Source organism: Mustelus asterias, chromosome 4 (genome assembly GCF_964213995.1).
Source record: "Mustelus asterias chromosome 4, sMusAst1.hap1.1, whole genome shotgun sequence".
Classification (NCBI taxonomy): domain Eukaryota; kingdom Metazoa; phylum Chordata; class Chondrichthyes; order Carcharhiniformes; family Triakidae; genus Mustelus; species Mustelus asterias.
In genome coordinates this window covers 17,253,384-17,314,331 of record NC_135804.1, presented here as the reverse complement: position 1 = coordinate 17,314,331, position 60,948 = coordinate 17,253,384, and the positions used below count along the sequence as shown (strand labels likewise).

The following is a 60,948-nucleotide window of genomic DNA, read 5'->3' as shown; positions in this document are numbered from 1 at the left end:
TACTCCAGGACCCAGCAGATCTATCAGAACCATCATTCAACAGCCGTATCAGAAGCAGATCCTGTAAGCCATCAAGCAGCCAAAATCCTTAACTGGATTTTGAAATGGAAACAGAATGAAAGCCAATGGAGGTTGGTGGGTGCAAGGTGGGTACAAGGTAAGATACATGAACCAATCTAATGCAATCGATAATAGCCACGGTGCTTGATGAGGTACAATTTGATGAGCTTACCCCACTAATCCTCCTAACCTACACATCTTGGCACACTAAGGGGCAATTTACCATGGCCAATCCACCTAAACTGCATTGCAACATCTTTTGCAACTGACCACATCCAAGATACTAGCTAATCTAAATTGGCCTCAACATTTAAGATCTATGCCTCAGAGGAAATCAAAGGAGGCCATTGTATGTGTGTGTGTGTGTGTGTGTGTGTGTGCGCCTGTGCATGTGTGGGTGCGAGCATGTGTGCGTATGTGTGTGCATGTGTGCGTTTGTACGTGTGTGTGCATGTGTGCACATGTATGTGTGTGTGTGTGTGTGTATGTGCATGTGTGTGTGTGCCCGTGTGTGTGCGTGTGTGCATGTGTGTGTGCGTGCATGTGTGCGTGTGCGTGTGTGTATGTGTGTATGCGTGTGTGTATGCATGTGTGCGCGTGTGTGTGTGTGCGTGTGTGCATTTGTGCACATGTGTGTGTGCATGTGTGTGTGTGCATGTGTGCGTTTGTGTGTGTGTGTGCATGTGTGCACATGTATGTGTGTGTGTGTGTGCATGTGCATGTGTGTGTGTGCCCGTGTGTGTGCATGTGTGCATGTGTGTGTGCGTGCATGTGTGTGCGTGTGCGTGTGTGTATGTGTGTGTGTGTGTGTGCGTGTGTGTATGCATGTGTGCGTGTGTGTGTGTGTGCATGTGTGCATTTGTGCACATGTGTGTGTGTGTGCATGTGTGTGCATGTGTGTGTGTGCATGTGTGTGCACATGTGAGTGCATTTATGCTATTTCTTGAGCTAAAGAAAACCATGTTTGACTAACTGCTTATTGCTGCTCACTGTACTGCTGGCTAAATGCATTTTGATTTGGAGAGGGCATATCTTCGTGGAAAAGAAACGTGCGGTGGGATTTTTCTGGCCCTTTCTGTTGGTAGGATGACCCCTGTCACCGGTTTCTCAGTGGTGTGATGGGCAAGCCCTGCTATTTGCCATTGAATTTGATGGGACTGGAAGAGCCTAGCAGTGGCCAAAGGTGCACCACCTCTGCTGGGGAAAACCCACCACGGGTGTAGGGGGGTGCAGTGGAGGTTTGGGGGTGGGGTACAAATTTCTGGTTTAAACCTTTATTGTGACTGACCAAGGAGGTTGAATGCAGGAGAGCCAGTCCACTCCTTCTTCCCAGGTTGTAACACTTGACTTGGTAGGCCATTTCTGGGAGCGATTACGAGCTAACCACATTGCCGTGGGTCTAGAGTCATATGTAGGTTATACAGGTAAGGACAGCTGATTTCCTTCCCTAAAGGACATTAGTGAACCATTGCTTCTTGGTCAGCATTACTGAGACTAGCTTTCAATTACAGATTTTTGTTTAATTGAATTTAAGTTCCGCCAGCTGCCAAGGTGGTAATTGTACCTATGTCCCCAGACCATTCGCTGGGCCATTATACCACCATCTGCCCTTATGTATACATACATGTATCTTTGTGATGTCAATTTTGGGTAAATGTGTGAGAATAAATAACCTTTATTTTTAAACTCACAAATGCTTGCTGCTGCATTACTTAACTACAGTACACACTCCAAGGGTAAGAAAAGATCCACTTCTTTCCATACAAAAGGGAGTGATAATGGGCAGCAGGTGATCAAATCCATTTTGTCCATTATGCATGGCACCTGATAATTGAGTCGGTTGAATTGAAATCCCCTTTGTACACTGATAATGCCAATTATAACAGCATACATTCAAAGTGGTCCACGTGAGTGCAATCAGGCAAACAATTCACACCATAGCCAAGAAAGAGACAGTGCAACAGGTGACCACATGTTTGGTAAAAAGGAAGGTTTTAAACATTATCTTAAAGCAGGAAGAAATGGAGAAATACATTTAGAAACATAGAAGATAGGAGCAAGAGGAGGCCATTTGCCTCTTTGAGCCTGCTCCGATATTCATCATGATCATGGCTGATTGTCTAACTCAATAGTCTAATCCTGCTTTCTCCCCATAACCTTTAATCCCATTCTCCCCAAGTGCTACATCCAGCCGCCTCTTGAATACATTCAATGTTTTGACATCAACTACTTCCTGTGGTAACGAATTCCACAGGCTCACCACTCTTTGGGTGAAGAAATGTCTCCTCACCTCTATCCTAAATGGTCTACCCCAAACCTTCAGACTGTGACCCCTAGTTCTGGACTCTCCCACCATCGGGAACATCCTCCCCGCATCTATCCTGTCTAGTCCTGTTAGAATTTTATAAGTGTCTATCGGATCCCCCCTCATTAGTCTGAACTCCAGTGAAAACAATCCTAACCTAGTCAATCTCTCCTCATACAGCAATCCCGCCATCCCCGGAATCAGCCTGGTAAATCTTCGCTGCACTCCCTCGAGAGCAAGAACATCCTTCCTCAGAAAAAGAGGTCAAAACTGCACACAATACTCTAGGTGTTGCTTCACCAAGGCCCTGTATAATTGCAAGGAAAGGATGGAAAGGATTTTCAGAGCTTAGAATCCATTGATGCAGATGCAAGAAATTTGCAAGATGCACAATAGGCCTCCGATGGAGGTGTGCAGAGTTCTCAGAGAGCTGAAGGGCTGGAGGTGGCGCAGAGAGCTGGAGGGGCGAGGCCTGAGCATATTTGAACGTAAAGTAATAACAATTGAGGAAAAATTAATTTGGCAGCAATATTTAGAGCATTGCATTACTTCAGGAATTGGGAAGGGCAGATGTATTTGTGAGAGCGTGTTTCTCAGTTACATCAATTATATATCAAGGCTTTATCTGTGTGAGTTTTGAATTCTGCAGCTGTGGAATTTAATGCTGGTCTCCTTTGCACCCCAGCAGGAGGAAAGGAAGAAAACAATGGAAAATTTATTCCCCGCCTTTATGGCAGTGCTGGTGTTTTTCGCTGCTGCCTGAGGTGATTTCCAATGGAATTTGTGTGTGATTAAAAGTGAGGCGTGGATTCAGTGTGTGTGTGTGTGTGTGTGTGTGTGTTTGGGGGGGTGGGGGCGGGGGGAGTGCGCAGTAGTTCAAAGCTAGCTCAATACTGCTGAAGTTTTGTAATTTTCACAAACTTAAGTATTTTTCTTTCTCGGCTGGATAACATAATGTGGTCTTTTTACTAACAGTAGTTTAAAAAATTTTTTAATACAATAAATGTTGATATATAACTATGTCTGCATATCTATCTATCTATCTATCTATCTATCTATCTATCTATCTATCTATCTATCTATCTATCTATCTATCTATCTATCTATCTATCTATCTATCTATCTATCTATCCATCTATCTGTCTATCTATCTATCCATCTGTCTATCTATCGATCTATCTATCTATCTATCTATCTATCTATCTATCTATCTATCTATCTATCTATCTATCTATCTATCTATCTATCTATCATCTTTCTGTCTCTCTTTTTTCTTTCCATCTTTTTTTTATATAAACCTATGTGCGTATATATCTGTATCTAAATGATTAATGTATTTTAACAGAGCAAAGTATTATCAAGAATATGCATTAATTTGACAATATGCCCATAAAAATAAGGTGTAACTGCTGAGATTTGTCGTACTAGTTGCTGGTAGGTTTCTCAGAAATAATGTGAAATAAAACTTAAGATATACAATGCAAATACAAAACAAGGTCCTGGAAAAACAGGCATTCTGAAACAAAAACATTTGGGAAACACAGATGGTCTGTCAACATCTGCAGAGGAAACGGGACACGTTTAATGCTCCAACTCCTCATCAGAATTGAAAAATAAACAACTGAGCAAGCGTATTATGAAATCATACTGAATCATAAAATGCTACATTTGTGTCAATAAAATGAGAAACAGCAAGGGAGAAAAAAAATGCAAAGAAAATGTTCTTCCGATTCCTTGCCTTTTTCCATTGATTTATCACGCCTAGCCACATCTAGTTCACATTTTGTTCTTTGAAACCTTTTTCCTTTGAAATGGCCCGTTACATTATCCAGTAATAGTTCCACTCTGACATTTCCTTTCTTGTCTTTCTTTGCCTCTTTTACCCTACTCTCATCCTGCTTTCGATTGTGTTAGCGTGTTTGCCTGTCATCTCATTATCCGGTCTTGAAAGAAGGATATGTGGCTGTAGCGTTGGCCGCCTGACCATCTCCAGACACTGACTCATTTGGTGTGCCTTTCCAGCTTCAAGATGTCCAACACTTTGTTCATTGTATATTTAGTTTAGCTTGTAGTTGGTAACTGTGACCCCACAGGCTGACTGAATCACAGTCCTTAAGTTCGCTGGCTTTTTAAAATAGTTTTTTCTCATGCCCACCTCTGAATGTTCCCACTTAGCTGGGTACAGATCCATGGATATTGGCTAACCTCATCTCATGCTTCTTCCTGATGTCATTTTTTTGAGTGAGTTTAAATAGTTATGTTGGCAAAATCCTGGAACTCCCTCCCAAAAGCCCTGTGGGTATGCCTATACCATGTAGACTGCAGCGGTTCAAGAAGGCAGCTCACCATTACCTCCCAAAGGGCAACCAGGGATGGGCAACAAAAATGCAGGCCGAGCCAGTGATACCCCCATCCAATAAAAGAATAAGAAACATACATCCTCCACCCTCGTGTATTCTATTCCTGTTGATGTAAAGGCCAATGTTCCTTCAGCCTTTTTGGTTATTGATTCAGAAAGCCACAGTGCTGGCTCTTTATATAGTTGTGGAGGTACTCCCACCATAACTTTGGTGGGGGGAGTGAGAGACACCCCCTGGATTTTGCAGGCCAAACATTTTAAGACTATTGCTTAAGGTTACATATTTACCTGATAGTCACATGAGGACTGTTGCTATCATTAATTTGGTAAACTCTTGGTTGGAGGATAGACAGGAATTAAGGTAAAGCATGGTGAGTAAAGAATTACACTTTTGGGTGGAATTTTACTGGCATGTCCACCCAAGGTTCATAAGATCCCATCCAAGGCCAATAGAAAATGCCGTTCTCCGAGCCTCACCCGCCCCAAGAATTGGGGCGAGCATGTGGGTGAAATTCTGGCCTTTGGGGGGAATTTTCCCACCTATTTTCCGTTCCTGTGGTGGGTGACGGGACACACAAAGGTCTGTTGACCTGGGGCGGGATTTTCCAGTTTTGAGACGAGCGTGGCTGGAAAATCCCGTCCTTTGACTTTGTAAATTAGCTGTCTTTTAGTCGGTCTCCAAATTTTCCTGTCCCGCCCATGACGATGCCCACTGCTGGTGGGATGGGAAAATCCCGTCCATGTTATCCAGTCATTTTCCCATTGCCGTTTGTGAAATCTTACTGTGTGAAAATTGGCTCTTGCTGTTTCTACATCACAAAGGTGCTTCAAAATGTCATTGGCTTGAAAACATGTCCTCAGGAAGTGAAAGATGATATGCAAATGCAATCTTTCTTTCGTATTGCATTGCCAATTTTGGGAGACTGTCCTGTAAATGTTTTCCATCTGGCACTGTTCGCCGCAGGCCACTAGACAGATGTGGAATCGCAAATCGGGCCACAGCTTCCAGAAAGACATTAATCTCCACTGCTGCTAGAACAATGTAAATCAGACCATTTATATTTCCATTTTCAGCCGGCGGTGAGAGGGCTGCATGCTTCCTGTTGGCTGCCGTTGCGCGTGTAAAAAAATTGTCAAAAGATTTGTTGTTGCAGACTTGGAACAAGTCCATTTCCAAGAACAGCTGGAAACAGCCTGCACATTGTTCATAACAATGTGTCTACACGACAATTAACATGTGGGCTGGGGTTAACCTCTCTGAGCACAATTCTGCTGGGGATTGGCCGTCACCAACCCCTATGAATCTGCCATGCTTTCTGCATCAGGATGAATTGAGATGCTTGCTTTGCCACCTAGAGGAAATATCAATGGCGCTGCAACAGTTAAAGCCTTGTAACTAACCAAGGACATTAAAGGGGCCAAAGCACCCTGAAAATTATAGAAATCATGCAAACATAGAGCATGTGGGTGGCATTGGAAAGGCCACTTTCGTGATCTAGAGTTAAAATGTATGCAAGACTATGAGGGGCATGGACAGAGTGGATAGGGAGCAACTATTCCCCTCAGTTGAAGGGTCAATCACGAGGGGACATAGGTTCAAGGTGAGGGGCAGGAGGTTTGGGGGGATGTGAGAAAAAGCTTTTTTACCCAGAGGGTGGTGACGGTCTGGAATGCGCTGCCTGGAAGGGTGGTGGAGGCGGGTTGCCTCACATCCTTTAAAAAGTATCTGGATGAGCACTTGGCACATCATAACATTCAGGGCTTTGGGCCAAGTGCTGGCAGATGGGATTAGGTAGGAGTTCAGGTGTTTCTAATGTGACAGTGCGGACTCAATGGGCCAAAGGGCCTCTTCTGTGCTGTACAATTCTATGGTTCTATGATAAAAGTCTAATGATGACCACACATTGTCCATTCAACAATAGAACCTGAAGCAAAAACAGAGCTCTTAGCTGTGACAAACTCGAAACGTTGGCTCTATTCTCTCTCCATAGATGCTGTCAGACCTGCTGACTCACTCTTTCTCAAAGCTGTCCTGGTCCCCACTTTCACTTCATTCTTCATCTCATCCGATGCATTAACAAGAAACCTTTTTCTTCCTTCTTAAGGGATGCAAGCTCCAACAACTCATCGATACTGACACCCATCCAGGACCCTCCACCTCCTCCTGTCCCTCTGATCCGATCCCTCCTAACCCCAGCGTTTGCCGCTTATTCACCATAACCTCTGACCTTCCTCTCTCTGAGGCTGACCATGTTGTACTCAGCAAAGGACTCGACTTCATCCCCTTACGTTCTCACCTCAATTAATTTTGGGCTCGATGTGGAACTCTTTCTCCGCTGCCTTCGTCTCTGTGCTCACATCCTTATCCCCCTGCCATTCAGCAGATCCTTTCACTCACCTCCAGCATTCCTCCTCCATGTGGACCCCACCCTCCATCCTCTTACCTGCTCTTGATCTTTTCATCGAGAAGAAATCGGCGTGAAGTTGGTCGTCTCAATTTCTCTGCTCTTGTCAACCATTCTAACTTGTCTCCTTCGGAACTTGCTGCATTTCGCTCTTTCAGGTCATCAAACCCACTGACAAGGGCGGTGCTGTTGTTGTCTGGCGTACAGACCTCTACCTCACAGAGGCTGAGCGTCAATTCTTGGACGCTTCCTCCTACCCTGGACCACAACCCAACCACCAAACATCAAGCTACTGTTTTCAGGACTGCCAATGACCTCATCTCCTCCAGAGATCTTCCCTCCACAGCCTCCAACCTCAGTCTCCCAACCCCGGACAGCCTGCTTCAACCTCCTTCCCAAAATCCGCAAACAGGGCTGCCCCGGTAAGTCCATCATGTCAACCGGTCCCTGCCCCACTGAACTCCTATCTTGACTCCATTCTCTTTTCTCTTGTCCAATGCCTTCCCACCTACATCCATGATTCCTCTGGTGCCCTACGCCACATCAACAACTTCGAGTTCCCTGGCCCAAACCGCCTCCTCTCCACCATGAATGTCCAATCCCTCTACACCTCCATTCCCCACCAGGATGGCCTCAAAGCATCTCGCTTCTTCCTCGAACAGAGGTCTGAACAATCCCCATCCACCGCCACTCTCCTCCAAATAAAAGGTGGGTCCCAGTTATGCCTGGCTCTTTATGGGTTATGTGGAGCATTCCCTGTTCCAGCCCTACTTCAGCCCCCTCCCACAACTCCTTTATCATCTATTGATGGCTATTTCGATGCCATTTCATGCTCTCGTCTGGACCTGGAAACATTTATCAATTTTGCTTCCAATTTCCAGCCCTCTATCACCTTCGCATGGTCCATCTCCCACACTTCCCTTCTGTGACCTCTCTGTCTCCATTTCTGGTGATGAACTGTCAACGAGCATCCATTACAAGCCCACCGACTCCCACAACTACCTTTACTCCAGCTTTTCACACCCCACATCCTGTAAGGAATCCATTCCATTCTCTCAGTTCCTTCGCCTCTCCTTCATCGTTCTGATGATGTCACTTTCCAAAATAGTGCTGCCGATATGTCTTCCTTCTTCCTCACTCATGGTTTTCCACCCATTATGGTTGAGAAGGTTCTCAACCGCATCCAACCCATCCCCCGGGCCACTGCTCTCACTCACTCCCCTCCCTCCCAGATCCAGGATGGGATCCCCCATGTCTTCACTTTTCACCCCATCAGTCTCCAGATTCAAAGTATCATCCTCTATCATTTCCACCAACTCCAGCATGATAGCACCACTCTACACATCTTCCCCTCACTCCCCTTGTCAGCATTCTGTGGGGACTGTTCTCTCTGGGACACTATGGTCCACTCCACCATTTCACCCAACACCTCCCCCCGCCCCCTGCCCATGGCACCTTCCCATGCAATCGTAGGAGGTGCAACACCTGCCCCTTTACCTCCTCCCTGCTCACCCTCCCAGGTCCTAAAACACCCCTTTCAGGTGAAGCAGCGACTTTCCTGTTGCTTGCCACTTCAAACACCACCCTGCTCTCCTGTCCACATGTCCGTCCTTGGCTTTTTGCAAAGTTCAAGTGAACCCCAACACAAACTGAAGGAACAGCACCTCATCTTCCGATTGGGCACTTTCCAGCCTTCCGGACTGAACATTGAGTTCAACAACTTCAGAGCATGAACTCTCCCCTCCACCTTCACTCCATTTCCATTTACTTTCTTTCATTTTGTTTCATCTCATTCATCCATTTTATCACTTCATTTTCACTTTCATTTTTCCACTTTCCATTCCAGCTCTCCTTCTTGCCCCCTCCCTGCCACCGCCCCCCCCCTCCCCCCCAGCCGCCCCTACCCCTTCAGGGCTACTGCCACATTTCTCAGGCAGTCCTTTAACAATCTGTACCTCTGTTCTGCCATTCACACATTTGGATCACTTAATGGACACCTTTAGCACCTTATCAGCCTTCTGTATCCTTATTTACATTCCCTTTGTCCCATTCCACCGCCCCCGCTCCCCCCCCGCTCCCCCCCCGCCCCCCACCCCCCCTGGGGTGGGGGTCTAGTAGAAACTTATAAAATTCTAACAGGGTTAGGCAGGGTAGATTCACAAAGAATGTTCCCAATGGTGGGGGAGTCCAGAACCAGGGGGTCATAGTTTGAGGATAAGAGATAGACCTTTTAGAACTGAGGTGAGGAGAAATTTCTTCACCGTGCGAGTGGTGAATCTGTGGAATTCACTACCATAGCATGTAGTTGAGGCCAAAATGCTGTCTGATTTCAAGAAGAAATTAGTTATAGCTTTGGGGCTAAAGGGATCAAGGGATATAGAGGGAAGGGGGGATCAGGATATTGAATTCGATGATCAGCCATGATCATAATGAATGGCGGAGCAGGCTCGAAGGGCTGAATGGCCTCCTCCTGCTTCTAGTTTCTATGTTTCTATGTATTTGTTTCAGATTCCAGCATCCACAGTATTTTGCTTTTATCAACATTGACTAATATTGGATACCATAGCAATGGGGAGTGATGTCGGGGGAAAGAACAATTCTGGTTAAGATGATGAGGTAGCACTATCTATCATCATCTGACTTTTCCCTCATTCTCTGCCATGATTATAAACACCCCCTCCCTCCCACCAAGACATTCCCTTCCTCTCACCAAGACACCCCCTCCCTCTCACCAAGACACACCCTCCCTCTCACCAAGACACCCCCTCTCTCCCGCCAAGACACCCCCTCCCTCCCACCAAGACACCCCCTCCCTCCCACCAAGACATCCCCTCCCTCTCACCAAGACACCCCTTCCCTCCCACCAAGACACCTCCTCCCTCTCACCAAGACACCTCCTCCCTCTCACCAAGACACCCCCTCCCTCCCACCAAGACATCCCCTCCCTCTCACCAAGACACCCCCTCCCTCCCACCAAGACACCTCCTCCCTCTCACCAAGACACCTCCTCCCTCTCACCAAGACACCCCCTCCCTCTCACCAAGACACCCCCTCCCTCCCACCAAGACACCTCCTCCCTCTCACCAAGACACCCCCTCCCTCTCACCAAGACACCCCCTCCCTCCTACTAAGCCACCCTCTCCCCTTCCCCACCCACCCCCGGTAAGTTAGGGCTGGCAGAGGAAAAATCCAGTATGTTCTGCACTGTGAATCGTTCCAAAGCAGTTTCCTTCTTGGGTCAACTGTTAAACTTAAGGAGTTGTAGTCACGGATGTGAATAATTTGCTCTCTCTGCTTACAAACACATTCAAATACTTTACAAGACACTTTGACAAATGGCCAAAGCCTTTTTTGCTTTCAAAATGTAGAAATGTATTTAATGCAATTTTTAATTTTACAATTTTTAATCTCTGCCAAGATGTAACAATGCCATTATTTAAATAAACATCACCAGCAACAGTAAGATATAAACAGAGCTATATTTTAAAATATTGAGGGTTTTGGTCATTTATTTTATCTAAAGTGGAATGTTTGACGTGCATATTTTTAATTGAATCAAATTTACAATAGCCTTTTACCTTGTGTCTGTTTCTCTGTCAGGCTAAATGTTGGGAATTGTCCCATCATAAAAAGGAACCTGATATCCACTTGCCCCAAGGGAAAGGTGAATGATTGAAGTGCAGACTGTGAACATGAGCGTTCCTGTGATAATGGATTATACTGTCCGGTTGTGAGAAAACCACAAATACACACTGCAACACAAAAACATGCATTGTAATCCAATGTAGCAATTCTGGAAGATGTTGTAAAAGATAATCTTTGCTTTGTAATTCCTCAGTCTTTTTCTGACAATATGATACAGCGGGTAATCTTTAATAGTGGAAAAAAAGAAAAAAATGACCAGTCCCGGTGATTCATTGCAATACTTCATTTACCGCTCAAGGGGTTTTGAGTTGTCTGATGTTCATTGCTGTGTCGCTTTCCTTATTAACACCATAACATTGCAACCAATATAGTTAATCAAGTATAAAGATCATTCAGCAGCTTAGTAAAAAGCTCAATTCACAGGCCAGAGTCAGGGAATTCTGTGGGGAGTAATTTACCTGCTGATTCCCCAAAGTCTGTCCGCTATCGAGAAGGCACAAGTCAGGAGTGTGATGGAATACTCTCCACTTTTTTGGATGAGTGCGGCTTCAACAACACTCAAAAAGCTTGACATCATCTGGGAAAATGTAACCTATCTGATTGACACCCAATCCACCACCTTCAACATTCACTCTCTCCATCACCAACGTGCAGTGGCAACATTGTGAACAATCTACAAGATGAACTGCAGCAACCCATCAAGCCGGCACCTTCTGAACCTGTAACCTCCATCACCATGAAGGACAGGGCCAGTAGATACATAGGAACACTACTACCTGCAAGTTCCAGTCCAAGTCACGCACCATCATGACCTGGAACTATATAGTCATTCCTTCACTGTCATTGGGTCAAAATCCAGGTATTCCCTTCCTACTGTGGATGTACCTACACCACAAAGACTGCAGTGGTTCAATAAGGCAATCACCTTTTCAAGGTCAATTAGGGATGGGCAATAAAAGTTGGCCTAACCAGCGATGCCCATACCCCATGAAAGAATAAATGATGAAAAAATTGAGCCCAAAAAGCAGAAATTGTTTCTCATCGATTTTGAATTCACAGTGTCTTCGATTTGAAATAAAAACAGAAAATGCTGGAAAAACTCAGCAGGTCTGGCAGCATCTGTGGAGAGAGAAACAGAGCTTACCTTTTGAGCCCTTATGACTCTTTATCAGTGCAAAAACAAACTAACACAGAAGTGAATATAGTGAGGGTTGCCAGACTAATAGGATTATAGGGAGCTGCATGTGATTGAATTTAGCTGGTGCAACATGTTAAAGCACGACCTGAATTTTATTGAATTTTAGTCTATAATGGCACGGTAGCATAGTGGTTAGCACTGCTGCTGCCTCACAGCGCCAGGGACCCAGGTTCGATTCCCGGCTTGAGTCACGGTCTGTGTGGAGTCTGCACGTCCTCCCCGTGTCTGTATGGGTTTCCTCCGGGCACTCCAGTTTCCTCCCACAGTCCAAAGATGTGTGGGTTAGGTGCATTGGCCATGCTAAATTGCCCCTTAATGTTATGAGGACTAGTTAGGGTAAATGTATGGGGTTATGAGGATAGGGTCTGGGTGGGATTGTGATTGGTGCATACTCGATGGGCCGAATGGCCTCCTTCTGCATTGTAGGATTCTATGATTCTATGAACTGTTGCCTAATTGCAACATAACACAAATCGGAGTGTAAATGTTACCTTTCATGACCGTCTCAATTGGTGTTTGTAGGATGTGAGGAAGGAATCACCCACTAGAACTTTCAGCTTCTCTTGGGTGAAGGTGACTGGCATGAGATTGACTGTCATTATATAGAAACTTTGAAACAGTGAAAATAGAAGCAGGAGTAGGCCATTCGGTCCTTCTCTGCCATTCATTATGATCATGGCAGACCATCAAATTCAATATCCTGATCCCGCCTTCGCCCACATCCTTTCAGCCCCAAGACCTATATCTAATTTATTCTTGAAATCACACAATGTTTTGCCCTCAACTACTTTCTGTGGTAGTGAATTCCACTGATTCACCACTCTCTGGGTGAAGAAATTTCTCCTCGCCTCAGTCCTAAAAGGTTTACTTATCCTCCAACTATGATCCCTAGTGTTTTTTTATATTCATTCGTGTGACTTGGGCATCGCTGGTTGGCCACCATTTATTGCCCTTCCCTAGTTGTCTAAGGGCAGCTGAGAGTCAACAACTGCCGTGGCTCTGGAGTCACATATAGGCCAGACCAAGTAAGGATGGCAGATTTCCTTCCCTAAAGGGCATTAATGAACCAGATGGGGTTTTCCAACAATCGACAATGGTTTCATGGTCATCAGTAGACTCTTAACTTTTTTATTGAATTCAAATTCCACCATGTGCCGTGGCAAGATTAGAACCCAGGCTCCCAGAGCATTATCTGAGTTTCCAGATTAATAGTCTAGCGATAATACCACTAGGCCATCGCCTCCCCTCAGTTCTAGAGGCCTGTCTAATCTTACATTTGATTGAAGTCAACAGAATGGAAAATTACCCTGATCCCTAACAGCTTCAATATCATTTAATTTTATCTCACGACACAAATTCCACCCAACAGGTTAAGCTGAAATCAGAAGGTGTGGGCTATGTTCATTCTGTTCCCTTGATGGCTCGGTAAGTTTAGCCAGCGAGCAGCTGAGCTATATGGACAGATGCTGTGTTGAGTTTAGCTGAGTGTATTTCTTTCAGACAGTGAAGGGTGGGGGGTGCAACAATTGACCTCAGCATTGCTGAAATAGGAAAAGAAAATCAGCCAGACCTCCTGAGCCCACTAGCGATGTTGCGACTGGGTGTGAATAGATAGTTCGTGAGGATTGGAATTGACCTTGTCTATGATATCCCAACAATTAAAAGACCCACTGACCTTCACTGCCAAGCCTTGGGTGAGGTACCAGAAGATGTTCTTTAATCAGATCTCAACAACCTTGAGAGAAGGTGGCGATGGAGAAATGTTTTTCAAGCAAAGAACGCTGCTGAAAGTAGTTTTATTGCTTGACCTTGAATTTCCTTCAGGGCTGTTAGCCAGTAAGCCAGTGACACACTAAACGTGTGGAACATGTGAACAATGATGACCAGAGTCTGGGAAGTTCCTATGTATCTACTGGCCCTTTCATTCAAAGTGATAGAGGTCAGAGGTTCAGAAGGCGCCGACTTGAAGGGTTGCTGCAGTTCATCTTGTAGATTGTTCACAATGTTGCCATTGCACGTTGGTGGTGGAGGGGGTGAATGTTGAAGGTGATGGTTTGGATGCCAATCAGATAGGCTGCATTTTCCTAGATGGCCCCACATAAAAATTCATCACAATATTAGATCTTACCGGCTGATTTAAAAAAAAACAGCAGTCAAGCTCCCAACAATGAACCAAGCAGCCACACTTTTACAATTAGAGCTTTTCCTAACTCCATCACTTGGATTCAATTATCCCGATGCAATTACATTTGCCAGGAATGCTTCGTGGGCAGACCAGTTTTAGGATTGTGTTTTGTGTAAAAAAAAGAAGATAAAAGGCTGATATTATCGGGAATCTGAAAGAAAAACAGGAAGTGTTGGAGATCCAAGACTAATGGTAGAAATTTCACTCAAGGAACTTCAAGCAGGAGTGTTAGTGGATTTGTACCCCATTACTGTCGTGTCAGTTTTACACAAGTGTTAACTCATTTACAATCAGTTACTATCATCTCCTTGGTCTGCTTGATTTGAAAATGGTCTTTCAAGTGTGCGCACAGGCGGTATGGTGGTACAGTGGTTAGCACGGCTGCCTCAAAGCGCCAGGGACCCGGGTTCGATTCCTGCCTCTGCAGTGTCTGCATGTTCTTCCCATGTCAGCATGCGTTTCCTCAGGGTGCTCTGGTTTCCACCCACAGTCGAAAGATGTGCAGGTTAGGCGGATTGGCCGTGCTAAATTGCCCCTTCGTGTCAGGGGACTAGCTAGGGTAAATGCATGGGGTTATGGGGGTAGGGCCTGGGTGGGATTGTGGCCAGTGCAGACTCGATGGGCCAAATGGCTTCCTTCTGTACTGTGGGGATTCTATGAACAGAGTTGAGAATGATTCAGAATCATAAAGTCAGGGTCTTTTGGAAGAATATGGCAGAATCAGTAATTTTAAACATTTAAATGACCGGGAAGCTCATGTTTCCTCTATGGTTATTCAAAATTATGGGGTAATGGGGTAGAAAAAACTACATGATTGAGTTTAAAATTTTAAAAAAAGTATTCTTCCGTGTCACAAGTAGGCTTCCATTAATACTGCAATGAAGCTACTCTGAAAATCCCCTAGGGGCCACACTTCGGCGCCTGTTTGGGTTCACTGAGGGGGAATTTAGCATGGCCAATGCACCTAACCAGCACGTCTTTCAGACTGTGGGAGGAAACCGGAGCACCCGGAGGAAACCTACGTAGACATGGGGAGAACGTGCAGACTCCGCAAAGACAGTGACCCAAGTCGGGAATCGAACCCTGGTTCACACTGGTGGATGAATAAGTGTAGATGTAGGTTGTTTGTATGCACAGGTGAAAGGAACGAAAGCTAAACACCAAACTTGGACAATGGGTTGCAAATATCTTAGAATATTTGCTCCTAAAGCTTGGCAATTATTTCATGCTATATGTATCCTAGCAACCATTTCCCCCAGATGGGAAAACTGTCAACTGGAAATGAGAAATGTTGCATAAGCAATGGAGGCCAGGGTTATTCCATCAATGGTCAGCACTGAGGGCCCTGATGTTAACATTGGGTCAGCTTTCAGGGTTAAAATTGCAGGCAGTTCCCAATGGCATCCTGGGGACATTGCACAAGTGAAAATCGACTCCACCAGTTGTGAGCTATTAGCATTCCCAGGGGTGGGGCAGTTAGCAATTTTAACTGCTCACCTGCTTGGCTTCCACTGGGTGGGAAGGGTTATAATTACTCCCAAATGATTTTGGTTGATTTGGCCCATCCCTGAATACAGCGCAGAAATAATGAGAATGTTTTAATCCTTACCATCGGGAGTGTACACATCATTCAGCTGGGAATTATTTAGATCATAATTAAACATTTCGGACAAGGCAATTACCATGTTCAAATATGAAATGAAGTGAACAATCTACATGGCATTGAAAAGAACATTTCTTGGATGTTAATCTGTTGTCAGCAATTTATGGATGCAAATATTTATAAAGAGAGAATTTCAAAATGCTGGCTTGTGGACCAAGATTTTAACAATGCGACACTCAGTTTTAAAGTGGAAATTCATTTTAATATCTTCAAGCGATCTTACTGAGCTGGAATGGTAAAGTAAGGACTGTGGGAGATATACATCGAAAAATGCTACCAAGGAAAGTACAAGTGAACTAAAAAAAAAGTTTATTTATTAGTCACAAGTAAGGCTTGCATTAACACTGCAATGAAGTTACTGTGAAATTCCCCTAGTCACCACACTCCAGTGTCTGTTCAGGTCAATGCACCTAACCAGCATGTCTTTCAGACTGTGGGGGGAAACTGGAGCACCTGGAAGGAACCCACACAGACACAGTGGGAACATGCAAACTCTACACAGACAGTGACCCAAGCCAGGAATTGAATCCAGGTCCCTGGCACTGTGAGGCAATAGTGTTAACCATTGTGCCACCGTGCCATCACTGTGTAGGCAGGCCGCAGACAGAGTAACTATAGATATTATTCCTTCTCAGACAATCATATCTCTGTGGCTGTGATTTGTTCAATGGAGGAACGCTGCACCTTATTATCACAAAAAAGAGTGAATTTTTTTAGTATAGGTAAAGCAAGGAATAATAGAAAGTGAAAAAAGGGATTGAAATTATTTCACGTTGAGCTGTGTGGTACCAAAAATTGAAGACCAGAAGAAGTGAAAAGGAAAACAGATATGCTGCCTTGTAAATATATTGTGGAGATGCCAGTGTTGGAGTGGGGTGGACAAGATGAGAGATCACATGACACCAGGTTATAGTCCAACAGGTTTATTTGACATCACAAGCTTTCGGAGTGCTGCTCCTTAATCAGGTGACTTCACCCGATGGATGAAATGTATTTTGTATTTGTTCATGGTATGTGTGCATTGGAATCATAGAACAGAATCATAGAATCCTTACAGTGCAGAAGGGGTTCATTTAACCCATCAAATCTGCATCAACTCTCTGACAGAGTATCTTACTCAGACCCTCTCCCCCACCCTATCCCCATAACCCCACACATTTACCGTAGCTAATCCCCCTTAACTACATGTCTTGGGACACTAAGGGGCAATTTAGCATGGTCAATCCATCTAACCTGCACATCTTTGGATTGTGGGAGGAAACCGGAGCACCCGGAGGAAACCCACGCAGACAGGGGGAGAACATGCAGAATTGAACCCGGGTCCCTGGCACTGTGAGGCAGCAATGCTAACCATTGTGCCACCATGCCGCCGTGACGGTGTAATCTTCCCAGAGGTGACCTCCTAATTGGTCACCCCACACCCTCGATGTCCTATTAAGGACAGCAGATGGGCTCTTGATCAGAGGGCCAGCAGTGCTGGAGCCTTGGCAGTGTAACAGGTAGAGGTGCGAGCTGCTGAGGCAGGATGCAGGGTGCGAGGTTGCTGCAACATCCATGTGTCCTTGGAGATGTGTAATTCAAGGCAAACTCTGCAGGGCTGATGACATGAGGCACATTGAGGCAGGCGGGGCAGGTTGGTTGCTCTTCCAGGCAGTCTTTTCCAGCTGTGGCCTCCTCTCTCTGGGGCATCTGATTGCCCCATGACCCACTGCATGCAATGGGGCCCATGAAATGCCAGGGCAGCTGCAGAATCAGATGTAATCTGGTCCATAATTACCTTAGTTGGCTTTCCATGGTACTGTAAAAGAAAAAAAAGGAGAATCAACAGTCTGTGTGGGATGAGCAAGCTCCTCCGTAGAACAGTATACAGCTGCAGCTGAAGCCACGTGGACTGGGAAGGCCTCTAAGCCTGTCTACTTGGCTTAAAGGCCCCCCAGACCCTTGTCTACTGTGTTGTCTTGTCTACTGCCTCCAGGCACCTGGAGGTCACTTGGAAAATTCCACATGGCCTCCATTAATTAGTTGAATTAGCTACTCCTCTGTTTGAGGTAATCTGTGCATGCCCAGCTCCGTGCCAACCATCTTGAGACCTCAATTATCAACACCTGCTCTCTGACGGTTCATTGAGCTGATAGTTGACAATGTTGCTGAAAAGCCTCAATTGTGTCAGCAGTGGAAAATTAGCCAGAACATTTCTGACCTTGTAAAGCCTCTTCGCTATCGTGGACAATGGTGTAGGAGATTTGCAAGTGTTAATAAAAACATATTTATTTTAAGAGATGAAGGAAATTAGTACCAAATGGTTTTCTGCATTCAATTCTACTAGAATCACTAATATTGTGAACAGGCTATTATAAAATATAATTAAAAAACCGACATCAAACAACATGTGGGCATAAAGTATTTCCTGTTTTTGACAACTTCCCAAATACTATTCACGGACATAAGAAGTGCATTTAGTTACCAATTTGTATTGGCTGAAATCTGAAATATTTCTGCAGACGCAAAAGTTACCTGACAAAGAAGCTAAAAGGATAGTATGAAATGCTGCATTGTGGGCCTAATTCCATTTGATTTGATTTGATTTGATTTGCTATTGTCACATGTATTGGCATACAGTGAAAAATACTGCTTCTTGCCTGCTACACAGACAAAGCATACCGTTCATAGAGTACATAGGGGAGAAGGAAAGGAGAAGGTGCAGAATGTAGTGTTACAGTCATAGCTAGGGTGCAGAGAAAGATTAACTTACTGAAATAGAACCTTGTCAGGGAGTTTAAAAGAGCTGCAACAGTAAGAAAGGTTACAGAGGTTTGAAAAAGTAATGTAAATAATTTTCAGAAATAGTTAACATTGTTATGAGAATAGTTGACATTATATTTGGGGGAGATGTGGCATAATATGCTAATTGTTGTGGTAATGACATAGTGATGCGTATCATAATCATAGAATCATAGATTCCCTACAACGCAAAAGGAGACCATTCAACCCATCCATTTGCACTGACTCTTCGAGAGAGCATCTTACCCAGGCCCTATCCATGTAACCCCACGTATCTACCTCAATAATCCCCCCAATCTACGCATTTTGGGACACTAAAGGGACAACTTAGCATGGTCAATCCACCTAACCTGCACGTCTTTGGACTGTGGAAGGAAACTGGAGTATACTGAGGAAACCTACGCAAACATGGGGAGAACTTGCAAACTCCACACAAACAGTGACCCAAGGCCGGAATTGAACCCGGATCCTCGGAGATCCTTAATGTAACAGTGACATCAGCAGTCATGTGGTAGAGACATTGTGGAAAAGATGGACTAGTCTGTATACAGGAAAGATGTACTTTCCTCGTAGCTAACCGTGTATATAGTTTGAATGAGGTAGTTTTAAAGAAACCTATCTGACTCACTCCTGAGGAAACATTCCCAGTATAAAGGAGGAGCTGTCCCTGTCCCTGACTTAGAGGAGGGGGCTGAAGGGTGGATCAGTAAATTTGCTGATGACACCAAGATTGGTGGAGTAGTGGATGAGGTGGAGGGCTGTTGTAGGCTGCAAAGAGACATAGGATGCAAAGCTGGGCTGAAAAATGGCAAATGGAGTTTAACCCTGATAAATGTGAGGTGATTCATTTTGGTAGGACTAATTTAAATGTGGATTACAGGGTCAAAGATAGGGTTCTGAAGACTGTGGAGGAACAGAGAGATCTTGGGGTTCATATCCACAGATCTCTAAAGGTTGCCACTCAAGTGGATAGAGCTGTGAAGAAGGCCTATAGTGTGTTAGCTTTTATTAACAGGGGGTTGGAGTTTAAGAGCTGTGGGGTTATGCTGCAACTGTACAGGACCTTGGTGAGACCACATTTGGAATATTGTGTGCAGTTCTGGTCACCTCACTATAAGAAGGATGTGGAAGCGCTGGAAAGAGTGCAGAGGAGATTTACCAGGATGCTGCCTGGTTTGGAGGGGAGGTCTTATGAGGAAAGGTTGAGGGAGCTAGGGCTGTTCTCTCTGGAGCGGAGGAGGCTGAGGGGAGACTTAATAGAGGTTTATAAAATGATGAAGGGGATAGATAGAGTGAACGTTCAAAGACTATTTCCTCGGGTGGATGGAGCTATTACAAGGGGGCATAACTATAGGGTTCGTGGTGGGAGATACAGGAAGGATACCAGAGGTAGGTTCTTTATGCAGAGAATGGTTGGGGTGTGGAATGGACTGCCTGCAGTGATAGTGGAGTCAGACACTTTAGGAACATTTAAGCGGCTATTGGATGGAGCACACCAGGATGATAGGGAGTGGGATAGCTTGATCTTGGTTTCAGATAAAGCTCGGCACAACATCGTGGGCCGAAGGGCCTGTTCTGTGCTGTACTGTTCTATGTTCTATGTTAAAGCACCTCTCCCAAAAGGGCCCTGGGACCATATTCAAAAGGGAGCACTGCCCCTCTATATGGATACCTTAATTCACCAAATAATCCCACGAGAGTTTCTTTAGAGTTTCTTCCTTCAAGTTTAAGGTGTACAAGTCGTGTTTTCGACACACCACCATCCAAAACCAGATCAGCCAGAAAGTGACTGCGTTTTCAGTTGCCTCAGTGAACTGCCGGTGTGTATTTTGGGAGCTGTCCCTGTTTCCCCAGCACCAATCACCACCTGCCCTCACCCCTACACCCCTCACAAATCCCAACCCACAACAAAAATGGTGGGAATGGGTTCATGGTCAGGACGTGGAGAGGGTGTTTCCACTAATTGGGAAAACTAGAACCAGAGGACACAATCTCAGGCTAAAGGGACGATCCTTTAAAACAGAGGTGAGGAGGGATTTCTTCAGCCAGAGAGTGGTGAATCTGTGGAACTCTTTGCCGCAGAAGGCTGTGGAGGCCGGGTCATTGAGTGTCTTTAAGACAGAGATAGATAGATTCTTGATTAATAAGGGGGCCAGGGGTTATGGGGAAAAGGCAGGAGAATGGGGATGAGAAAAATATTAACCATGATTGAATGGCTGAGTGGACTCGATGGGCCGAGTGGCCTAATTCTGCTCCTATGTCTTATGGTCTTATGGGAAATTCAGGCCAAAATTATCTAGTTGCAGCTATATGCATCTTAACTAAGATTTTGAAATATACTTGTAGATCAGCAATCCAGCAGTTAAAGAAGTACAGCTAAATTGTGGTATATATCTAACATTCTGACCTTGGTCCTCATTGAGATATTCTTGGCTCGGAGTTCAAACGTTCTGGGGTTGGTTTTCCGCAGCTGTGTTGTGTTTTGGGATTTTTCCCTAATGTTGACTGCAGGGTACATGAACACTGTGCACATTCTTCTTACCATGCTCATTATTATATTGCAGGTGTAGTAACTGGAATAGACCAATGTGGAATGTGCTGTTTTAGAGAGCTTATGGGCACCAGTGTAAATACAGTACTGAAGCACCAGCCCAAAGCTAATAATACAACAACAGCCCCATGCATGGTTAGCCACATTGAAATGCACAGGAATCTTGTTCAACTCTTTTTTTTGCCAGATCCGATCAACTTTTGTCACTTGTTTACTGCAGGTCACGGCTTGATTTTGGCTCCAACCTTACACTGTATGGAACTCAGCCCTTACAAAGAATAAAGAAAATTACAGCACAGGAACAGGCCCTTCGGCCCCCCAAGTCTGCATCGACCATGCTGCCCGACTGAACTAAAACCCCCTACCCTTCCGGGGACCATATCCCTCTATTCCCATCCTATCCATGTATTTGTCCAGACGCCCCTTAAAGCTCAATTTTGTATCTGCTTCCACCACCTCCCCCGGCAGTGAGTTCCAGGCACCTACCATCCTCTGTGTACAAAACTTGCCTCGTAGATCTTCTTTAAACCTTGCCTCTCGCACCTTAAACCTATGCCCCCTAGCAATTGACTCTCCCACCCTGGGAAAAAGCTTCTGACTATCCACTCTGTCCATGCCCCTCATAATCATTCCAGTGAGAACAAATCAAGTTTCTCCAACCTCTCCTCATAGCTAATGCCCTCCATACCAGGAAACATCCTAGTAAATCTTTTCTGTACTCTCTCCAGAGCCTTCTGGTAGTGTGGCGACCAGAATTGAACACTATATTCCAAGTGCGGCCTAACTAGGGTTCGAAAAAGCTGCAACATGACTTGCCAATTTTTAAACTCAATGCCCTGGCCGATGAAGGCAAGCATGCCATATGCCTTCTTGACTACCTTCTCCACCTGCGCTGCCACTTTCAGTGACCTGCATACCCAGATCCCTCTGCCTATCAATACTCTTCAGGGTTCTGCAATTTACTGTATATTTCCTATCTTTATTAGACCTTCCAAAATGCATTACCTCACACTTGCTCAGATTAAACTCCATCTGCCATCTCTCCTCCCAAGTCTCCAACCGATCTATATCCTGCTGTATCCTCTGATGGTCCTCATCGCTATCCGCAGATCCACCGACCTTTATGTCATCCGCAAACTTACCGATCAAACCAGTTACATTTTCCTCCAAATCATTTATATATATTGCAAAGGTCCCAGCACTGATCCCTGAGGAACACCATCTCCACATCATGAACACCACTTGTCACAGCCCTCCATTCAGAAATGCACCCTTCCACTGCTACCCTCTGTCTTCTATGACCGAGCCAATTCTCTATCCACCTTGCCAGCTCACCTCTGGTCCCATGCGTCGTCACCTTCTGCACCAGTCTGCCATGAGGGACCTTGTCAAAGGCCTTACTGAAGTCCATGTAGACAACATCCACTGCCCTACCCTCATCAATCATCTTCGTCACTTCCTCGAAAAACTCAATCAAGTTCGTGAGACACGACCTCCCCTTCACAAAACCATGTTGCCTCTCGCTAATACATCCACTTATTTCCAAGTGGGAGTAAATCCTGTCTCGAAGAATCCTCTCCAATAATTTCCCTACCACTGACGTAAGGCTCACCAGCCTGTAATTACCTGGATTATTCTTGCTACCCTTTTTAAACAAAGGAACAACATTGGCTATTCTCCAATCCACTGGAACCTCCCGTGTAGCCAGTGACGATACAAAGATTTCTCTCAAGGCCTCAGCAATTTCCTCCCTCACTATTTTGGGTATATCCCATCAGGCCCTGGGGACTTGTCTACCTTAATGTTTCTCAAGAACTCCAATACGTTCTCCTTTTGGATCTCAACATGACTCAAACTATCCACACCCTTTCCTTCTCTTTGGTGAATTTTTTTTTATTCTTTTCCAATTCAATCAAATCAAATCCAATTCAGAGTCTCAACAAGTTGAGACATTTCAGATCCAGGCTGACAAGACAGGACGAGAGACCAAAACCACTCTGTCCTGGGCCTGGTCTACATGAGTCAAGCTGATTGGAGAAGGGGGAGGATCCTCCTCCAAGACTTGAGCTCATTTGCATCTTAGCCAAAAGGCCGAGATGCCGCTTTTAAAAATTGCTTCATATGAAACATATGAAGCCTCAGCGTAACCCAATGACCCCAACCAAGTGCAGGTGATCCATACTACACTTGATCTTAGCCAAAAGGCCGAGAAGCGATACTGACGCAAAGTACTCATTTAACACCTCGCCCATTTTCTCTGGCTCCATGCATAGATTCCCTCCCTTGTCCTTGAGTGGGCCAACCCTCTCCCTGGTTACCCTCTTGTTCTTTATATATGTATAAAAAGCCTTGGGATTTTCCTTAATCCTGCTGGCCAATGATTTTTTGTGACCCCTTTTAGCCCGCCTTACTCCTTACTTAAGTTTCTTTCTACTTTCCTTGTATTCCACACTTGCTTCGTGTGTTCCCAGCCTCCTAGATTTGCCAAATGCTTCCTGTTTCTCTTATCCATTAAAAATCATTCCGGTTCGTTCTGTGAATCGGTCTCTAATTTCACTCTTTTCATTCAGCTGAACACATGGCGAATTAGTTGTCATTTGTCGCAGGGCAAACCCAGGGGCTACAGTAGGAAAGGAATGAATGGAAAGGGTTAAACAGACAGCCTGACTGTAGTATTCACACTCGCTGTGCGCAGACACGACAAATTACCATATCCCAGTCAGCACTAACTCAGTCACATCCTCGGTGAGATCTTTCCGAGGTTACAGCAACAATAAGAGAATCAATATCTAATCAAGGCTCCACAATGTCTAGAAGAGCCATTGTGCCTCTGGAAAACTAATCAAGCATCAGGGAGATGGGTATAATTAACGCACCATCGAAGTCGGTTTGACAAACACAACGCTTTGATATTGTAAACAGGTAGACAGGATATGTCCAGAAAATGATTAACAGGACAATTGATCGGCATAATGTGATCGAAACAGAACTTTAACAAATTTAAAGTAACAATCTGATGATCTAATCGAAATGTAGCACTTTGTAGCACAAAGAAGTATAAGAATATGTAAGAGCATATGATTAGCAGAGTAGCTCGGAAGCAAGCTGGAATTACAGACATGAGTTCTGCTCTCCCTCATCCATGTTGAATAAAGCCATTTTTTAAAAGTTCTACACAGCCTCTGAAACTCAGTTTGTTCATTCCCTCCAAAATCGTTGCTTATTTTAAAACAAGGAAAATCAACTTGAACATTTGCATTTCCAATGAAACTCACTGGATGGTCACACTCCAACCTCCAACCCTCTTCCCATGTTTTGGAGAGGGAGCCACTTGTCAAAGGCATTGCTGCCTATTCAAATTCATACTCTTTCACAGGCACCATGGTCAACATTAAATTTTGCCCCCCTTGAGTCAACATGAACAGGTCACTCTTGTAAATAATATACAGACTGGCAGGGGAATGTGGCAAAGCTGGCAGCATAAGATTGGTAAAGGCAGGGTCCTATAAGTATAATCAACTTCCTAAGCTCTGTGAAATATTGCGCTACTCTTTATACTCACTTGCTATTTCTTCAAGGGCAAATGCCACTGTGGGCATAGTTAAATGAATTTTCTGTTTCACAATATTGGAACTGTCTTTGAAGGAAATGTTTGGCTATTCCGATGACCAGTGAGACATTGGTTCCCATTTCCAGATCTGAAACACCTGACGCATCTGTCACCATTATTGTCTTGAATTTTATTTGTACAAGTACCCAGTCATGGGTACCCATTCTTGGGACAGAAGGCTTTGACTGATGTAATGGCCATGAGAGAGATTGATGACTTGTAAATGCAAGAGAGGGAGAGCGCTGTTCTTCCACTGAGTATGGAGAAATGATCACCCATACCTGAGGACCAAAGGGCTTCAAATCTCAGAGTCTAGTCTTCAAAAGACCTATAGTATGGGGTGCATTGCTCTCTGTGGAGACAGTTTCTGTGTATATGATGACAACGATAAAGCAGTGGAATGAACCCTTCACATCCACTGCACTTTGCTGGAACTTTCCTGAGACATGTAGAATACTCTGGAGAAAATGAGAGCCTAGGATACTCCTGCAGCAACAAAGCACAAAGAGGAAGCACGCATGGACACTGATGGTTTCTAGTACTGGAAACTACCATTGTATTAATGAATTATTTGAACAGGACACTTTCATAGTGTTTCCACTGATGATAAAGGCCAGCAGCATTTCGACGTCCATTAGCAGCCTTCGATGAAATATGTGGCATCACAAAAAACTACTCAGAAGTGCTGGTGCAGATACCATAAAACCCATAAGATATAGGAGCAGAATTTAGCCATTCGGCCCATCGAGTCTACCCCATTATTCAATCACGGCTGATAAGTTTTTCAACTCCATTCTCCCGCCTTTTCTATGTAGCCTTCGATCCCCTTACCAATCAAGGACCTACCTATCTCTGCCTTAAATCACTCAATGACCTGGCCTTCACAGCCTTCTGTGGCAATGAATTTCATAGATTCAGCATCCGCCAGCTGAAGAAATTCCTCCTAACCTCAGTTCTAAAGGGACGCCTTTTTACTCGGATCCTAGTTTCTCCTATTAATGGATAGAAATCCACTCTATCCAGGTCTTTCAATATTCAGTATGTTGAAGATTTGGTTCTGGTGCATGAAACGGTTGTGGGGTGCCCTACAATACAAGCCCAGAAGACCTCCTGCCAAGGCTGACTGTGCAACTTACTTACACTACTGTTGAGAACAATATAAGTTTGCATGGCCTGGTATGACCCACGTTGTCACTAGCTCAAAGCAGCATTGGAGAAGACCAGGTTTGAGTTCCTCTCCAGTGCTGTTCAGTAAAAGTCCTCTGTCTTTTGCTTTCCTCTGCAGCTGAGTTTTGGAGCTTACTGGAATAAGATAGATCTCATCATTCTATGCCGCCTTGTGTTGATGTTCCCATACTTTGTCACTTCTGTGCTTACTTTGATATCTCAATACAATGAGCATGTTGTGAGCACCAGTGGAGTGCCCCAGGGATCTGTTCTGGGACCCTTGCTGTTTGTCATTTTCACAAATGACCTGGATGAGGAAGTGGAGGGATGGGGTTGGCAAGTTTGCCGACGACGCGAAGGTTGGTGGGGTTGTGGATAGTCTGGAGGGATGTCAGAAGTTATAGAGGGACATAGATAGGATGCAAGACTGGGCGGAGAAGTGGCAGATGGACTTCAACCCAGTTAAATGCGTAGTGGTCCATTTTGGCAGATCAAATGTGATGATGGAGTACAATATTAAGGGAAAGACTCTTAGTACTGTCGAGGATCAGAAGGACCTTGGGGTCCGGGTCCATAGGACTCTAAAATCAGCCCCGCAGGTGGAGGAGGTGGTTAAGAAGGCGTATGGTGTGCTGGCCTTTATCAATCGAGGGATTGAGTTTAGGAGTCCGGGGATAATGATGCAGCTATATAAGACCCTCGTCAGACCCCGCTTGGAGTACTGTGCTCAGTTCTGGTCGCCTCATTACAGGAAGGATGTGGAAAAGATTGAAAGGGTGCAGAGGAGATTTACAAGGATGTTGCCTGGATTGAGCGGCATGCCTTATGAGGATAGGCTGAGGGAGCTCGGTCTTTTCTCCTTGGAGAGACGTAGGATGAGAGGAGACCTAAAAGAGGTATATAAGATGTTGAGAGGCATAGATCAGGTGGACTCTCAGAGGCTTTTTCCCAGGGTGGAAATGGCTGCTACAAGAGGACACAGGTTTAAGGTGCTGGGGGGTAGGTACAGGGGAAATGTTCGGGGGAAGCTTTTCACACAGAGGGTGGTGGGCGAGTGGAATTGGCTGCCATCAGTGGTGGTGGAGGCAAACTCAATAGGGTCTTTTAAGAGACTCCTGGATGAGTACATGGGACTTAATAGGATGGAGGGTTATAGGTAGGCCTCGAAGGTAGGGATATGTTCGACACAACTTGTGGGGCTGAAGGGCCTGTTTGTGCTGTAGTTTTTCTATGTTTCTATGTTGGTGCCAAATTATTGTTGAAAAAAAACAGATTAAAAGCAACCAGCTGTGGTTTGGAAGGGAAGTTCTGTGGCTCCTTAGAGGAAAGGATTATCCCATTTCTACTGATATCTTCCCAAAAATTGATGAGACAATGAATTGATTTATAGTTGGCTGGAATTTTACTGCCTTGTCCACCCCGGAATCAGTGCGGGCAAGGCTCGCGGAACGGAATTCCCTTTCATCGGGCAGGATTTTACGAGCCTCACCCGAGCGAGGTGGTAAATCCCTCCTGCCTAGTTTGTCAGTTTTTGAGGTTAGTGACATTTACCCATGGTTTGATAACTGTGGAGTTAAAAAGATTAGACTGACCACCCTCATTCTAATTAAAGGATAAATGTTAAGTGCCTTTACAGCAACACAGGCACAGTAGACAGGAACTCAGAGAAGGGTTGATTCATCAGATTATAATTAAGAACAGTCATGGGAAACTCTACAAAGGTCATTTTGTCTCTGCTCGCACTGAGAATGCTAGCCATCGGAAATTTGACTACCTTGTGGTGATTAACTTTCTGATCATTTATTTAAATGATCCAAAAAATTTAGGTATCTAAGGCCGGAATTCTCTGACCTCACCCGTGACTGGGATTCTCCAGTCCCGCTGCAGTGAAACGGCGTTTTGGCTGAATGCCAAATTTTCCGTTCTCGCTGGCAGTGGTGTCGGGAGTTGGCGGGGGGGAGGAGGGTGGGGGTGGCGGTGGTGCGGCGAACGTGATCAGAGACTCCCAGCTTAACTGTTTGTTATGGGTGAAGTTCCTCACCAGGTGCATAAAGCTGGTCAATTGTAGCTTTCATGGAAGCTGGTGTTAGTATTTGGTTTTTGATTTGATTTGATTTATTATTGTCATATGTATTAACATACAGTGAAAAGTATTGTTTCCTGCATGCTATGCAGACAAAGCATACCGTTCATAGAGAGGGAAAAGAGAGAGTGCAGAATGTAGTGTTACAGTCATAGTTAGGGTGCAGAGAAAGATCAACTTAGTGCGACATAAGTCGGCACGGTAGCATAGTGGTTAGCACTGCTGCTTCACAGCTCCAGGAACCTGGGTTCGATTCCCGGCTTGGGTCACTGTCTGTGTGGAGTTTGCACATTCTCCTCATGTCTGCGTGGTTTCCTCCAGGTGCTCCGGTTTCCTCCCACAGTCCAAAGATGTGCGGGTTAGGTTGATTGGCCATGCTAAAAATTGCCCTTAGTGTCCTGAAATGCGTAGGTTAGAGGGATTAGTGGGTAAAATATGTCGGGATATGGGGGTAGGGCCTGGGTGGGATTGTGGTCGGTGCAGACTCGATGGGCCGAATGGCCTCTTTCTGTACTATAGAGTTTCTATGATTTCTATGATAAGTCCATTCAAAAGTCTGATGGTAGCAGGGAAGAAGCTGTTCTTGAGTTAGTTGGTACATGACCTCAGACTGCTGTATCTTTTTCCCGGCGGAAGAAGGTGGAAGAGAGAATGTCCAGGGTGCCTGCTGTCCTTGATTATGCTGGCTGCTTTTCCAAGGCAGCGGGAAGTGTGGACAGTCAATGGATGGGAGGCTGGTTTGCGTGATGGACTGGGCTTCATTCACGACCCTTTATAGTTTCTTGTGGTCTTGGGCAGAGCAGGAGCCATACCAAGCTGTGATTCAACCAAAAAAGATGCTTTCTATGGTACATATTGTAAAATTGGACTTGACTTAATCTACTTTTCGGCCACTTTTCTATTAGTAACGCACATTGCAGCAAGGAAAAGTGCAGCAAGGAAATGTAAGCAGCAAGGAAAACTTCAGTTTTCAGCGGTGATAACATGGGACATCAAACTGAATGTTTCATCTCTGAAAAGTGAATCGTGTGGAGGACGGAGAAGATCTGCAGAGAGATTTGGACAGGCTGGGTGAGTGGGCGAGGATATGGCAAATGGAGTATAACGTTGATAAATGCGAGGTTATACACTTTGGAGGAAATAATAACAAATGGGATTACTATCTCAATGGAAACAAATTAAAACATGCTACCGTGCAAAGGGACCTGGGGGTCCTTGTGCATGAGACGCAAAAGCCCAGTCTGCAGGTACAACAGGTGATCAAGAAGGCAAATGGGATGTTGGCCTATATCGCGAGGGGGATAGAATATAAAAGCAGGGATGTCTTAATGCACCTGTACAGGGCATTGGTGAGGCCGCAGCTGGAATACTGTGTGCAGTATTGGTCCCCTTATATGAGGAAGGATATATTGGCATTGGAGGGAGTGCAGAGAAGGTTCACCAGGTTGATACCGGAGATGAGGGGTTTGGATTATGAGGAGAGGCTGAGGAGATTGGGTTTGTACTCGTTGGAGTTTAGAAGGATTAGGGGGGAACTTATGGAGACTTATAAGATAATACGGGGGCTGGATAGGGTGGAGGCGGAGAGATTCTTTCCACTTAGTAAGGAAGTTAAAACTAGAGGACACAGCCTCAAAATAAAGGGGGGTCGGTTTAAGACAGAGTTGAGGAGGAACTTCTTCTCTCAGAGGGTGGTGAATCTCTGGAATTCTCTGCCCACTGAGGTGGTGGAGGCTACCTCGCTGAATATGTTTAAAGCGCGGATGGATGGATTCCTGATCGGTAAGGGAATTAAGGGTTATGGGGATCAGGCGGGTAAGTGGTACTGATCCACGTCAGATCAGCCATGATCTTATTGAATGGCGGGGCAGGCTCGAGGGGCTAGATGGCCTACTCCTGCTCCTATTTCTTATGTTCTTATGAATTCCTGAAGAAAATTGCTGGTTGGTCAACAATTCACAGTAAATTACCAGAGCTCCATGGATACTACATTCTACTAGGTTCTGGACATCCAGGTTACACCAATTTATCTTGCTAAATAAAGAATGCAGAGTTAGTGACAAATCAATTTTAAACTTTCATAGAATCCCACAGCGCAGAAAGAGGCCATTCGGCCCATCGAGTCCGCACCAACCACAATCCCACCCAGGCCCTATCCCCATATATTTACCCACTAATCCCTCTAATCTATGCATCCCGGGACACTAAGGGGCAATTTAGAATAGCCAATCAACCCAGCCCGCACATCTTTGGATTGTGGGAGGAAACCGGAGCACCCGGAGGAAACCCAGGCAGACACAGGGAGAATGTGCAAACTCCACACAGACAGTGACCCGAGGTGGGATTCGAACCCAGGTTCCTGGAGCTGTGAAGCAGCAGTGCTAACCACTGTGCCTTGAATGCTGCTGGTGTCCCGCCTCAGGGAAAGGTTCTGTTGAAAAGCTGTGGATGATCGGTAGCGGATAATCGAGGTGCCATTGTCACGCAAAGCAACTTTCTATTTTCACTTGCTGGAATCGGATATTTGAATAAAATTTCTTCTATTTAAAAACAAGTCAATGTCAAGTCATGGAGACAAATGAAAGAGACTGTTCTATAAGACGCATTGGCCCTGATTTTACCGGCACAGCCGCCCCGAAGTCGGGGTGGGCGAGGTTCGCAGGACGGCATTCTCCGTTGGCCTCGGGCGTGATCTTACGAGCCTCGGGCAGTTGTGCCGGTAAAACCAGGGCCATTGGGTGAGATGTTCTGGCCTCGCTCGCCCCAAAACCGGAAAATCCCGCCGGAGGTCAATGGGCCTTTCTGATTCCTGTGGCGGACGGGATGATAACACCCACCCCATTATATTTTGATTTCCAAGTTTTCCATCTGGGTTATGCGCATATTAAAACCGAATTGTCAAAAATTGTTACCCTGTGTCACAATGCCCAGAGTGCTATGATGGCAAAGTCAGAATTAGGAAGAGCAAAAAAGAAGAATGAAATAAAAAAATATATTATGCTCTGAAAATTACTGTGAGTAATGGCAGCACTTCCATATTCATATTTAATTCCTCTTCACTATCTTAATGAAACAGTTGAAATGTTTGCTTTAAACAGATTATTGGCTTCATTAGAGAGAAAAATTCAGGTGCAACTACATTAAAAGCGTTCAATCAATAATGTTGCTCCATTAATTCCCATTTATTTAGGTGATTGCATGTAAATAATTTGCACTGGGAACCACGTACCAATTCTATCACATTTACTTTTTGGGTTGTACTGATTGGCCCAAGTTCATTAGTTTAGGATGGAGGAGACTGGCTCCTTCTCATCAGCGATTGGATCATTTTTGCTCCAAGTTCAGTTAATCTAATTTTAATTAGGAAATTATACAAAGCATTGGATAGACCAGTTAATGGGATTGTGTGCAATTTTTCAGGTTTACCACAAAAAGAAAGAACATTAATACAGGGGAGAATGTACAGCATAATTCACCTGGACGATGCTTAAGACACAATAGTTATGTGGAGAAAATCTCGCCCTCTGTGTCTATTTCCACTGTAGCAGAGAAACTGTGATGGATGGTATTGTTTAATTGAATAGGGAAAAGCTATTTCTTCTTGTTGGGAAATCAATGATGAGACGGGGTCAACAATTTAAAAATCATCATTAAGAGAGTAAGAGAATTTATTTAATCGAGAGAATTGATGGAGCGTGGAACGTGCGAGACAGAAAGGAAAATTTGATAAATACTTGAAACAAAGATGCAAAGCTGTGGGAGAGAGGCAATAGGTTTCATTCACAGTTGGTCTAGTAAAGAATCAGCATGGATACAAAGGGCAGAATTGTCTCCTTCTAATGACACCCAATTGCACAATCCCTACTCTAACACTCCTATTTAAGGACAGTTGCTCAGATCTGAGGAGTCTCAGGAAACTGTTTGATTCCACTCATGCCTTCTAACTGCAGTCCAAGGGATCCCACTATAGAGCAGGGAGATGCAGAAAACTGGGAGGGCTGAGTCAGACCTCCAAATGTCGATATACCTTGAAGAATCCACCCTTCACATGATGCAGTCACTTTGTGTTTCTAATAGCAGAGGGGTCTGCAGCAACTGTTGAGTCCACAGTTCTGTGGTCGGTTCTGGGTAATTTACCAACCCTGGTCTCCCCACATCTGGCAAAAAGAAATTGATAGGTAAAGACAGTGCCGACCGTTCTACTGGTAGGAGAGTCTTCTTCACCTTGTCACTACTTGATGGAGCATAGGCCATGGACAAATTCTCTCCATCCAATCCTGCTTTGATTCAAACTCGGTAAGAAGTCTCACAACACCAGGTTAAAGTCCAACAGGTTTATTTGGTAGCAAGTACCATAAGCTTTCGGAGCACTGCTCCTTCGTCAGATGGAGTGGAAATGTGCTCTCAAACAGACAAAATCAAGCTACAACTTGATTTTGTCTGTTTGCACTGTTTGAGAGCACATTTCTACTCCATCTGACGAAGGAGCAGTGCTCCGAAAGCTTATGGTATTTGCTACCAAATAAACCTGTTGGACTTTAACCTGGTATTGTGAGACATCTTACCGTGTTCACCCCAGTCCAACGCCGGCATCTCCACATCTTGATTCAAACTCCCCAGTTGTTGCCATATCTAGCCCTCGAGCAAATGTTTTATAAACAGTTGAACTCATATATCAGGGTGGAATTGACCAGGCTCTGTTGCTGATGCTAGCATTGAATCATAGAATCATAGAAGCAATCAGTGCAGAAGAGACCCTTCGGCCCAACGAGTCTGCACCTGTACGCAAGAAACATCTGACCTCCCACCTAATCCTATTTACCAGCACTTGGCCCATAGCCTTGAATGTTATGTGGTGCCAAGAACACATCCAGGTACTTTATAAAGGATGTGAGGCAACCCGCCTCTACCACTCTCCCAGGCAGTGCATTCCAGATTGTCACCGCCCTTTGGGTAAAAAAGTTTTTCCTCACATCCCCACTGAACCTCCTGCCCCACATCTTGAACCTATGTCCCCTCTTGACTGACCCTTCTACTAAGGGGAACAGCTGCTCCCTATCCAACCTATCCATGTCCCTCATAATCTTGTACATCTCGATCAGGTCTGATCAGATGATCAGTCTTCTCTGCTCCAACGAAAACAACCCAAGATGATCCAACCTCTCTTCATAACTTAAATGTTCCATCCCAGGCAGCATCCTGGTGAATTTTCTCTGCACTCCCTCCAGTGCAATCACATTCTTCTGATAATGTGGTGACCAGAACTGCACACAGTTCTCTAGCTGTGGCCTCACCAAAGTTTCTATACAACTCCAACATGACTTCCCTGCTTTTGTAATCTATGCCTCGGCTGATAAAGGCAAGTGTCCCAAATGCCTTTTTCACCACCCTACCAACATGCCCTTCTGTCTTCAGAAATTGCATCTGCAAATAGACTAGACCAGGCTGATCTGACACGGATAGCTGCCCATGATCTGTGCAAGCACCATTCTTGCAGTGTACCACTCCCCTGCAATTGAAGTCTCAACACCAGAAATCTATTGCTATATATTGAGTATGACAGGTCAGTGAATAGTTCAGAACTGAGTCACTAGGTAAGCAAAGAAGGAGCTAGCACTACAGTGCAGGACTTTATAAAAACATAGCGAGATTTTATTATGTAGCTGTCAGTTCAGGTTCCTGATGATCTGAACCACGAGCCTTTCTGCAGCACTGCTACCTCTGCAACGCTGTATGAGTCCTAATCTGAGTAGACAAGGCTTTACATAGTTCAGGATAAAGTAGATTTGAGTCACAATCACAGACATTTCATTAAGTAATCCTAATCACATGGAATAATGTTACCAATCAATAATGTTTGTGAATTAATCATATTTATAGGATATATGCTCAATCTGGAATTACTGAAAAGCCCTTAATTATTTGCGAATGAAGGAGGAAGTCAACCAGCCAGTCATTACAGCATCGCAGTTAATCTTTATTATAACTGAAGCAGACTCCACTTACACATAGGTCGTTATACCATAACCTTTGGCATGTTCTATTTTTTAATGCTTTACCTGCAGTGACAGAACTACTTCTTTTTCTTTCATTCAATGGTCAAAACGATTGTAATAAAATGTAGCCATTTAACTAAAGATTATTGGACTGCTCACATGATACATTCAAAATACTTTTGATGTGCTGTGATCTATAAGGACACGTTTCCACGGTGTGTTCTGGCCTCACATGTGCATGCCTGATGCTGGGGAGAGGAAAGTGTCAGAAAATTCTGTTTAGAGACCCACTGTGCAGCACCTGTGTTTTATTTAACAGCCAGGCTGTGGTTGTATCACAGGAGACCCAAATAAGCCTCATTAAAGGTTGAAAAATAACATTAATGAGACTTCCTTATCCAACAGTGTCCTTTGCAAATCAGCACTTACTCCTCACTAACATGCCAAATTAACAGGCACATTTTTCACACTCAACTTGCACTTGGGAATAAATCTATTTGTGGCTGCGTGCACTGGTACTAGCTCCAACTTTTTGGATTGCCTTTGTTGCCATTTATTTCCTTCATTGCAACAATAATTATTGTCCGAAAGTCCTTCTTAGTTGTAAGGTGCTGTAGTTGTGCAATGCACTTCATAGATGCCATGGTTAGTAAGTTTGCAATGACACCAAGATTGGTGGTGCAGTGGACAGTGAAGAAGATGATCTAGGATTGCAACGGAATCTTGATCAATTGGGCCAGTGGGCTAATGAATGGCAGATGGAGTTTAATTTAGATGAATGCGAGGTGATGCATTTTGGTAAATTGAACCAGGGCAGGACAAACTCAGTTAAGGGGAGAGTTATAGAACAATGAGATTGAGGGGTACAGGTTCATAGCTCCTTGAAAGCGGAGTCACAGGGGGACAGGATGGTGAAGAAGGCATTCGGCATGCTTGGTTTCATTGGTCAGAACATTGAATACAGGAGTTGGGACACCTTGTTGAAGTTGTACAAGACCTTACACTTACAAGTGTAAGGTCACACTTGGAATACTATGTATAATTCTGGTCACCCTATTATAGGAAGGATGTTACTAAACTAGAAAGAGTGCAGAAAAGATTTACTAGGATGCTACCGGGACTTGATTGTTAGAGTTATAAGGAGAGGCTGGATAAACTGGGACTTTTTTCCCTAGAGATTAGGAGACTTAGGTGTGATCTTATAGAGGTCTATAAAATAATGAGGGGCATACATAAGGTAGATAGTCAACACCTTTTCCCAAAAGTAGGGGAGTCTAAAACTAGAGGGCATAGGTTTAAGGTGAAAGGGGAGAGATACAAAAGGGTCCAGAGGGGCAATTTTTTCACACAGAGGGTGGTGAGTGTCTGGAACCAGCTGCTAGATGTAGTAGTAGAGGCGAGTACAATTTTGTCTTTTAAGAAACATTTAGACAGTTACATGGGTAAGATTAATATAGAGGGATATGGGCCAAATGGGACTAGCTTAATAGTAAATCTGGGCGGCATGGACAAGTTGGGCCAAAGGGCCTGTTTCCTTTGGTAAACCTCTATGATTCTATGACTTGATCATAACATATAAGGATATGGGACAACTGCTGGAAAATAGGATCAGTTCGGCTTTAGTGGTAGTCATTGTCAGTGCAGACCAGATAGGCCAAAGGGCCTTTTCTGCTGTATAACTGGAATCCTACCACCATTCACACTGGTCGGTTTTTCCCATCCTGCTGCAGTGAACGGAAATTTGGCTGGGTGCCAAATTCTCTGACCTCGCTGCTGCGGGAGCGTGGCATGAACGGGCGGTAAGATTGTGCCCAATGACTCTGTGACTCCATATTCACAAGATTGATTTATTTTTAAATTGTTATTTCTTCTAAAGAACTTTCAGGGACAAACCACAGCATTATGAAGAAAATAATAATTTATTGTTAATACACTCGCAAACTGACATTAGAATTTAAACAACATGTTAACAACAATTAGGCACAATTGTAAGTGCCCTAACAATACAAAACCTTCTGAATTTCCAAATTTCATAATCTTTTGGAAATATCTTCCTTGGACTAACTCCATAACAACAATTATATACTCCTTGTTGGTTCAAGTGTGAATGGAAGATGTCAAGTATTCTGATGGACTTTGTTGTAGTGCAGCTTGGCTTGCTCCAGTTGCCAGAGTATCTGCTTCGCAGGCAACCCGTAAACCTGCATGAGTCCAAAGCTATGGGGAAATTGTGGGTGAGCGGGACAGATTTGATTGCTTTCCGAAAGAGCTGGCACCGAGGTGGACCAAAGGACCTCCTGTTCTATGTTTCTAAGATGCTACTGTAATGTACAGGCGTTCAACCTGATCTCCAGCCAGCCTGGATTTGTTCTTGTTGCTATAGTGATCTATCTTAGAGTCATAGAGTCATAGTGGTTTACAGCATGGAAACAGGCCCTTCGGCCCAGCTTGTCCATGCCGCGCTTTTTTAAAAACCTGTGAGCTAATCCCAATTCCCTTCATTTGGCCCATATCCCTCTATACCCATCTTACCCATGTAACTGTCTAAATGCTTTTTAAAAGACAAAATTGTACCCGCCTCTACTACTACCCCTGGCAGTTTGTTCCAGACACTCACCATCCTCTGCGTGAAAAAATTGCCCCTCTGGACACTTTTGTATCTCTGCCCTCTCACCTTAAACCGATACCCTCTAATTTTAGACTCCCCTACCTCTGGGAAAAGATATTGACTATGAAGCTGATCTGTGCCCCTCATTATTTTATAGACCTCTATAAGATCACTCCTCAGTTCCGGAGAAAGAAGTCCCAGTCTATCCAGCCTCTCCTTATAACTCAAACCATCAAGTCCGGTAGCATCCTAATAAATCATTTCTGCACCCTTTCTAGTTTAATAATATCCTTTCTATAATAGGGTGACCAGAACTGTACACAGTATTCCAAGTGTGGCCTTACCAATGTCTTGTACAACTTCAACAAGACGTCCCAACTCCTGTATTCAATGTTCTGACCGATGAAACCAAGCATGCTGAATGCCTTCTTCACCACTCTGTCCACCTGTGACTCCACTTTCAAGGAGCTATGAACATGTACCCCTAGATCTCTTTGTTCTGTAACTCTCCCCAACGCCCTACCATTAACTGAGTTTGTCCTGTCCTGGTTCAATCTACAAAATGCATCACCTCGCATTTTTCTAAATTAAACTCCATCTGCCATTCATCAGCCCTCTGTGGGCATTGATCAAGATCCTGTTGCAATCGGAGATAACCTTCTTCACTGTCCACGATGCCACCGATCTTGGTAGCATCTTGCACCATGATTCCGGTTCCTTCAGACATGCTATGCGTTAGGCTTTCCTTCACCAGATGAATTTTCACTACAATTCCAATCTGCAGTTATCCAGGGGCATACCTCCATACGCAAGCCTGGAATCACCCTGGGATGCTGGAGGAAATCAACCTTCAGCATCTAGGGCTTAGAGTCATAGAGTTGTAGATATATACAGCATGGAAACAGGCCCTTTGACCCAACTTGTCCATGCAGACCAGGTTTCCTGAACTGAACAAGTCCCATTTGCCTGTGTTTGGCCCATATCCCTCTAAACCTTTCCTATCCACATACCTGTCCAAATGTATTTTAAATGTTGTAATTGTACTCACCTCTACCACCTCCTCTGGCAGCTCATTCCATATACGCACCACCCTCTGTGTGAAAAAGTTGCCACTCAGGTCCCTTTCAATTCTTTCCCCTCTCACCTTAAACCTATGCCCTCTAGTTTTGGACTTTCCTGTCCTGGGGAAAAAGGCCTTGGCTATTCACCTTATGTATGTCCCTCATGCTTTTATAAAACTCTATAAGGTCACTCCTCATCCTCCTACACCCCAGGGATAAAAGTCTCAGTCTATCCAGCCGCTCCATATAATTCAAACCTTCCAGTCCCCATAACAGAATCACAGAATCACAGAATACTGCAGTGCAGAAGAGGCCCTTCGGCCCATCGAGTCTGCACCGACACATGAAAGGTCGTGACCTGCCACCTAATTCCACTCGCCAGCACTTGGTCCATAGCTTTGAATGTTATGGCATGCCAAGTATTCATCCAGGTACTTTTTAAAGGATGTGAGGTATCCCGCCTCCACCACCCTCCCAGGCAGCGCATTCCAGACCATCACCACCCTCTGAGTAAAAAAGCTTTTCCTCAAATCCCTCCTGAACCTCCCTGCCCTCACTTTCAACTTGTGTCCCCATCCGTTACAACATCCTTGTAAATCTTTTTTGCACCCTTTCCACTCCACTAGAGAAATCATCTCTTAACCTTTCCTTTGTCCATAGTCCAACCTGCATACTCCATCCAGCAGTGGAACAATTCTGCCATTATGATTTAAATCGCGTTGATCTTCCGACGCAAGTAGATTTAAAATTGTCTTGTGTCATGTCTATGCCTGAAATGACCTCGCTGCATTTATCAATTCATTGATGTCTTGATTGCTGCGATAATGATTTTAATCATTCACAGAGTACTGCCTACAAGGGACAGCACCGCACATTTTGTTCAAGAGAGAGGTTTTCCAAGTGTTCAGGGCTTTCTCAATGAACGTATGTTGTCATACGGGTCCCTTTCAGCAATGTTGTGGCTTCAACAAATGTAAGATGATGGGGCATGTCTGGTGGCACAGTGGCGTCTCATAGCGTCAGGGACCCGGGTTCGGTTCCCGGCTTGGTTGACTGTCTTTGTGGAGTTTGCACATTCTCCCCGTGTCTGCATGGGTTTCTTCCGGGTGCTCTGGTTTCCTCCCGCAATCCAAAAGACGTGCTGGTTAGGTGCATTGGCCATGCTAAATTAACCCTCAGTGTACCCGAACAGGTGCAGGAGTGTGGAGACGAGGGGATTATCACAATAACTTCATTGCAATGTTAATGTAAGCCTGCATGTGACTAATAAATAGACGTTCTTTCTTCACGGATGCCAGGTAGACTGAAAGATGTCACCTTGTGCTGTTTCATAAAATGACTGGGCTGGTGAATCCAGGGGAGACTGCTCTGCCCAAGACCGCAAGAAACTACAGAAGGTTGTGAATCCATCATGCAAATCAGTCTCCCGTCCATTGACTCTGTCGACACTTCCCGCTGCCTTGGCAAAGCAGCCAGCATAATTAAGGACCTCACGCAGCCCGGACATACTCTCTTCCACCTTCTTCCATTGGGAAAAAGATACAAAAGTTTGAGGTCATGTACCAACCGACTCAAGAACAGCTTCTTCCCTGCTGCCGTCAGACCTTTGAATGGACTTACCTTGCATTAAGTTGATCGATCTCTTCACCCTGGCTATGATTGTAGCACTACATTCTGCACTTTCTCATTTCCTTCTCTGAACGGTATGCATTGTCTGTATAGTGCACAAGAAACAATACTTTTCACTGTATGTTAGTATATGTGACAATAGTAAACCAAATCAAATCAAAAATCAAAGAATGAATATACACTTGGACACTGACACCAGCTCAAAGTTAATAAGCCACAGCTGAAATAGAATGAGGCAAGTGCCTTCGGAAGGAGGCAGATAGAACACATCCCAGGCAAAGTGAAGCATCAAGCCCATAAAAGGAGCAAGAGTAACAATGATGTGCTGCATGTCGCACAGCACTGCTCTTGGAAACAGAACTGTCTGAGGGAAATAAACCAAAGGCTAGAGGCTGAGGAGTTGACAGCTGTATTCGAGCTGTAAAAAGACATTATTGAATCCAATAGATAGCAATTTTAATTAAAAATATAAGTTATCCCAAGACAACCATTGCTGAGGTTTCCAACTGTCCTGAAACATTCTCTCTTCCACCTTCTTCCGTCGGGAAAAAGATACAAAAGTCTGAGGTCCCGTACCAACCGACTCAAGAACAGCTTCTTCCCTGCTGCAATCAGACTTTTGAATGGACTTACCTTGCATTAAGTTGCCCTTTCTCTACACCCTAGCTATGACTACATTCTGCACTCTCTCGTTTCCTTCTCCATGAACGGTATGCTTTGTCTGTATAGCGCGCAAGAAACAATACTTTTCACTGTATGTTAATACATGTGACAATAATAAATCAAATCAAATACTAAATGCTTCCACTATCCTCTGCTTGAACCCAGTTATCACGCATGCCAATCTATTCACCTCTTGCTGCCTAAATCTGCCCCAGCACAAACTAACTCACCAGACAAAGTGGAAATTCAACTAACATACTGTTAACATGTGTTACCCTGACAGCACTTGATGTGATTTAATTCATTTCTTATTTTTGTCGACATATTTCCCTTTTGTAATTACTAATTAATCTGTTGCTTCTTGTAGATGCTACCCCTATAAGGGAAGTAAGCAAGGTGGCTTTTTAAAAACTCTTTCATGGGATGTGAGCATCGCTGGCAAGGCTAGCATTTGTTGCTTCAGAGGGCAATTAGGAGTCAACCACATTGGTTTAGATCAGGAGTCACATGTAGGTCAGCCCGGGTAAGGATGACAGATTTCCTTCCCTAAAGGACATTAGTGAACCTGAAACAAAAAGAGAAAATGAAGGATGAGGGGGGGATCTTATTGAAACTTAGAGGATTCTGCGAGGCTTGGATAGAGTGGATGTGGAGAGGATGTTTCCACTAGTAGGAAAAATTAGAACCACAGAGCACAACTTCAGGCTAAAGGGACGATCCTTTAAAACAGAGATGAGGAGGAATTTCTTCAGCCAGAGAGTGGTGAATCTGTGGAACTCTGCCGCAGAAGGCTGTGGAGGCCGGGTCATTGAGTGTCTTTAAGACAGAGATAGATAGGTTCTTTATTAATAAGGGATCAGGGGTTATGGGGAAAAGGCAGGAGAATGGAGATGATAAAAATATCAGCCACGATTGAATGGCGGAGCAGACTTGATGGGCTGAGTGGCCTAATTCTGCTCCTATGTCTTATGGTCTTATGGTCTAAATTGCTGGAAAATCTCAGCAGGTCTGGCAGCATCTGTAAGGAGAGAAAAGAGCTGACGTTTTGAGTCCAGACGACCCTTTGTCAAAGCTAAAAGACATAGTGGGAGATATTTATACTGCAGGGTGAGGGAATGAAAGATGAGTCATAGCCACAGAAACCAGAGGAAAAGGCTGCTAATGGCAGTCCATAGAGAGAATAAAGGGTGTGAATGGCCAACCAGCAGAGAAGCTAAAATCAGAGGGTAAACTGTGACAGATGAAGATGTGAGGGAAGGGGGATGGGAAATGGAACATTTAGAAAAAGGGGGGAAGGGGAGAAGCAAAGGGGAGAAAAGGTAAGGAAAGGGGGGATAAAGTAGGGGGAAAGAGTGGGGAGGGAAGAAAAATGAAGAAAGACATTAAAGAAATAAAAGGTAGAGAACAGTAAAAAATTAAATAAAATGAAAACAAAAGGGTCAAGGTGGGGTAGAGCTAATCATCTAAAGTTGTTGAATTTGATGTTGAGAGAGGAAGGCTGTAAAGTGCCTAGCCAGAAGATGAGATACCGTTCCTCCAGTTTGCGTTGAGCTTCACTGGAACATGCAGCCAAGGACAGACATGTGGGCATGGGAGCAGGATCGTGTGTTAAAATGGCAAGCAACGGGAAGGTCAGGGTCCTGATTGTGCACTGACCGAAGGTGCTCAGCAAAGCAATCACCCAGTCTACGCTTGGTCTCTCCGATATGGAGGAGACCACATTGGGAGCAGCGAATGCAATAGACCAAATTGAAAGAGGTGCAAGTGAAACGCTGCTTAACCTGGAATGAGTGTTTGGGACCTTGAATGGGAAGCATGGAAGATGTAGAGGGACAGGTGTTACACATTCTACGATTGCATGGGAAGGTGCCATGAGTGATGGGAGAATGCTGACAGAGGGAGTGAAGGGAAGATGTGTTTGGTGGTGGCATCACAGTGGAGTTACTCCACGTGGATTTCAACTCAAATTCCACCCCGCATGTAACCTCCAGGATTATAGGTTTCTCTCTTAGTGAACCTGATGGGTTTTTATGACAATCACCAGGACTGAGGTTAGTTCTATTTTCCAGTTCAAATTCTACCAGCTGCTGCGGTGGGATTTGAACCCATGCCCCGAGAGCATTAGCCTGGGTCTCTGGATGATTAGTCTAGCAACATTGCAACTATGCCACAGTCTCCTTTGTATCTTGGCTGATGGATGTCAATGAGTGTCTCCAGGGATGGAAGTTGTTGTCCTTAACTATGAGATTATTGAATTCTACATGATCGGATGAGAGAGGGCGAACGGGTTCCTCTTTATTCAACCTCTTTGGTTGGTCACAACTAAATGTTAGCCCTCCCCAGTTAGCTACACTGACTCAAGCTGATTAGTTACAGTCATTTTCTCATGGGGGGTTAGGGGCCTTACATCTTTCTGACTCCCACTCGATGCTTGCCTCTATTTTCTGTTTTATTGCAAAGTATAAACAGATAAGTGAAGGGCAGAAAATTTAGTGAGCCCTGACATTGCTCTGCAAAAATGTTATATATTTTGATAGTTGCATGTTTGTTTTAAGAACTAGTCACGTGATCTGATGGTGATGTCATTAGGGCGCTGCACAGACTGCTGTTTTACTTTCAGTTTGTACTGTGTTCAGGCAAGAGGTCCACTGAGCAGTCTCAAGTTGCTAGTGCCTGCAAGAGAAATGATGGGTCATGGAGGCCCATGGAGCCTTTCAATGGAGAAAATGGATCATTGGGTTCCTGTGCCGAATGGTTTCAGTCCTTTGAACAAGCAAATAACTTTGAAAACAAGTTGCTGAAACCAGCTTTGCTCAGTACAATAGGAAGTAAAACCTTCAATTTGCTCTAGAACTTGGTTCATCCAGCAAGGTCTGGAACCAAAAACTACAATGACTTGACAAAGATCCTTGAAGAGCATTGCTCTCCAAAGCCACTGATCATCATGGATTGGTTCAGGTTCCACCAAAGGAATCAAGTGGAAGGCAAAGCATTGCTCAGTTTGTGGCAACCTTAAAAAGGTAGCACAACATTGTGAGTTTGGTGAGTCATTAGAAAATAGTCTTCGAGATTGTCTAGATTGTGGTCTCCAAAATGAGTCTATCCAAAGAAGTTTGCTTACTGAACATGTTTTGACTTTAAAGACAGCAGTAGAAATCACAGTGTCATTGGAACTGGCTGCTAAAGAGGCAGGAATTTGATGCAGGAATCAAGGTCCACAAGTTGGGAACTGCCCATAAGAAGTCAAAACAACAACAATCATGTCGCAGATGTGACAAAATGGATCATTCAGTGAGTGAATGCTGGAGTAAGGATAGTCAATGCAAGAATTATGGTAAAATGGGTCACATTGCAAAGGTTTATTGGGCTAGACCAGCCTTCCTTGAGAAGAATATTCAGAAGAAGAATCTGGATACCTTCAAGAAGAAGAATAAGTTGCATTCTATAAAAATAATTTACAACATGGAAGAAAAGAATGACAATTGTGAAGAAGAGAATCTTCAGAAATATGATGAAGATCTCCATTTGAACATATTTTCCGTACAGGGTGAATCACATAGATTCTGCGGGATTCTGAAGTTAAGTGGACAACCTATTAAGATGGAAGTTGATACTCGTGCTGCTGTATCTTTCATTCCCGAGACTATGTACCAACAAAAGCTGAAGCATCTTCCCTTAAAACCAGCAGATGTGATTTTAAGGACATATAAGGAAGAGATTGTGGTGTTAAAAGGTTACATCATGGTCAATGTAGAGTTGAGTGGACAAACAGTGGACTTGCCTCTCTATGCGGTTCATGGTAATTTTCCAGCTCTATCTGGGTTGGAGAAGATAAAACTTAACTGGAGTGCTGTCAACAGATTGGTCACTGCCAAAGCAGACCTACAGCATAAATACAGAGTGTTTTCTAAGAGACACTTGGCTCAATGAAGAGAGTTCAAGTGAAACACAAGATAAAGCCTAAGAGTCAACCAAAAAAGTCTCAAAGCAAGAGCAGTGTCATATAAAATTCGTCCCAAGGCTGAAGAAGAATTAATACGACTTGTTAACATTGGTGTGTTGGAGCCAGTGACAATGAGTGACTGGACTACCTCCATCATACCTGTCATGAAACCAGATGGTTTGCATTTGTGGTGTTTTTAAAACAACCATAAACCCGGTGTTGTGTGCTGATCAATATGCACTTCCACTAATTGAACATTTGTTTGTTGGGTCATCAGGTGGGCAGAAATTCAGCAAGATTAATCTTTCACAAACATATTTACTGGTGAATGAATCTCAACCATTGCTTACCATCATTACTCATAATGGTATTTTTCATTATAAAAGATTACCCTTTGGAATAACATCTGGACCAGCCTGAACACAAAAATCGATATGGTCTCATTGCTGTACAATATTACCTGGATGATATTCTAATTATAGCGTCCAGTGAACAGGAGCACTTGAATAATTGAAAAAAAACTTGCCTCAGAAAACATGCATCAGTTGACGGGCAAGTGACGTGATGGGAGCATTATTAGACGTAAGTTTTATGATAAGCGAGTCACATTAGTGCAAGGTTATTTTAGGAATTCGGGAGGTATGTTGCGACATGAATGTAGTCTGGTTTATGACTTTGTGAGCAACACTAAATGACTCCCAAATGATCATCATGCTTCCAGTCAAGGTAAAACTGGTTGAAGTGAAAATACATGTGGCAGCCAGGCCACAGCTTTTTAACTGAAGCATAAATTCAAGTTGGCAAAATTTTAAATCCCTTCCTCATACAGTGATGCAATTTCAGGTGGATCATCTCATGAGTTACCTGAAGCAGCTTGAAATCTAATTGGGTCCAATCTAAGCAGTTCAATGTGATTCAGCTCACAATGAGCAGAACGATTCCAGTCCCAGATGAACTTTGCAGGCAATGGAAAAGTTTAGGAATGCTCCTTCTGAGTGAACCCTAAGTGAATGAGGACATATTTCTTCAGGCATTAACTTTGGTCTTGCGTGTGCAGATACATCCTGCAGTGACACAGGTCTACCTCCTGTGTTCAATCCTGTGGATATGCCATCTGCCCCATGGTAAAATCGGCCCTTTTATTCTACATTCATGCACCGTCAAATAACCATTTCCTGGTGTGCCAATTAAAATGGGACCTGCTGTGAAAGCTTCAGACAGTCAATGATGAAAATAAGTTGCTTTGTCCTGAAACATAACCAAGAGGGTTGCTTTCCCATTGAGCTGCAATTTGTTGTCTGCTCCATTTTGTACCTCCAAGTGTTTCCACTCATTGTGAACCATTGACAGTTGAAGGCCATGGCTTTGCTGCAAGAGTCATTAGCTTGAGGCTTAAACAGGTCCCTGGGTTTGACTCCTTTGTGCATCCATTTAAAATAGAAGCAAGAAAACTTCCATGGACGTCGGAATGCTTAATATACATTAGCTGGATTTGTGCAGCTCCTTTGCTGTCGCTGGGTCAAAATCCTGGATTTTGCTCCCTCATGGCTTTGTGGGTCAACCCACAGCACATGGACCGCAGCGATTCAAGAAGGCAGCTCGCCACCACCTTCTCAAGGGCAACTAGGGATGGGCAATAAACATTGGCCAGCCAGCGACGCCCATGTCCCATGATTGAATTAAAAAAACGCCTCCCTTCACCTGTGGCACAACCACAGCTATGCGTGAGCTGGAACTATTTAGTTTCCATTGTGCTAAAATAGATTCGAGCATCCGTATATTCGGCAACAACTCAATACTCCTTCCAAATAGGGCTTTATGAACAGAAGTACCTCACATAATGCTTTAGCATTTTCTTATTTTTTTCTTGGACACAATTTTACACCCTTATAAAGAAGATGTACATCAAAGTTCCTTTCATGTTATCTGCACATCCAGTGAGTGATTTGATGCTGCGAAGATGTGGCATGACAACAGTTAAGTCTCTGGTTCATCTTGGACACAAAAATAATTCTCAGCCTTTTTTGGTATCATTCTTGAGAGTACAGTGCTGGGCAATTTTGTTTACATTTAAAAACTTTGAACGATCTTCATGTTTACAATTTTGCGGCCTGACATCACGTCGCAAGAATTTCTGTGGTAATTTTCCCAAACCTATCCTAGATTACAAAACACTTCAATAAGGCAAAACCTTCCAAGCACCAAACATCAAATACTGGTCCACAACACAACATTATCATGTGTGTTAGCAGTGGAACAGACCTGCTATGTACCATGATTCTGTAATGCAATAATGCAAAATTTGAAGAATATTTTAGCATTCGACAACATGGGTTTGCACCAGAGTTTGACCTTCACATCATCTTCCTCCAATCTTACTTCATCTCATCCTATCAACATAGCCGGCACAATGGCACAGTGGTTTGCTTGCTGCCAGGGGCCTGGGTTCAATTCTGGCTTTGGGCGACTGTCTGTGTGGAGTTTGCATGTTCTCCCCGTGTCTGCGTGGAGATTATGGGTTTCCTCCTGGTGCACTGGTTTAAGAAAGAACATAAGAACTAGGAGCAGGAGTAGACCATCTGGCCCCTCGAGCCTGCTCCGCCATTCAATAAAATCATGGCTGAACTTTTTGTGGACTCAGTTCCACTTACCCACCCGCTCACCATAACCCTTAATTCCTTTACTGTTCAAAAATTTATCTATCCTTGCCTTAAAAACATTCAATGAGGTAGCCTCAACTGCTTCACTGGGCAGGGAATTCCACAGATTCACAACCTTTTGTGTGAAGAAGTTCCTCCTCAACTCAGTCCTAAATCTGCTTCCCCTTATTTTGAGGCTATGCCCCCTAGTTCTAGTTTCACCCGCCAGTGGAAACAACTTCCCTGCTTCTATCTTATCTATTCCCTTCATAATCTTATATGTTTCTATAAGATCTCCCCTCATTCTTCTGAATTCCAATGAGTATAGTCCCAGCCTACTCAGTCTGTCCTCATAAGCCAACCCTCTCAACTCCGGAATCAACCTAGTGAATCTCCTCTGCACCCCCTCCAGTGCCAGTATATCCTTTCTCAAGTAAGGAGACCAAAACTGTACACAGTACTCCAGGTGTGGCCTCACCAGCACCTTATACAGCTGCAACATAATCGCGCTGATTTTAAACTCCATCCCTCTAGCAATGAAGGACAAAATTCCATTTGCCTTCTTAATTACCTGCTGCACCTGCAAACCAACTCCTTGAGATTCCTGCTCAAGGACACCCAGGTCCCTCTGCAGAGCAGCATGCTGCAATTTGTTACCATTTAAATAATAGTCCATTTTGTTGTTATTCGTACCAAAATGGATGACCTCACACGGATTACCAACATTGTACTCCATCTGCCAGACCCTTGCCCACTCACTTAGATTATCTATATCCCTTTGCAGACTTTCAGCATCCTCTGCACACTTTGCTCTTCCACCCATCTTAGTGTCATATGCGAATTTTAACACACTACACTTGGTCCCCAACTCCAAATCATCTATGTAAATTGTAAACAATTGCGGTCCCAACACTGATCCCTGAGGCACACCACTAGTCACTGATTGCCAACCAAAAAAACACCCATTTACCCCCACTCTTTGCTTTCTGTTAGTTAACCAATCCTCTATCCATGCTAATACATTATCGGTAACACTGTGCACCTTTATCTTATGTAGCATTCTTTGGTGCGGCACCTTGTCAAATGCCTTCTGGAAATCCAGATACACCACATCCACAGGTTTCCCATTGTCCACTGCACATGTAATGTTCTCAAAGAATTCCACCAAATTAGTCAAACCTGACCTGCCTTTCATGAACCCATGCTGCGTCTTACCAATGGGACAATTTATAACCAGTTTCCTCCCACGGAGTGGTTTGGGGGCTCAATCTGAAGGCCTTTTCAGATTTGGGGCATCCTCCCTTCTGGGACCTGGGAGCTCCAACACTCCCCTCCTCCCCCCACTGGCCTACACCCGATATTGAGATTTGCCCCCCACCCCCTCATCCAGACCTCCCCAGAGCATGCCCAACCCTCCTGCCCCCTGGATCCCCAGTAATTACCTGAAGTGCGATCCAGAAACTGAGGCTCAGGCACAGCATGCCAATGCCTCTTCTGGCCACTGCAGTGCTCTGCCTGGAAGTGCTGGAGCTGTCAGCCAATCTGATTGGCCGACAGCTCTCCAAGATGGAACTTCCTTCCAAAGGCAGATGATTGGCCTGCTACAAATCATCACTCAAGTGGGTGTGGAATGGCAACGGGCCTGTCGGTGTGGGCAGGGTTGGGTTACGCACCAACTCTCAGTGGTGGGCATCGAGTGCTCACCGCCCTGAGAATTAAGACCTTGGTTATTCTTCAGATGTGAGCCTGGCTTTGATGTATTCTTAAACTATGGGAGCTGTGTTACTGAGTGCCATTCTGTCCAAGGTTTATACATGCACAGTATCATAGAATCATAGAATCCCTATGGTGCAGAAGGAAGCCATTCGGCCCATCGAGTCTGCATTGACAACAATCCCACCCAAGCGCTATCTCCGTAACTTTTACCCTGCTAATCCCCTTGACATGAAGGGGCAATTTATCATGGCCAATTCACCTAACCTGCACATCTTTGGACTGTGGGAAGAAACTGAAGCACCCGGAGGAAACCCACGCATGCCAACAGTAAATGTAATTGGGTGACAACCAGGAGTGGAAACTCTGGGTAAATTTTTCCTTCTGTAGCTCAGAGATGCTGCGGTCAATTACAGTGTCTCTGCCATGAACATGTTATTCTATTAATATAGCATAGGCTGGAGTTTGAACCTTGGAACATTGAAACATTGGAACATTGGCACCGTGCCGCCTAAGTTGATGGGATGAGATGAAATAAGATTGGAGGAAGATCATGTGAAGGTCAAACTCTGGTGCAATTCCATTGGGACAAATGACTTGCTTTTGTGTTGTCGAATCCTATGTAAAATATTCTTCTAATTTTGTATTAATGCATTACAGAATCATGGCAGGTCTGTTCCACTGCTGGTCTGAATGGCTTAACCATACACTGCTTTTACAATATACCTCACTGATATTAAAATTCACAAAGTAGCACGTACAGTCATCAGAAGTGGATAGCATCCTGATTTGTTCTTTATTTGAGAATTGGGGTCAGAACAGGGATCACAAGATTTTATGGGATCAGTACTACTCCCAAGCAAGTTTTGCTAACCTGCTATTTTTTCTCCAAACCGCATATGTGTTTCCACAGTTTGATTTTATTTTTCTCCTATGCATGATAAATATGTCTGTATGCTGCAATATTTTGTTAAAGACCTATTTTGAAACTGCCACATGCCTGCTTGTTATTTTCTGAAAATCCTTTTTATTTTGTTTATGGGATGTGGTCGTTGTTGGTGAGGTCAGCATTTTATAGCCCATACCTAATTACCCCGGAGAAGATGGTGTTGCGACACCTTCATAAGCCAGTACACACACATTGCTAATAGGGATTAGCTATTAGTGCTACGTGGGCGGAATGGTGACACACTGGTTAGCTCTGCTGCCTCACAGCACCAGGGATCCATGTTCAATTCCTGACTTGGGTCACTGTTTTTGTGGAGTCTGCACGTTCTCCCCGTGTCTGCGTGGGTTTCCTCCGGGTGCTCTGGTTTCCTCCTCCAGTCCAAAAGACATTTTGGTTAGGTGCATTGGGCATGTTAAATTCTCCTTCAGTGTACCCGAACAGGATCTGGAGTGTGGCGACTAGGGGATTTTCACAGTAACTTCATTGCAGTGTGAATGTAAGCCTACTTGTGAAACAAATAAATAAATTTTCAAGAGGGAGGAAGTCCCAGGACTTTGCCCCAGCGACAGTAAAGAACAGAGATTTAGCTCCAAGTTAGGTTGGTGAATGGCTTAGAGGGGAACTTGTTGATTGTGGTGTTCCCATCTCTCTACCCCTCTTGTCCTTCCAGGTGGCATTTGAAATTAAATTTCCGATTGTCCACAATCGATGGAGATTCAAAATTCTCAGAATGGAATTTTAGAAATTCATGAATAAAATTAGAATTTAGATTTATTAAAAAGTAAAATGTAGTTGGGATGGCATGCAGTTTGTTTGCCTTGAGACAAGTACATAAAAGCAACAATATCTTGTTCCATCTGTCCCAGCCAGTGGACAGAGAGAAAAATATGCATTTTTACATCAACCTGGCTACTCAATAAATTTATTATTATTATTTAAATGGACATTGCTTTATCCTGACTCACCGTGTCTCATATCACAGGAATTTCATACCTGCAGAAAACCAGCAGGGAATTCATTGTCTTTAAAGAGGTGCTAATACCCCCTGCGACTGGCAACAGTCAAATTCCAAAGAAATAGAACAAAAGAACAAAGAACAAAGAACAGTACAGCACAGGAAACAGGCCCTTCGACCCTCCAAGCCTGTGCCGCTCCTTGGTCCAACTAGACCAATCGTTTGTATCCCTCCATTCCCAGGCTGCTCATGTGACTATCCAGGTAAGTCTTAAACGATGTCAGCGTGCCCGCCTCCACCACCCTACTTGGCAGCGCATTCCAGGCCCCCACCACCCTCTGTGTAAAAAACGTCCCTCTGATGTCTGAGTTATACTTCGCCCCTCTCAGCTTGAGCCCGTGACCCCTCGTGATCGTCACCTCCGACCTGGGAAAAAGCTTCCCACTGTTCACCCTATCTATACCCTTCATAATCTTGTATACCTCTATTAGATCTCCCCTCATTCTCCGTCTTTCCAAGGAGAACAACCCCAGTCTACCCAATCTCTCCTCATAGCTAAGACCCTCCATACCAGGCAACATCCTGGTAAACCTTCTCTGCACTCTCTCCAATGCCTCCACGTCCTTCTGGTAGTGCGGCGACCAGAACTGGACGCAGTACTCCAAATGCGGCCTAACCAGCGTTCTATACAGCTGCATCATCAGACTCCAGCTTTTATACTCTATACCCCGTCCTATAAAGGCAAGCATACCATATGCCTTCTTCACCACCTTCTCCACCTGTGTTGCCACCTTCAAGGATTTGTGGACTTGCACACCTAGGTCCCTCTGTGTTTCTATACTCCTGATGACTCTGCCATTTATTGTATAACTCCTCCCTACATTATTTCTTCCAAAATGCATCACTTCGCATTTATCCGGATTAAATTCCATCTGCCACCTCTCCGCCCAATTTTCCAGCCTATCTATATCCTGCTGTATTGCCCGACAATGCTCTTCGCTATCCGCAATTCCAGCCATCTTCGTGTCATCCGCAAACTTGCTGATTACACCAGTTACACCTTCTTCCAAATCATTTATATATATCACAAATACACCATCCCTTTCACATTACTAAGGAGGAACTCTGGGCAATGGTGATGGTTTGTCTGCAATGGACAAAAGGGACCCTTACTCAGTTAATGGTGGGGCGTTGGGGAGAGTTATAGAACAAAGAAATCTCGGGGTACAGGTTCATAGCTCCTTGAAAGTGGAGTTACAGGTGGACAGGATGGTGAAGAAGGCATTCGCCATGTTTAGTTTTCATTGGTCAGAACATTGAATATAGGAGTTGGGACATCTTGTGCTTAGTTTTCATTGGTCAGAACATTGAATATAGGAGTTGGGATCTTGTTGAAGTTGTACAAGATATTGGTAAGGCCACATTTGGAATACTGTGTATAGTTCTGGTCACACTATTATAGGAAGGATATTATTAAACTAGAAAGAATGCAGAAAAGATTTACTAGGATGCTCTCGGGACTTGATGGTTTGAGTTATAAGGAGAGGCTGGATAGACTGGGTCTTTTTTCACTGGAGGCTTAAGGTTGATTTTACAGAGGTCTATAAAATAATGAGGGGCACAGATAAGTTAATATCTTTTCCCAAAAGTAGGAGAATCTAAAACTAGAGGATATAGGTTTAAGGTGAGAGGGGAGAGATACAAAAGGGTCCAGAGGGGCAATTTTTTCTCAGAGGGTGGTGAGTGTCTGGAACAAGCTGCCAGAGGTAGTAGTAGAGGCAGGTACAATTTTGTCTTTTAAGAAGCATTTAGACAGTTACAGGGTAAGATGGGAATAGAGGGAGATGGGCAAACGCGGGCAATTGGGACTAGCTTAATGGTAAAAACTGGGTAGCATGGGCAAGTTGGGCCGAAGGGTCTGATTCCATGCTGTAAACTTCTATGACTGTATGACCCTGACTTCTCTATTAAACACCTCAAGGTTTCAGACCTGGGGAAATACATCCTTTATCCAACCCCAGGAGAAGAAGTAGGTAGTATGTCACATGACCTTCCTCAAGCTGCTAGAACCTGTAATATTGCTGTGTGGAACTGAACACAGGTTGTCTATCATTTTATCATTGAGTCGGTTGCAGCAGAAAGAGCTCTGTTGGGCCATCATCTATACTGTGAGCTATTGGGGTATCACATCTGCTGTATTGTGCCTTTCGGATGAATTTATCCCCATGTGTCGTCAGCCACTGTGGAAGTCCTCATCTCTGGAAAGCACAGCAATAGTCGGCCTGCTACCCTCTGAAGGAATATGCCATTGGATTTTTTTATTCAGGATTCTGGACTCACATGAAACCATAGCTCTTTTTTTTATTTTGGCTTTGCCCTCTACCCCTTTCATTCCCTTATCCCTCTTGTATTTGATGAGTTTGAAAAGGAGTGGGTGTTGCAAAACTCCTTTTCCATGTTTTGTGTGTGTGCAAAATAAACCAACCCTCTTATTTGACTTTATCTCAAGTTTGGCTATGGGGATATTCACAGAGGATTGGAATAATCCAAATTGAGGGGCGGCATGGTGGCACAGTGGTTAGCACTGCTGCCTCACAGTGCCAGGGACCCTGGTTCAATCCCGCCCTTGGGTCACTGTCTGTGTGAAGTTTGCACGTTCTCCCCATGTCTGCATGGGTTTCCTCCAGGTGCTCTGGTTTCTTTCCATAGTCCAAAGGTGTGTGGGTTAGGTTGATTGGCCAATGCTAAGTTGACCCTAGTGTCAGGGGATTAGCAGGGTAAATATGAGGGGTTATGAGAATAGGGCCTGGGTGAAATTGTGGTCAGTGCAGACCCGATGAGTCGAATGCCCTCCTTCTGCACTGTAGATTCTATGAGTGGTTGGGCTACACGCTGCCACTTAGAAAAGAGGAAATCAGAAATCAAAAACATCTGTCTGTTTATGGACGGGCAGTGAGAGGTAAACTTTGAGCTGTTTAAATTAATCGCCCTCCTGTCTGTAACACATCCTTTAAGTTACTGCAAGGAGTTCCCAAAAATGTTGTTATTTCAGTGCTAGGAAGAAAAACAGGCCTTCATAATGAATCTCATCTTTTATAAATCTCATTATAAGTTGAAACATTGTGAATCATGATTTAAATTATGAGAAAGAAGGCAGTCAGCAGAAAATCATGTGCTTTTCCTGAAACCACTGTGTTGGCTGAGCATGTATAAATGAGTGACCCTTAAGAGTCTCAGTTGGCAGTAAAATCAATGAATCAGAAGGAAGAGGAAAGCTATTACATTTATGGATCATAATTCATGAAGTACGTTTTGAAGTGTAATCACTGTTGGAATGAAGGAAACACATTAGAGAATGATGCACACAATGTGATAATGCATTGATTGTTGTTAGTAATGTTCATTGAGGGATGAATGTTGGCCAGGACACCAAGGAAAGCTTCATTACTCTTCAATATTGTGCCATAGTCTCCTTTGTGTCCTTTACCACACTACCAGAAGGACATGGAAGCTTTGTAGAGAGTGCAAAGAAGGTTCACCGGGATGTTGCCTGGTCTGGAGGGCATTGACTATGAGGAGAGGTTGAATAAACTAGGATTGTTTTCACTGGAAAGACGGAGGCTGAGGGGAGGCCTGATAGAGGTCTACAAAATTATAAGAGGCATAGACAGGGTGGATAGTCAGGGCTCTTTCCCAGTGTGGAAATGTCAGTACAAGGGGACACAGGTTCAAGGTGAGAGAGGGAAAGTTTAAGGGAGATGTGCGGGTGAGGTTTTTCACACAGAGACTGGTGGGTGCCTGGAACGCGCTGCCAGATGAGGTGGTGGAAGCAGGCACATTAGCAACATCTAAGAGACATCTGATGGGTATATGAATAGGGAGGGGATAGAGGGATATGCTCCAAGTAAGGGCAGAAGTTTTTTTTTGTTTAGTTAGGGCATCATGATTGGCATGGGCTCGGAGGGCCGAAGGGCCAGTTCCTGTGCTGTACTTTTCTTTTCTTCTTTGTTCATTGTTCCTGAAAGGGAAGTCAGAAGTTTGGTTTGACACCTCATCTGAAAGATAGCACCTCCATTCATGCAACATTCCTTCCATACTACATCAGAGTGTCAGCCAATTATACACTAATGTCTCAAGTGTGGGACCTGAATTCACAACCTTCTGGCTCCATGGCAATTGAGTCACCACTGCCACTTGTTAGTAGGCAAGTATAGGCCTCAGACTCACCTACTAAATGTTGAGAGGCAAATGCATTATCAGTGCCTTAAACTGGAGTGTAGACTTGCAACCAGCGGATGCAAACCCATCATGGCCTGGATAAGTGCAACTCTAATAACACTGCAGATGCTTGGTAATGCCCAGGATAAAACAGCCTGTTTGACTGGCATCCCATCCACAAACATTCACTCCCGTCACCACTGATGCACAGTCGCATCTACAAGATGCACTGCCGCAATTCACCAAGGCTCTTTAGAAAGCATCTTCCAAACTAATAACCACTGACATCTAGAAGGACAAGGGCAGCAGATAAATAGGAATACCACCACCTGGAAGTTCCCCTCCAAGCACTCAACATCCTGCTTTGGAAATATATCGCCGTTCCTGCATTGTCGCTGGGCCAAAATCCTGGAACTCCCATCCTCACAGCACTGTGGGTTTACCTACGCCACATGGACTGCAGTGGTCCAAAAAGGTAGGTCATTACCACCTTCTCAAGGGTAATTAAGGATGGGCAATAAATGCTGGTCTGGCCAGCAATGTCCACATCCCAAAAATGAATAAATAAAAGATACAACATTGGTTATTTTGTTTACAGTGGACATGATCAATGAGAATAGCCTGTTGTAAGCGCTACATTAAAGTGCCAAATGGACTATGATAAACCTGGTAACACTGAGGAGAGAGATAATAATAGTGCCAAGAATCAGTCTTCATGTAACGTTGAAGTCCTCAGAATAAGTTCTGGTATGTAACTTCTGGACACAAGTTCAGAGGACAGAATCATCCTTGTTTATTAACAGGAAGGTGGAATTTGGCAGATGCTGTGTCCCTTCCAGCAGCCAATTGCCAATGTAAAGAATTTCAAGTCTGTGCTTGAAAAATTGCTTTTTGTCTTTGTCATAACTGAAATTTGGTACATGTTGCCTGTTCTATTTCATTCATGCGAGAAAACACAGACTATAGATAGGGTAAGTGTGCTTATAATATCTGCATGTTTCATTTGCACAAAAATCCAGACCCTGCCACTGGTAGGAGACATCCCCCACCCACCCAGCAAATACTTCCTCTCAAGGCAGCCAACCTGGACCAACCTGGCCGAGCCAGGCAGTTCTGCTGCGGGCCTGTGGAAGGACCTGTGCCACAACACCAACAACACAGCCCACAATCAGCACCTGGGGGCGATGGTCCCACATTGGAAATCCCAGGCTTTGACCTCCCGTGAGGCGAATGGGTCTGAATAGATTTGGCACTGGAGTCTGACCCTGCCGCAACAACCTCTCCCACTGGTGACTCACCGCCGTGCAACTGTGGCGAAGTGCAAACCACAGTGCATTTAATTGACAAGTGCCCTGATCTGTGCTTCAATGGCCATCTCACTGCCCTGTGCCAGGCTGATGAGAAGGCTATCAACTGAAGAACTTCAAATCCGACATCTAGCTGATCATCAGTGCATACAATTATATTTTCACGCTTCAACTTAGGAAAACAGTAAAGATTGTAAAGGAACTATGTTTCTCACAGAATATGTCCAGCTGTATAAAGCCCTCTACTTGTAGCGCTTTTGCAAAGTAATTCATGACCATTCCTACAAATGTCATAACTCTTCCCCCTTCTTAAAGGCACAGAGAAGGATAAAATGGATAGCTCTGAAAATGGGTGCAAGGATTGTGATGTGTAATTACTGCTCAATGCCATCAGTACACCAACATTATGCCACCTTCTGATTTTACTGATTTCAGCATTTGGAGAACATTAGCCATGCTGTTGGATGTCTGGGCAACATCAGTAGGAAGCCAATACTGTCAATGACTAGCACCAATTAATGCTAGCTTGCACTATTTAAGCATAACACGTGTCGTGTTTTTATATTGATAAAAGCACCAATCACATGTAAGGGATTGTGTAAACATGTTGTGGGTTCACTTACTGAGACTAGGCACGTGGAATAATTTATACAGAGGTAGAAAGCTTGAAGACATTAGCAACAGAGCTGTCTCTGTGTGCTCTGCTTAAAAGCCAAAGGGAAACTAAAACCGGATCACATGACACACTTCCTTTTAGTGATGTCATGCTGCAAAACCATTATTTCAGAATTCGGAGCCACAATTATAAAGGTCACAACAGTCCAGCAACTTGTCTTCCAATAATTTACTAGGATTGCTGAGGGTCTGTCCCAAGGGAACAGCTGTGGTTCCATGGAGAGTGAATATGCTGTTTTCTCTCTTGGGGTGACAGAATTCATCTCACCCACTCCTGTCACCCTGCTAGTGGAGCATAGGAACATAAGAACATGGGAATTACGAGCAGAAGTCAGCAAATTTAGCCCTTCTTGGCCCATGACCTCTCACCCTCCAAGATCATCTGCCCCATGAATTGCCCCAGGAAGTCACTCAGGTATCGTCAAGAAGGTGGTTAACCATCACCTTCTCAAGGGCAATTAAGGATTGGCAATAAATGTTGGCCTTACTAATGACATCCACATCTCATGAATGAACGAATAAACAATAGATAGGGTCAGTAACCTCCCTTGTCAACAGTGGATGAAATGCTGCTAGATGTTGCAATATCTCTAGCTCCAGTCTGGACACAGCCAAACACATAATAGTTCATCTGTGGTCGCCCCCACCGAAACAGGCAATGTAGTGGGCAGCACGGTGGCACAATGGTTAGCACTGCTGCCTCACAGCGCCAGGGACCTGGGTTCGATTCCCAGCTTGGGGCACTGTCTGTTTGGAGTTTGTACGTTATCCCCGTGTCTGCTTGGGTTTCCTCCGGGTGCTCCGGTTTCCTCCCACAGTCTGAAAGACGTGCTGGTTAGGTGCGTTGACCCGAACAGACGCCGGAGTGTGGCGATTAGGGGAATTTCACAGTAACTTCATTGCAGTGTTAATGCAAGCCTTACTTGTGACTGATAAATAATAAACTAACTAAATAAATATAAAAAGTTCTTGCCCTGCTCTCAGGTTGCAGCTGGGGCTGCAGGAGGTGTCAGCTTTCATAAATTACATCATTCCTGAAGTACACATTGCTCCTTGCTGAGTTTCATATAGAATTTCTTCCTGAGTACCCAGGATGGATATGGCCTCCTCATTCTCCTCCCTCTTTCAGCAGCATGTCCTGCTCTGTGTGACCTCTGCTCATTCTGCAACTCATGCTGTATTCCAAAGGGAATGAAAACCTGGGGAGCATCAATGTTGTGCTGAAGCCTTGAAGTCAGGATAATGTCATTCATTAATGTCAATGCATTTGTCACATGACTCTATGTTGGCTTCAGCCATTTTAAACAGCTAGAGAAAACACCACACCTTGCAAAACTGTAGCAACAGTCATCAAATCAACCTAGAGCAGACCTGTATGTAAAAGGGAGGCGATAGCCTAGTGGTATTATCGATAGACTATTAATCCAGAAACTCAGCTGATGTTCTGGGGACCCGGGTTTGAATCCTACCACGGCTGGTGGCAGAATTTGAATTCAATAAAAAATATCTGGAATTAAGAATCTACTGATGACCCTGAAACCATTATCAATTGTGAGAAAAACCCATCTGGTTCACTAATCTCCTTTAGGGAAGGAAATCTACTGTCCTCACTTGGTCTGGCCTACATGTGTCTCCAGAGCCACAGCAATCTCAACTGCCCTTCAAGGGCAACTAGGGACGGGCAATAAATGCTGGCCAACCAGCGACACCCATGTTCCACAAATGAATAAAAATAAATAGCACTGGTGGGACTGGGGTAGATCCTTCCTGCTGCTGAATGCATGTCCAGCTGTGCGAGGTTAAAAAAGAGCACAGCTGGATGGAGCAGTGAGCTCCAAAATGACATTGCTGGTGTCAAATCAATGTTGCACTGATTGATGTGATGATCTACTTTCTCTGTATACATCCATCAGCCACTCATTGCGCACTCGCCGAAGCCCTCTCCAGTATGGCATCTGGTGAATTCAGGGAGTGCTGTGCGCATGTTAAACATTTATGGAGAAAGCATGTCGAGCAGATGTTAGGTTATTCTGAAAGGTCTTAATAAAACACTGCTGGATAAACATCTTCCGGCATCAGTGAACTTGCTCTGTATGTGAAAACAATTACAAAACCAGGCACAGTATCCAAACCTGAATATACATTACACAATGCTACCAGATTGACTGTTGATAATCCTCAATGAATCAAAACAGCCTGAGATTGGGACCAAGTTATTCATAGAAACAAAATCAAGATAAAGCATTCTCTTTGAATATAGTCAAATACTGGAAGTTACTGGAAGAGTTGTTAAAAAGAAAATCCACCAGATAGGGAGAATCCGTGATCGTGTTTAAAATGCTAATTAAGTGCAATGTAAAGTGAAAAAGTTTCAAAGTTTATTTATTAGTGTCAAAAGTAGGCTTACATTATCACCACAGTGAGGTTACGGTGAAAATCCCCTAGTTGCCACACTCCGGCGCCTGTTAGGGTAAGTGAGGGAGAATTGTAACATGGCCAATGTACCTAACCCGCACATCTTCGGACTGTGGGAGGAAACCGGAGCACCCGGAGAACACCCACGCAAACGCGAGGAGAACGTGCAGGCTCCGCACAAACAGTGTTCCAAGCCAGGAATTGAACCCAGGTCCCTGGTGCTGTGAGGCAGCAATGCTAACCACTGTGCCACCGTGCCACCCAGAAACTGACTAACAGAATTACTCGCAGTAATAGTTCAGGATGGAATTCTTTGAGGCCTTACTAAAATATAACTTAGAATAATAAAAGATAAAAAACAATTGCGCTGAATAAAAAATGCCAAGATATAATGGAATTGATGATTTTGGGTGAAAAATTGGGATAGCTGACATTTGTTTTCTTGTGTTAGACCTTAGAGTTCCAAAATGGCATCTGTAATGCGCACATGCCTTGGATTATTTTTTTACATCTCTTACAGGAACTTCTATAATTTTGAATATATTCTATATGAATGTTTTCTCTTCATTGTTGAATTAGTTTTTTTGTGGAGAATATTGTCCCAATCTCAGGCTGTTTTGAGGACTATCAACAGTCTTTTTTGGAAGTATTGTTTAATGTATGCTCAGGTTCGGGTACTGTTCCTGGTTTTGTGATTGCTTCACATTCGGACCAAGTTCACTGACGCTGGAAGATATTTATCCAGCAGTGTTTTATTAAGGTCACTTGACTTGCTTTCAGAATAATCCAACATCTGTTCACCATGCTTTCCTTATAAATGTTTAACAGGCACACAGCACTCCTTGAACCCGTGTTTTGCCCCCTTGTTTCTGCAGTCATGTACGACGAATTAGCATCCCAGTTCAGTAGATTTTGCGCCTGGTAAATGGAGATGGATTTGTTCCGAACACAGTTGAATCGGTCCACCCTGGTATGTAAACATCTCATTCTGCTGTCCTTACATAATGACATGTGACCCTTTTCAACATGCAAGCAGAATCTATGCCAACCTTTGATTATGAATATTGTGGGAGAGAAATTCCACACCATTTTTGGCGTATTATCAGCACACAATCGAGTACTTCAGCTGGCATGAAAACGGAGCAAAAGCTGTTTATTGAGCCCTCAGCTTTCAAAATTGTCTTGCTCAGAACTCCCTCACAATTCCTTCGGTTCTTCCTCCGGTCCTCCGGCCAGGCTCTGAGTAAATTCATTTGAAAAGGCTACGATGATCACCAGTGGTGTGGCGGATTTGAGTTTCCTGCTTCTACATGAGTGAAATGCTGGGAATGAGGTCAACTGTGAACGAGAGAGGCTCAGCTGCTGCTGTGAGGCCTGTGGAGACAGGCGGGAATGAGGAGTGTGCGATGAGTTGCATTCGTGGTTTCTGCAGCTGGGAAGTGATGCTCTTGCCCATCTAACCTACACAACCCTCGACTTGCTTCTGTCAGCTCGAGACCACCAGGAGATTTTCAACCCATTTGCTCCGAAAGCACATCCTTCCTCACTCCACCGACAGGAACAGATATGGCATTCCTTTGATTTTGATTTGATTTGATTTATTATTGTCACATATATGAACATACAGTGAAAAGTAAAGAGCAAAGAACAAAGAACAATTCAGCACAGGAACAGGCCCTTCAGCCCTCCAAGCCTGCACCGATCATGTGTTCCTAACTAGACCATCCGTTTGTATTCCTCTATTCCCAGTCTGTTCATGTGGCTATCTGGATAAGTCTTAAATGATCCTAGCATGTCTGTCTCAACCACCTTGCTTGGTAGTGCATTCCAGGCCCCCACCACCCTCTGTGTAAAATACGTCCCTCGCATATCTGTATTGAACCTTGCTCCCCTTACCTTGAACTTGTGATCCCTTGTGTTTGTCATTTCTGGCCTGGGAAAAAGCTTCCAACTGTTCACCCTATCTATGCCCTTCATAATTTTACAAACTTCTATTAGGTCGCCCCTCAACCTCCGTCTTTCCAGGGAGAACAATCCTAGTTTACTCAATCTCACCTCATAGCTAATATTCTCCATACCAGGCAACATCCTGGTAAACCTTTTCTGCACTCTCTCCAAAGCCTCCACGTCCTTCTGGTCATGTGGCAACCAGAACTGGCCGCAGT

General features: G+C 44.3%; 1 pseudogene; it reads right to left on the bottom strand.

Moving 5' to 3' along the window:
• Positions 1-23,189: 23,189 nt before the first annotated feature.
• LOC144493222 (U2 spliceosomal RNA) lies at positions 23,190-23,369 on the bottom strand (annotated as a pseudogene).
• Positions 23,370-60,948: the final 37,579 nt, after the last annotated feature.